Here is a 72,089-nt window from a genome sequence, read left to right on the forward strand (position 1 = left end):
CCTCATAGGTGCGTGATAGTGAACTGGGGAAAATAAAAACGGGCCAGGACCCAGAGGCGTGGAGGGGAGGGAGTCCCCTCTGCGGAGAGCCGTGGAGAGACAAGGGGAAGAGAAAGAGGCTAAAACCACTCATAGAGCTGTCTCTGGAGAAGAGAAAAACCTCGGCCCGGGATGGAGAGGGATCCTATCATCCCATTGGTAACCGCATTCAAGGAGGGATCCTTTCTCTAGCTGTGGCGCTTTCTTTGGGCTAGGCGCCCCGATGCCAGGCAGCACCAGGAGAAACTACTCCCCTACTCTCCCTCCTCCATCCCCGGCTAGGAAGCTGCTCCGCCTGCGGGAGTACATTTTGAGCAGTATCGTTAAAGTATGTGGACTAAGATCTGGAAAATAAGGCGGGGCGTGGGAAATACAATTCAGTCCACCTTGGCTACACTCGAGGCACAGGGAGATCGTACCCAAAAAAATCCGACAAGGGACTGGGGCGCCGCCATTTTTCTCCCCACAACCACCAAGGCGGGGCCTTAGAGAGTGGTCTGCAGAACCAGCAGTGGAGGCAAGACCCACCTACACCAAACCATGCCCATCCACACTGGGTAGCTGACTTTTTTTTTCTGGAGCCCAAGGCAAGACCAACTTTGATGCACTGCTGTGATTAACTCTAGATCAATTCTTGCAATTCTTATCTCATTCTTATCTCCCCTCCATGGGACTGGGTATTCTGGTTACTGGTTTGCTTAATCAGTCACATTTAATCCATTCTCTTGATGCATATTCTACACCTCTGTCGCTACCTTCCTTTCTCTCACTCTTGAATAATGACTATATAGTTTCTTTGGGTAACATTTTCTTCATTTTTTTCTCCTCACCTCCTACCATATTCTCCTCTTTCTCTTTCTGAATTAAGCCTTTTAGTCTCTCTGCCTGGTCAATGTTCAATTTCGCTTCCTCCCAACCCCTGTCACTTCTCTCTTTGTATATGCTCTTCCATCAGCACTGCCTCCAACCTGCTGTTTATTTGTAGCTTGGATTTCTGGTTTTATGCTTTTAGAGTGCCCTTTGTCTTTTGCTATTTTTGTCCCCCCACACTTTTTTCTTCCTTTTTGGTTTGCTTGTTTGATTGATTTGTCTGTGCGTTTGTGTGCTTGTATTCCCTGTGTGTTTGTCTGTCTGTTTTCCATTTCAGGGCTACCGCAAGAAAAAAACCAAAGTACATATGGTGGAGCATCCCAAATATCAATATGAGTAGGGAAATAAAATAACCAAAGGCACAACAAAAGAAACCAAAGGACACCATTAAAAGAACACCTCTTGAACGGATAGGCCCTAGACAGTCAATGAGCCTCCTTTAATATAGCAATACTCATAGTGCAGAGTGCATAAAAGGCTTTTAAAATTGACAAGAGACAGAAAGCTAGCCAAAATGATGAAACCAAAGAACTTCCCTCTAAAGAAATTCCAGGAAGAATTCATAGCTACAGAATTGCTTAAAACAGATATAAGCAACATATCTGAGCAAAAATTTAGAACAATTGTCATAAAACTAATTGCTGGGCTTGAAAAAGGCATGGAAGACATCAGAGAAACTATTGCTACAAAGACTATGGACCTAAAATATAGTTGTGATGAATTTTGAAAAATGCTATAAATGAAGTGCATAATAAAATGGAGGTGGCCACCTCACAGATTGAAGAGGCAAAGAGGAGAATAGGTGAATTTGAAGACACAATTATAGAAAACTAGGAAGCTGAGAAAAAGAAAGATAAATTGATCCAGGAGCACAAAAGGAGAGTGTGAGAACTGAGTGATACAATCAAACGGAACAATATTCGTATCCTAGGAATTCCTAAGAAGACGAAAGAGAGAGAAAGGTGTTGACGGGGTAATTGAACAAATTATAGCTGAGAACTTCCCCAATCTGGGGAAGGAAACAGACATTGAAGTCCAAGAGGCACAGAGAACTCCCCTCAGACATAACTTGAATTGACCTTCTGCACGACATGTCATAGTGAAACTGGCAAAATATAAAGATAAAGAGAGAATTCTGAAAGCAGCTAGGGAGAAAAGGGCCCTAACATACAAAGGAAAACCTATCAGAATAGTTGGCAGACCTATCTACTAAAACTTGGCAGACCAGAAAGGAATGGCAGGAAGGCTTCAGTGTGATGAACAGAAAAAATATGCAGCCAAGAACCCTTTATCCAGCAAGTCTGTCATTCAGAATAGAAGGTTTCCCCAAATAAACAATCCTGGAAAGAATTCATCACCACTAAATCAGCTCTACAAGAAATCCTAAGGGGGACTCTATGAGGGAAATGTTGCAAGGAACACAAAGTACCAGAGACACCACTACAAGCATGAACCGTACAGAGAACAAAATGACACTAACCCATATTTTTCAGTAATAACACTGAATGTAAATGTACTAAATGCTCCAATGAAAAGACATAGGGTAGCAGAATGGATAAAAAACCAAAATCCATCTATTTGCTGTCTACAAGAGACTCATTTTAGAGATGAAGACAACTTCAGATTGAAAGTAAGGGGATGAAGAAATATCTATCATGTGACTGGAAGTCAAAAGGAAGCTGGAGTAGCCATACTAATAGCAGACAAACTGGACTTTAAAGTAAAAGCAGTAACAAGAGATGAAGAAGAGCATTATATAATAATCACAGGGTGTCTCCATCAGGAAGAGCTAACAATTATCAACATCTAAGCACTGAATTCAGGAGCACCCAAATACCTAAAACAGCTAATCACAAACAGAAACAATGTCACTGATAAGAATGTGCTAATTTCAGGGGATTTTAATACTCCACTTACAGCAATGGATAGATCAACTAGACAGAAAATCACTAAGGAAACAATGGACCTGAACGACACATTGGAGCAGATGGATTTGACAGATATATTTAGAAGTCTACATTCTGAGGCTATGGAATTGACTTTATTCTCAAGTGCACATGGTACATTCTCCAAGATAGACCACATACTGAGCCATAGGGCAGCCCTCAATAAATATGAAAGAATTGAGATCATACCATGCACCCTTTCAGATCACAATGCTAAGAAACTTGAAATCAATTACAGGAAAAAGTCTGGAAAACCTCCAAAAACATGGAGGTTAAAGACCACCTCTCTAAAGAATGAATGGGCCAATCAGGCAATTAGAGAAGAAATTTAAAAATATATGGAAACAAATGAAAATGAAAATACAACAACCCAAAGTCTTTGGGATGCAGCAAAGGCAGTCTTAAGGGGAAAGTACATTGCACTCCAGGCCTATTTCAACAAACTAGAAAAAGCCCAAATACAGAATCTAACAGCGCACCTAAATGAACTAGAAGCAGAGCAGCAAGAGCACCCCAAACCCAGCCGAAGAAGAGAAATAATAAAGATCAGGGAAGAAATAAACAATATAAAATCAAAAAAAAAATTGAACAGATCAATGAAACCAAGAGTTGGTTTTTTGAAACAATGAACAAAATCAATAAACCTCTAGCCAGGCTTCTCAAAAAGAAAAGAGAGGGCACCCAAATAGACAAAATCATGAATGAAAATGGATCTATTATAACCAATCCCTCAGAAATACAAGCAGCCATCAGGGAATACCATGATAAATTATATGCCAACAAACTGGACAACCTAGAAGAAATGGACAAATTCCTAAACACACATATACTACCAAAATTCAAACAGGAAGAGATAGAAAATCTGAACAGACCCATAACCAGAGAAGAAATGGAATCAGTTATCAAAAATCTCCCAACAAATAAGAGTCCTGAGCCAGATGGCTTCCCTGGGTAATTCTACTAGACATTTAATGCAGAATTAGTACCCATTCTTCTCAAACTATTCCAAAAAACAGAAATAGAGGGAAAATTCCAGACTCATTCTATGAAGCCAGCATTACTTTGATTCCCTAACCGAGCAAAAAAAGGTAACTACAGGCCAATATCCTTGATGAATAGAGATGCAAAAATACTCAACAAGATACTAGCAAATCGAATTCAACAGCATATAAAAAGAATTATCCATTATGAACAAGTGGGATTTATTCCTGGGTTACAGGACTGGTTCAATATTCACAAATCCATCAGTGGGATATATCACATTAACAAAAGAAAAGATAAAAACCATATGATCCTGTTGGTAGATGTAGAAAAAGCATTTGACAAAATACAGCATCCTTTCTTAATAAAAAGCCTCGAGAAAGTCAGATAGAAGGAATTTACTTAAACATCATAGAACTCATTTATGAAAAGCCCACAACCAATATCATCCTCAATGGGGAAAAATTGAGAGCTTTCCCCCTGAGATCAGGAACACCGCAGGGATGTGCGCTCTCACCACTGTTGTTTAACATAGTGCTGGAAGTCCTAGCATCAGCAATCAGACAACAAAAGGAAATAAAAGGCATCAGAATTGGCAAAGAGGAAGTCAAACTTTCACTTTTTGCAGATGACATGATACTGTACATGGAAAACCTGACAGACTCCACCAGAAGCCTTCTAGAACCAATCCATGAATTCAGCAAAGTCGCAGGGTACACAATCAATGTACAGAAATCGGTTGCATTTATATATAAATCAAAACACCCAAATATATAAGTCAATTAACAAGAAACATAAGAAAACTCATTGATAATAATGTAATAATAGTAGAGGACCTTAACACCCCACTAACAGCAACTGACAGATCATCTAAGCAGAAAGTCAACAAGGAAACAATGGCTTTGAATGACACACCGGACTGGATGGACTTAACAGATACATTAAGAACATTTCATCCTAAAGCAACACAGTACACATTCTTCTGGACTACACATGGAACATTTTCCAGAACAGATCACACACTGGGTCACAAATCAGCCCTCCATAGGTAGGAAAAGGTTACGAATATACCATGCATATTTGCAAATCACAACAGTATGAAACTTGAAGTCACCACACAAAAAAATTTGGAAAGCCTACAAATACATGGAGGTTAAAAAACATCCTAGTAAAGAATGAATGACTCAATGAGGAAATTAGGGAAGAAGTAAAAAATACATGGAAGCTGATGAAAATGAAAACATGACAGTCCAAGCTCTTTGGGATGCAGGAAAGACAATCCTAAGATGAAAGTATATTACGATTCAGGCCTATCTCAAGAAGCAAGAAAAGTCCCAAATACACAATATAACTTTACACCTAAAGGATCTAGAAAAGGAACAGCAAATAAAGCATAAATCCAGCAGAAGAAAAGATACATTAAAACAGATCAACAAAACCAAGAGCTGGTTCATTGAAAGAATATACAAAATTGAAAATACCCTAACTAGACTTATCAAAAAGAAAAGACAAAGGACTCAAATAGATAAAATCACAAATAAAAGAGGAGAGATCATAACCAACAGCACAGAAGTACAATGATTGTAAGAGAACACCATGAAAAATTACATGCCAACATAACAGGCAATCTGAAAGAAATGTACAAATTCCTAGACACTCACAACCAACCAAAACTGGAATAAGAAGAAACTGAAAATTTGAACAGACCTATAAATAAATTGAATCACCACACAAAAATCTCCCAATAAACAAAAGCCCTGGTCCAGATCGCGTCCCAGGTCACTTGTACCAGACATTTAAGGAAGAGTTAATACCTATTCTCAAACTGTTGCAAAAGATCGAAATGGAAATAAAACTTCCAAGCTCATTCTACGGGGCCAGAATTACCTTGATTCCAAACCAAACAAAGACCCCACTAAAAAACAATTAAAAGCCAATTCCTTGATGACCCTGGATGCAAAAATTCCCAAAAGATACTAGCAATAGAATCCAACAGTACATTGAAAGAATTATTCGCCATAATCAAATGGAACTTATTCCTGTAGGGATGGCTCAATATTCACAAATCAATCAACATGATAGACCACATCAATAAAGGAAAGGATAAAAACCATATGACTCTCTCAATAGATGCAAAAAATGCATTTAACAAAACACAGCATCCATTCTTGATTTTTAAATAACCCTCAACAAAGTAGGGATAAATGGAACACACTTTAACTGTTGGGGCCCCTCCAGCCAAAAAGCCTGCAGAGATGATTCCACTGTGACGGCAAAGCCTCCGGGGGGAGTGTATGTAATCGAAAAGTCCCTAGCCTTGTCTAGGAAGGCGCTACCCTGGAAAACGGTTGGCCCTCCCCCCATTTGAGGATCAGGACAAAAGAACAAAGGTCCTGAGAGAGTGGGGTGCAGTGCTGTGTGGCCTTTGGGACCCTGCTTCCCCTGCTTGAAAATGTGTGCGCTTGACTTCTTGACCTAAATGGATCAGAGACTGGAGTTAGTTCTCCTATTATTCATGCCACTTGGTATTTGTGGTTTCAGTAAATGGGCAGATTTTCTGATTGAAACTTCTCCCCTAGTTAGAGGCACCTTACTCACAGACCATTGTTTGAACCTTTAAAGAAAAATAGCCTTGTCATAAGCTTCAGTTAATATTACACTATATATGCAAAATAAGACTCCCGCTGATGTATTTTTAGTGATAAATTATGTTTTTTGATTTTCTGTATTGTACTTCATTTCTGTCTTTAACTTTCTGTTCTCTCTTCCATGAAAACAATGATCTATTCTGAAACGTGTGATTCCTAAGAAGTTACAAACAATGTAATCATTAAAAGAAAGATGTAATCACCTATGGTATATAAGACACCAAGTTTCACAGTAAAGTGTGGTCTCTTCCACTATTCATGTTGTCTGTGTTCTTTCTTGTAGATATTTCGCCGACACCAACCCCCTACTCAGGGACCCTTAGACTCTGGTGCGTGGGCTGGTCCCCCGAATTTAACATCACAAAAGCCATATACAAAAGACCCCCAGCTAATACCATCTTCAACTGGGGAGAAAAACTAAGAGCCTTTCCCCTACAGTCAGGAGTAAGGCAAGGATGTAAACTTTCACCATTACTATTTAACATGGTACTGGAAGTCTTGGCCTCAGCATTCAGACAACAAAAAGAAATAAAAGGCATCCAAACTGGAAAGGAAGAAGCGAAACTTCCACTATTTGCAGAGGACAGGACACTCTATGTGAAAAACCTGAAAGTCTCCCCTGCAAAATTACATGAACTAATACATGAATTCAGCAAAGTCGCAGTGTATAAAATCCACATGCAGAAATCTGTTGCGTTTCTATACACAAATAATAAAGCAACAGAAAAAGAAATCAAGAATCAATCATATACAATTGTACCATGAATAAGATACCTAGGAATAAACCTAACTAAAGAGGTAAAAGATCTGTAATGATAACTATAGAAGAATTATGAAAGAAACACACACACACACACACACACACACACACACACACACACACACAAAGAAACGGAAAAACATTCCATGCTCATGGATTGGACGAACAAACATTGTTAAAATGTCTATATCACCAAAAGTAATCTACACGTTTAATGCAATTCCTTTCAAAATACCACCAGCATTCTTTGCAGAGCTAGAACAAACAATTCCAAAATTTGTATGGAAGCACAAAAGACCCCAAATAGTCAAAGCAATTCTGCAAAAGTGAAACAGAACTGGAGGCATCATGATTCCTGATATCAAGCTATGCTACAAAGCTATAGTCAAGATAGTATGATTTTGGTATAAAAGCAGACACAGAGATCTATGGAACAGAATAGAAAACCCAGAGATGGACCCACAACTAAATGCTCAACTCACCTTTGACAAAGCAAAAATATATATATATAATGAAAAAAAATCTCTTCAACAAATGCTATTGGGAAAACTGACAGTTACATGCATAAGAATGAAACTGAACCACTTTCTTACATCATCACACAAAAAATATTCAAAACTCTATGAAATACCTAATGTGAGATAGGAAGCCATCAAACTCCTAGAGCAGAAAACAGGCAGTAACCTCTTTCACTGTGGCCAGAACAACTTCTTACTAGGCACGTGGCTGAAGACAAGGGAAACAAAAGCAAACATGAACAACTGGGACCTCATCAAGATAAAATCTTCTGCACAGTGAAGGAAACAATCAATAAAACTAAAAGGCAGCCAACGGAATGGGAGACGATATTTGCAAACGACATATCTGATAAAGGGTTAGTATCCAAATCCATAAAGAACTTATCAAATTTAACACCCAAAAACCTAACAACTCAGTTAAAACATGAGTTGAAGACATGAATAGACACTTTTCCAAAGAAAACATCCAGATGACTAATAGACATATGAAAAGATGCTCATCATCATTCATCATCAGGGAAATACAAATCAAAATCATAATGAGATTCCAACCTCACACTTGTCAGAATGGCTGACATTAACAACACAAGAAACAACAGTTGTTGGTAAGGATGCAGAGAAAAAGGAACCCTCTTGCACTGTTGGTGGGAATGCAAACTGGTGCAGCCACTCTGGAGAACAGTATAGAGGTTCCTCAAAAAACTTAAAATAGAATTACCCTATGATCCAGAAATTGCACTATTTGGCATTTACCCAAAGCATACAAAAATACAAATCCTAGGGGTGCCTGGGTGGCTCTCAGCTAAGCATCCAACTTCAGCTCAGGTCATGATCTCATAGTTCATGAGTTTGAGCCCCCTTAGGGCTCTGTGCTGACAGCTTGGAGCCTGGAGCCTGTTTCAGATTCTGTGTCTCCTTCTCTCTCTGCCCCTCCTGTGCTTGTGCGCTCTCTCGTGCTCTCTCTCTCTCTTTCTCCCTCTTTCTCTTTCTCTTTCTAAATAAACATTAAAAAATTAAAAGTACAGATTCTATGGGGGTGCATACACCCCAATGTTTATAGTGGCATTATCAATAATAGCCAAACTAGGGAGAGAGGCCAAATGTCCATCTACTGATGAATGGATTAAGAAGATATGGCATATATCAACACTGGAATACTAATCAGCCATCAAAAAGAATGAAATCTTGCCCTTTGCAACAACATGGATGGAGCTAGAATGTGCAATACTAAGCTCAATAAGTCAATCAGAGAAACAAATGCCATATGATTTCACTCGTGTGTGGAATTTAAGAAACAAAACATGAACCTATGGGAAGTGGGAGGATGGGAAGAAGAGAGAGGAAAACAAACCACAAGAGAAGGAAACAAGTCATTCTATTTCTTAATGATAGAAAACAAACTGAGGGTTGATGGAGGGAGGTGGATGAAGATGGGCTAGAGGGGATTGCATGTAAGTGATGAATCCCTCATTCTACTCCTGAAACCAATATGATACTGTATATTTACTAACTAAAATCTCAATTACAAAATAAATATATGAACAACAATAAAAGAGAGAAGCCTGATTCAAAAATAAGTAAAAATAATAACACTTAAAGTAAAAAATAAAAATAAAATAAAAGTTTAAAATGAAAAATTGCTTTCTCTGGACACCCCTCCCCCAAGAAAATCCCCAAAGGAAGCTAGATTCTGTTTCTTCTATAACTAAAGCTTTGCAGCACTCTATAATCAGTAGAGTTGGTGCATAGGAGGGATTTGCCCTAGTCCTCTGGGGAAGGGGCCTGCTGCTCTGATTCTCAGGTGGACTTGCCCTAGAGGACATGCACTTGCAGGGAGCAGCCAGTGGTGTTTGGTGTCCACAGCTCTGGCTTCCACTTGGTGGAACTGTTTTGCTCACTGAACTGGGTCAGTGCAGTGGGGGTGGGGGTGAGAAGTGGCTTAGCCTAGCTCTCTTGTCTCTGGACCAGGGAACTCTTACAGATGAGCAATCATCTTTCCTGTGTCCCCAGCTTCCATCAGATTCCCCACCCTCACCCTGTGTCTGAGCTGTCTGCCTGCCAGGTGGCACAGCACTCCCGTATTTTATCTCAGGCGTGGCTGTGATTCTGAACTCCAAACTTCAGAGACACCTGTGGTAAGGACTCGTGCTGAGGGAGGAGGTGGGGGGGGGTGTCTTGCTATGCTGTGGCCAGTACAGTCTTGTCAAAAAATATAGTCACACAACCACGCTCCAGTTTGGAGTTTATGGTACCTAACAGCACAAGGCTGACACCAAGGTTTGCTGTCTTCAGCCAGCATCTTGGTACTTATATTGTCGAACTGGGCAGCTCAATGGCACCCACAGGGTCTTTTGTGCACAGAAAGGCCAAATCACCTCTAGCAAATGGACTCCAAGCAAGGGAACTTTTCCTCCCCCTCAGCCCTCCTCCCACTGGTGTGACCACCAGGTGTAACCCTCCTCGGAAACTTCAGACTCTGCACTCTACTGTTTATTAAAAAAATTTGTGTATGGTATTTAAACCCTCTCCTTTTCCCAGTCAGTGGTTTCGGGGAAGTTTTCTTGTGCGATCCTCTGCGTTTGTTTTCACTTTTTTTCCCCCACTCTTTCTCTCTTGCTCCGTGTCTTCCATGATGACAGGACGTTTCTTAGCTAATGCTATGTTAGTAATTATTTTGCAATATATAAATAAATCAAATCAGCACATCGTACACCTTAAATTTATACAATGTTCTCTATCAACGATGTCTCATTAAAGATGGAAAAATGATAGACTTTAGTGTCTATTTCCTAATATTAATGAGGTCATGATGCTACCTCAACGTTTTTACTCAACATTGTACTAAAAGTCCTAGTCAATTCAGTAAGGCAAGGAAATAAAATAGAAGCAAACTGTTTTGAATCAGAGATTATATGGTCACATACCTAGGAAATCCAAATAAATCTACAAAAAAATCTACTTCAATTTATTAGTAAATTTAACAAGTTTTATAAAAGTAACAAAATACAGAATCATTGTATAAAAATGATTGCACTATGTATTACTAGTAATCATCAAATGGTAATTGAAATTTTTTAAAATGCAATTTACATTAATGTCAAATGAAGAATGTAACAAATAAGAAAAACAAGAAAAACCAAAGTATACTTATAAGTCTTTTGTAACTCCGACTTATGAAAACTGATCTACATAAATCTGGAATGTCTGTTTTACATAAAAATGGACCTGAAAGAGAAAAGTAATTTTATTCATATGATTAAAGGATATATGTGAAACACACTATTTTATAAAACTTTTATATGAAGTGCAAATGTATGCCTTATATTACTAAGTTATAAATTGTTCTATGCCTTTAGAAAAGAAAGTTTAAATACACAGTTTATTTAAGGTAAACCTTTATAATCTCTAAAAAGAACCTATGGACTGTCACATTATTACCAGAAAATCCATTCTCATATGCAATAGAATGATAAATTTTACAAAGTTAATGTTATTTTTTTATACATGTTACAACTTTGCTGACACCAATTTTAGTAACATTAGGTTGCGTTGAAAGAATAAAAAGATGAAAGCCCCTTAGCAGTATAATCCAACATTTGAAAAGCACTAATAAGTTACATTGTTTGTTTTCTGAAGATTAAGAATCTAAATTAAACTATCCATACCTATAATACAGCTATTGTACTATTATTGTGTTCATTTGTTAAATAAACAGGTGACACTGTGTGGTCAGGCACATTTCTAGAGCTAGGAATGAATGCATAAGAGAACAACAAAAAAAGATCCTAGTCCTAATAGAGTTTCCATTAAAAGTTCATATAGAAGATTTCTTTCCTCCCCCAAATTATAAAATCTGTATGATGATTTAGTGTGATATTTAAAAACCCTATGGATGTGGGATGCCTGGATGGCTCAGTTGTTTGAGCATCCAACTCTTGATTTTGGCTCAGGGTTGTGGGATCAAGCTCTGCATCTGGCTCAGCGTTTAATGTGGAGCTTGCTTAAGATTTTCTCTTTCCCTCTTTCCCTTTCCCCACTCGTGCTCTCTCTCTCTCTCTCTCTCTCTCTCTGTTTCTAAGAAAAAATAATAAAATAAAAATCCGATGGATGTACCTCCCTTTCCCCATATTTTTAAATAAACTTTTTCAATAAGTAAATATATAATAAGAGATAATATTTTCACAAATATTCTGAAGCTAAATTATGATATCCTGATATCCTTTTAAAAAGAAAAAGTCCTGCCTTTGAAAATAATGCAATAATAAAATTACAACAGAAAAAATATTTTTGGGGGAACAGGAGAAAAATACCATGCATTATGCCAGATGTTGTTGAAATAAACATATAAATGGCCTCAAAGGAAGCATTTTTATTTTTGAGAAAGAGAGAGAGAGCATGTGAGTAGGGGAGGGGCAAAGGAAGTAAAAGAATCTTAAGCAGCCCAAGGGGCTCAACTTCATGACCATGAGAACGTGACCTGAGCCAAAATCAAGAGCCAGACAATTAACCAACAGAGCAACCCCTCAAAGGTAGCATTTTAACAGAATAAGTCATGGTGAAGGCTAGTGACACATATATCAGAATATAGTCAGAAAGAAATTTTCAAGTTAGCAAAAAAAATCCAACTTATTTTCTAAAAGATTGCTAACTTTAGTTTTAATATATATGTAAAATCTATAAATCATCATCCAAATGTTACTTATGGTGTTCCATTGTTCTTTGGTCTACCCAACTTCTAAAACTTTTATTCTAATAGTTTTACAAGGTCTGACTTCAAAGCATAAATGTTCTAACAAAACTCAGTCTTTTATTATTAAAAAAAACTATCAAGAAATTATTATCAGTAGAATTTGGTAAGGAAAGTGAGTATAAGATTAGCTTTTTATACCTATGGCTCATGAACAAAATCTCTTCCTCTATAATTACACTTGTGCACTGGAGCCACAGCCAGAGCTACAGTATTAAGAATGAACAAACAAGCAAAACAAAACAAACAAAGAAAAACAGCTAATCAACCCTACTTACACTATGCCATATATTTCTTTATTTTTTTTCATTTTAGTAAATATTTACTGAGTGGAAGCTCTGTGCTAGTCTTTGTTATAAACACTGAAGATACAGGATCTAATATGATGGTCAGGTTACCTGCTCTTGGGGAGTTCACATTCTAATTCGGGAACATATACAATAAGAAAACCTATTTTAAAAATTAGTAGAGTTACGTGCTATAAAGATAATCTCACAGGAAGATAGAATTGAGAGTGGTAGGGCTCTACAATACACAGAATGGTAAGGGAGGGCTATTTCTTACGATCTTTCTCCTTCTTTATATTGATGCACACCGGAGTCTGTAATGTTTCAGAAACAGTCTTCATTTTATAAAAATCTATTATTTCTTCTTCCAATTGTCTTCTCTTCTCCTCAAGTTTCATTATCTCCTCTTGCTGGACACGTTTAAGATGCTCAAACTTTTCCTGCAGCTGTGAAACAAATGTGCAGCAGTGACTCAAAGCACACTGTGGTGGCACGTTCCTAGGGACATACTTGTCTTCTCTACTGGTTATCAAACATAACCAGATTATCAGAGCAGAGCATGATCTTAGTAATAGTCTCTAAATTTCATGCTTAAAACAGAAAATCAGATATGGAATTTCTTAACTTTAATTTTAAACGCCTCCCATTGAACCAAATGTAATACAAAGCAAAATTATGAAAAACACTTAATTTTAGAAATTTTTCCTAATGAGGTATAAATTTTTTACTCTACACCTTCCCACAAATCTCTCTGAGTAAAACTGGATAGATCCATGTCCCCTAAAAATAGATACGTTAAAATATGACATGGATTATAAAATATTTGTTGATACTTTAATTGATAAAGGCATTTCAAGAGGAAGTCTGATAATTTCCTTGTTAAGTAAGATTAGTACAATTATAGGAAGAAACAAAAACCTCATTCAGTTACTTTTTATTTACTTCTGAGATCTTATTTAATCTGTTGGACCTAAAATAAGCGAAATTAACCATAAGAAAGAGATAATATCACCTTCGTTTCCATTAGAGACAGGCCGGGGTCTTTAGTAAGACTTTATTCAACATAAGAATTGGTTGTATGCATCAGAGAAGGTATGATTTTTGTGAATTTTTGCTAACTAAAAAAGTATAAGGGACCAACTAATTTTCAGTTTAACTTTTTGAAAAATAAATGGGCTAGGGGCTTAAATTGCCACAGTATTAGTTAGGTGGCTTAGATGGCTGTGAAGAACACAAGCATGGTGTAAATACTAGTGATTCTAACCCTAGATGCCCATTAGAATCATTCAGTAAGTTTGTAAACCTTCCAGTGCACAGGCTACCCACAGACTAATTGCATCACACTATTTGGAAATGGAAACAAAACCTGAGCATCAGTCCTGTTAGAAAATCCCCAGGTGATTTTAGTGTGCAGCAAAGTTTGAGATACATGGCTTTATTTATTTATTTATTTATTTATTTATTTATTTATTTAGAGAGACAGATAGAGAGAGCGTTGGGGAGGGGCAGAGAGAAAGGGAGAAAGAGAATCTCAAGCAAGCTCCATGCTGACAGCATGTGGAGCTTGGTCTCATGAACCATGAGATCATGACCTGAGCCAAAATCAAGAGTCTGGTACTTAACCAACTGAGCCACCCAGGTACCCTGAGATCCACGGTTTTAAGCAAAGATTACATTCCCTCTGCTGAAGTCAGATATCTCCTAGAATTATATATTCATGCATGAGAAGAAAATGAATATTGACACAGCTGAAAAGACTGGGGATGCGAGTGTGTGGTATCTATAAATGATGGCACCAGTGAGAAAAACTCACTTAAAGATGGGAAGGTAAGGCTTGGAAGGAAAACGGCAGTGGAGCAGGAGGAACTGAGGCTCATCTCCTCCCACAAACACAACCAATTAACTATCCAATCATCCTAAATATGCCAGAAATCAACCTGAAGACTGACAGAACAAATTCCACAATTAAAGGAAGAGAAGAGGCCACATCAAAGAAGATAGTAAGTGTGGAGATGTGATTTAGAGAAATAGATATCAGGTGCTGTGAGGGGTGGTAGCTGTTGGTCATGGAGAAGGGAAAAAAAGAGAGGGAGGGAGGGGGGAGAGAGAGAGAGAGAAAGAAAGAGAGAGAGAGAGAAGGAGAGAGAGAGAGAGAGGCACACACACAGGGGAATGTAGAAGAATGTTTTCTCAAAGCCATTGGCTTGGAAAATAAAAGGGGTTGAACTATAATGAGTTCTTACAACCTGTGAGACTTAAAGCCTGGAGTTTTAAGGGTCAATAGGTTTGGCTCACTTAGAGCCCTGAGGGCACTGCTCCTGGAGACAAGACAGGCAAAAAATCCCAGGGACAAATGGCATGGAAACAGTGCTCTGAAGAATGCCTGGAGCACATAATGGAAAGACTATTTGTTCTTCTCAGAGCATCTCTGAGAGACAGCATTCACTGAGACATCTCTCCTGGAGCAAGGAGGCTAACTGGCACCATTTCCCTCCCCCATCCATCAGCAAGAACATAGAGGCACCTGCTGGAAGCAGTGCAGCGCTGACCCTGGCTGCCTGACTTCCATATACCAAGCCCCACTCCCTTGGATTCTGGCAGGAATGCTCTGCCTCTGTCCCAGTGTGGCAGGCCCCTCTCTCAGAATGCAAGCACAAACCCCCACTCAGACCACACCTCCTGACCAAGGAGTACTGCAGGGCCTCAGTTCTAGTGGAACCAGTGTCAGGTCTCATTTCACAAGCAGACCAGAGCACATTTAGTTAAAACTCACCACATTCAGCCCTGAGACTAAACACTACCCACTCCAGGCAAAGAGAACCTCTGCAGATGAGTAACCTGAAGGATAGAGCAGCCAAAACACAACAGCAGAGTGCACACAGTATACACTGTAGATACCTCAGGAAGTACCAAGCCTGGCTACTACCTGACCTCTTCCTTATTAGGCCATTACTTTCAGGAGCAAGAGACATAACTGGCTTTTCTAACACAGAGAAGAAGCCAGAGACTTAGACAAAATGCCCAAACAGAGTAATTTATCCCAAATGAAAGGAGAAGATAAAGCCAAATCAGAGAGCTAAGCAAAATAGATATAGGTACATGCCTGATGGAAACTTTAAAGGAACAATCATAATATATTCTATTCAGAAAAGAATAGAAAACATCAATGAGACCCTTACCACAGAGATAAAAGAGTTAAAAAAGAGTCAATCAGAGATGAAGATTGAAATAAACAAGATGGGAAACAAGCTTGATGCAATGAAGAGCAGATTGAAAGAAGCAGTGAAACAATATAGTGCCCTAGAAGAAAAAATAATGGAAAATAAAGAAGCTGAAAAAAGAGAATTACGCAACACAAGAATACAATCAGGGAATTCAATAAACACATCAAATGCAATAACATTCATATTATGAAAGAATATTAATTTCTCTCATCAGCATTGTATAGTAGAGAAACAATGGGGGTGTTAGAAAATTTTTGTGAGGAAATAATTACTGAAAACTTCCCTAATCTGGGGAAGGAAACAAACATCTAGATCCAAGAGGCACTCAGAACTCCTGTCAAAATCAACAAAAGCAGCTCAACACCAAGATATATTGTAATTAAATTTACAAAATATAGAGATAGAGAAAACATCTTAAAAGCAGCAGGACAGAAACTTAAAATTACAAGAGAAGACCCATAAGGCTAGCTAGATATTTCTCAGTAGAAACTTGGCAAGCCAGAAGGGAGTGGAATGATATATTCAAAGTGCTGAATGGGAAAAATCTGTAGCCAAGAGTACTACATTTAGAATCAAGGCTATCATTTAGAATCAAGAAGGAGATAAGGAGTTTCCCAGCAAGCAAAACTGAAAGAGTTCATGACCACTAAACTAGCCCTACAATAAATATTAAATGGGACTCTCTAATGGAAAGGAGGGACCAAAGTGACAAAGAAAGGATCAGAAAAATTTTTCAGAAACAATGACAAAACAAGTAATGAAATGACACTGACTACATATCTATCAATAACTACTTTGTTTTTTTTTTATCAATAACTACTTTGAATGTAAATGGACTAAGCACTCCAATCAAAAGACACAGGGTGACAGATGGGAAATAAAAAACCCAAGACTCATCTATGTGCTGCCTTCAAAAGACCCATTTTCAACTTAAAGACACATGCAGACTGAAAGCAAGGAGGAAGGAGAAACATTTATCATGCAAATGGATGTCGAAGAAAGCCAGAGTAGCAATACTTATATCAGACAAAATAGCCTTAAAACAAAGACTTAAAACAAGAGATGAAAGAAGCCACAATATCAAAATAAAGAGAACATTCCAAAGAGAATACCTAACAATTGTAAATATTTATACACCCAACATGATAGCACCCAAATATATAAAACAATTAAAACAAACATAAAGGTACTCATTGATAATAATACAATAATATTAGTGGACTTTAACATCCCACTTTATACCATTCACCTATTAAAAGACATCTTAGTTGTTACAAGTTTTGGCAATAATGAATACATCTCTTTTAAACATTTATGTATAGGTTTTTGTGTGGGCATAAGTTTCAGTTCCTCTAGGTAAATATCAAGGAGCACAATTGTTGAATTGTATGGTAAGGTCATCACTAGTTTTGTAAGAAAACACTAAACTCTTTCAAAGTACATGGAAACATATGAAAAAACAAGAGTCTAAAACATCTGGAATGCAGCAAAAGCAGTTCCACAGGGATATTTATAGCAATATAGGTCTACCTCAAGAGTAAAAAAAAAACTAAATAAACAATGTAAGCTTACACTAAAGAAACTAGAAAAACAACAGCAAACATAACCCCAAACCAGAAGAAGGAAGGAAATAATCAAGATTAGAACAAAAATAAATGATATAGAAGCAACAACAACAAAAGATCACATGAATGAAACCACGAAGTGGTTCTTTGAAAAAAATAATAAAATTGGTAGTCAGAATTATCAAAAGGAAAAGAGAAAATAAAGGACTCATATAAATAAAATCACAAATGAGACAGGAGAAATAACAACCAATACCACAGAAACACAATTATTAAAAAAATTACAAAAAATTATATGCCAACAAATAGGATAATTTGGAAGATATGGATAAATTGCTAGAAACATTAACTACCAAACTGAAACAGTAAGCAATAGGAAAACTGAACACACCATAACCAGCAAAGAAATTGTATCAGTAATCAGAAAACTCTCAGAAAACAAAAGTCCAGGGCCAAATGACTTCACAAGGGAATTCTAGTAAACATTTTAAAAAGAGTTAATACCTAATCTTCTCAAACTAGTCCAAAGCAATAGAAATGGAAAGAAAACTTCCAAACGCATTCTATGATGCCAGTATTACCCTGATTCCAAAACCAGGCAAAGACTCCATTAAAAAAGAGACCTACAGGTCAATATCTCTGGTGGTTGCAACATTTCTCAAAAAAATATTGGTAAATCCAATCCAGTAATACATTAAAGAATCATTCACCACGATCACATGGGATTTTACCTGGAGTAAGGGTGGTTCAATATTTGCAACTCAATCCATGTGACACATCACATTAATAAAAGAAAAGGGAAGAACCATATGATCCTCCCAATAGATACAGAAAATAAATTTGACAAAGCACACATTCGTTCCTGATGAAAACCCTCAACAAAGTAAGGATAGAGGGAATATACCTCAACATAATAATGGCCATATAACAAAAATGCACAGCTAACATTATCCTTAAAGAAAAACAGAGAGCTTTTCCCTAAGATCAGGAAGAAGATAAGGATGTACACTCTCACCACTTGTATTCAACATAGTACTGGAAGTCCTAGCTACAGCAATCAGACAACAAAAAGAAATAAAAAGCATTCCAGTGTCACTCATCATCAGGGAAGTACAAATCAAAACCACACTGAGATACCACCTCATGCCGGTTAGAGTGGCTAAAATGAACAAATCAGGAGACTAGATGCTGGCGAGGATGTGGAGAAACAGGCACCCTCCTACACTGTTGGTGGGAATGTAAACTGGTGCAGCTGCTCTGGAAAGCAGTGTGGAAGTTCCTTAAAAAAATTAACAATAGAACTCCCCTATGACCCACCAATAGCACTGCTAGGGATTTATCCAAGGGATACAGGAGTGTTGATGCATAGGGACACATGTACCCCAATGTTCATAGCAGCACTTTCAACAATAGCCAAATCATGGAAAGAGCCTAAATGCCCATTGATGGATGAATGGATCAGGAAGATGTGGTATGTATACACAATGGAGTATTACATGGCAATGAGAAATAATGAAATCTGGCCATTCGTAGCAATGTGGATGGAACTCGAGGGTGCTATGCTAAGCAAAATAAGTCAGGTAGAAAAGGACAGATACCATATGTTTTCACTTATAAGTGGAACAGGAGAAACTTAACAGAGGACCATGGGGAAGGGGAAAGAGAAATATAGTTGGGAAGAGGGAGGGAAGCAAACCATGAGAGACCCTTGAATACTGAGAACAAACTGAGGGCTGATCAGGGTGGGGGAGAGGGGAAGGGGGGTGATGGGCATGGAGGAGGGCACTTGTTGGGATAAGCACTGGGTGTTATATTGAAACCAACTTGACAATAAAGAAAAAAAGTTCTCCATATGTTCTAAAAAAATAAAATCGTTGACTATAATTTTTAAAGGTTGTATTCAAAACCTATATTGTAAATAGCTACTTCAAAAATAGAAAGTATCTTCCAAAGTCATCAAACAACTTTTGACATTAAAACTCCAAATTCATAATACACATTAAAATGAACACAAATTAGATTAGATCAGCATACTTGCCTCTTTTTCAGATTCTTTAAATGCTGTTTCTTTATCCTTTACTCGCTGCATAAACTTTTGTTTCAATTCTTCTTCTTCCCTCTGACGTTGATCACAGAACTTTTGTCTTTTATCTTCATAGATCTCTTGAAAACTATAAAATTATTTTATTACTCTCATATTAAAATGGTAATATAAATAAACCTATACAAATATACTGTATAGTATACCTATTATATACTGTATACTGTAAATATATATACTGAAAAAATGTTTATATCATGAGATGCAAAAAAGTGGAGTGCAATATTGAAGAATACATGGACAGTATACCCAAAGAGTACTAGAATTTTGCAACTCTTATATCAGTGATTTATCACCAACACTTTTGATTATATCACACCTCTTCATATCTAATTTGAGGAGATCTCTACCTTATAAAATTCTTACTTAAAATAAAGGCAGGTATCATCATCATCATAGCTATAATAATCAAAACAGCATTGTACTGACACAAAAATTGACACATAGGTAAATGGAACATAGTTAAGATCCCAAAAACAAACCCAAGTTCATATTTTCAATTAATCTCTGACAAAGGAAGCAAGAATATACAAGGGGAAAAAGTCTCTTCAATAACTGGTACTAGAAAACTGAACAGCTACATGCAAAAGAATGAAAATGGACCACTTTCTTATACACAAAAGAAACTCAAAATTAACTTATATACAAAACTTATATACAAAAAGAAACTCAAAATTAACTTATATACAAAACTTATATACAAAAAGAAACTCAAAATTAACTAAATACCTAAGTGTGAAACCTGAAGCCATAAAACTCCTAGAAGAAAACATAGCAATAATCTCTTGGACATGGGCCAACATTTTTCTACCAACATCTTTCTAGTTATGTCTCCTCAGGGAAAGGGAACAAAGGCAAATATAAACTATTGTGACTACATCAAAATAAAAGTCTTTTGTACAGTGGAGGAAACCATTAACAAAATTAAAAGGCAACCTACTGAATGGGATAAAACATTTGCAAATATTATATCTGATATGAGGTTAGTAACAAAAATACATTAAAAAGTCCACAACTCAACACTAAAAGAAAATAATAAACTGATTTAAAAAATGGTCAGAGGACATCAATAGACATTTTTCTAATGAAAATATACAGATGGCCAACAGACACATTAAAAAAATGTTCAACATTACTACCATCAAGGAAATGCAAATCAAAGCACAATGAGGTATCATCTCACACCTGTCAGATGTTGGTAAAGATGTGACAAAAAGGGAACCCTTACACACTGTTGACTGGAATGTAAACTGGTACAACCATTGTGGAAAAAATATAAAGGTTCTTTAAAAAATTAAAAACAGAAATACCATAGGTTCCAGTTTCCACTACTGGTTATTTACCCCCCAAAATGGAAACATTAATTCAAAATATATGTTTATTTCAGAATTATTTACCATAACCAAGATATGGAGGCAACCTAAGTTTCCATCAGGAGATGAATGGATAAATAAGATGTGTGTGTGTGTGTGTGTGTGTGTGTGTGTGTGTGTGTGTGTGTGTGAGAGAGAGAGAGAGAGAGAGAGAGAGAGAGAGAGAGAGAGAGAGAAGAATATTACTCAGCCTTAAAAAAGAATACGATCTTGCTATTTGTGACAACACAGATGGACCTAGAGTGTACTAAGCTAAGTGAAATGTCAGACATAGAAAGAAAAATATCATATGATTTCACTTATATGTGGAATTTAAAAACCAGAGCAAACGAACAAACAAATAAGCAAACAAGAAAAGGAGAAACAGAAGAATAAGTATAGAGAATAAACTGGTGCTTGCTAAAGGCTAGGGGAATGGGAGATGAGAAAAATGAGTGAAAGAGAGTGGGAGGTACAGGCTTCTGCTTATGAAATAAATAAGTCAGATGGATGAAAAACACAGCATAGGAAATATATAAATAGTATTACAACAGTGTTGCATGGTGACAGATGGTAACTACACATGTAGTGAGTGTAGCATAATATAAAAGTTGTCAAGTCATTATATGTACACCTGAAGCTAATATAACATTGTGTATCAACTATACATAATTTTTAAAAATTATTTTAAGAGTGGAAAAAATCTGGTTTTCACAACATCATTCTTAAAAAGCCTATTTCTTCTCCCAAAATAAAAATTAAAAATTAAGTCAGGCATTCTTTCAAAATTTAATTCAGTTAAGATAGCTAGTTCAATTTTGGTTGTCTTCAAAGTACCTGAAAAAATCAATATAACTGGATCATATCACACTGTCATCATTTGCAACACAAGTCCTATTCCATTTAAATATCACTAAATACACTTACTCTCAAACTATTTTCACTTGAATTCTACAACATTACACTGTTGCTTTTCCTCTTTCCTTCATCCAACATTCAATGTCATCCTTCTCAATATCCTTTGCCAACCTTTATCAATAAAGACTTTGCCAATATTTGAAAATCTCCTTCATGAATATCTATTTCATATAAAATACAAAAAATAAAAACAATAGTGTTTTTCTTTTGGATACACATTTCAGCATATATACATATTGGATACTCATATTTGAGCATATAAATGAGTCCTTAAATTATGTTGCTCCTAATAATTCTCTCCAAGTCTGAAGATGACTAAAAAACATAAAATTCATTTGGATACAACATGGTGAAGTAGGGGTATCCAAAGTTCCCTCATCTCTCAAATACCACAGTGTTGAGGCCATAGAACTTTGAACTCCAAGAATTCACTTTGGGCATCAAAGTGACAGAGATGCCTCCAGGGACCCACCGGGACAATCTGGCAGGCTACAGGTGTGAGACTGCAAACTTGGAGAGATAAAACAGGCAGCAGAGGAATGGAGGGGAGGTATCCCCTTCTGCTGAGACACAAAAAGAAGAGAAAAGAGAGGCTGGGGAAGCATAGGACTGTATCTGGACAATAAAACAAAAACAACAACAAAAACAAAACAAAAAAACCCACCACAGACCAAGATGGAGAAAAATCCAATCTCTAATTGTGGGGCTTTTTCTGGACTTGGGTGGGCTGCCCTGTTCCTTCAGCTGGGGAGGAGGGGAGCCAGTCCGGGCTCAGTAACTAGTTCAGAGGCAGAATCCACAGGGAGAGAAAGCAATCCCCTTCCTGGAGTGCTGTGGGGAGAAGGTATATAATGATTCAAAGGAAAATGACCGCCGGCACCCGCCAGCCAGAGGCCATATATTCGGTGGTGTGGAGCAGCACATCCTCACTGTGTCGTGGGCATGAACGAAGTGGTTTGTCCCACTCCACCAACTTCTATGCCTCAGTGGTGCTCAGCTGAGCTTGAAAAAAACATAGACCAGCAGAGAATCTATTGCTGCAGAGATCAAGGAACTAAAAAATAGTCATCATGAATTTAAAAAATGCTTGAAACGAGGTACAAAATAAACTAGATGTGGTGACAGCAAGGATTGAAACGGCAGAAGGGAGAATAAATGTAATAGAAGATAAAATTATGAAAAACTATGAAGCTGAGAAAAAGAGAGATAAAAAAATTATGGACCATAAGGGGAGAATTAGAGAACTAACTGATTCAATGAAATGAAATAATATCCATATTATAGGAGTTCTAGAAGAACAAGAGAGAGAGAAAGGGGCTGAAGGAGTACATAAACAAATCATAGCTGAGAACTTCCCCAATCTGGGGAAGGAAAACACACATTGAAATCCAAGAGGCACAGAGAACTCCCTTCAGAAATACCTTGAATCAATCTTCTGCACAACATATCATAGTGAAACTGGCAAAATACAAAGACAAAGAGAGAATTTAGAAAGCAGCTAGGGACAAATGGACTTTAACCTACAAGGGTGGACACATTAGGGTAGTAGCAGACCTATCTACTGAAACTTGGCAGGCCAGAGAGTAATGGCAGGAAATTTTCAATATGCTGAATAGGAAAAGTATGCACCCAAGAATCCTTTATCCAGAAAGGCTGTCATTCAGAGCAGAAGGGGAGATAAAGGTTTTAATAGACAAATAAAAACAGAAGGAATTCATCACCACTAAACCAGCCCTACAAGAGATCTGAAGCAGAACTTTGTGAGTGAAATGTTGCAAAGACTACAAAGGATCAGAGACATCACTACAAGTGTGAAACCTAAAGATAACACAATGACTCTAAATCCATATCTTCCAATAACACTGAATGTAAATGGAGTAAATGCTGCAATCAAAAGACATAGAGTATCAGAGTGGATTAAAGAAAAAAGATCCAACCACTTGCTGTCTACAAGAGACCCATTTTAGACCTGAGGACATGTTCAGATTGAAAGTGAGGGGATGAAGAACCATCTATCATGCTACCCGAAGTCAAAAGAAAGCTAGAGTAGCCATAATTATATCAGACAAACTAGATTTTAAACTTAAGGCTGTAACAAGGGATGAAAAAGGATATTATAACTATAGAGTTTATCCATCAAGAAGAATGAACAATTATAATGTTTATGCTCTGAATTTGTAAATATCCAAATATACAAAACAATTAATCAAAAACATAAGCAATCTTACTGGTAAGAATGTGGTAATTGCAGGGGACTCTAATACCCCACTTATAGAAATGAACAAGTCATCTAGACAAAAATCAATAAAGAAACAATAGCCCTGAATGATACATTGGACCAGGTGTACTTGACATATATATTCAGAACTTTTCATCCTAAAGCAGCAGAATACACATTCTTCTCAAATGCACATGAAACTTTCTCCAAGATAGATCACATATTGGATCATGAAACAGCTTTCAATAAACATAAAAGAATCGAGATCATATCATGCACACTTTCAGATCACAGTGCTATGAAACTTGAAAACAACCACAGGAAAAATTTGGAAAACCTCCAAATGCATGGAGGTAAAAGAATATCCCACTAAAGAATGAATGAGTCAACAGGCAAAAAAAAAAAAAAAAAAGATATTAAATATAAATGGAAACAAATTAAAATGAAAAAATGAACACACAACAGTCCAAACCCTTTGGGATGCAGCAAAGGCAGTCCTAAGAGGAAAATACATTGTAATATTGTAATTCAGGTCCCTCTCAAGAAACAAAAAAAAATCCCAAATACAAAATCTAACAGTACACCTAAAGGAACTAGAAGCAGAACAATAAAGAAACCCCAAGGCCAGCAGAAGAAGAGAAATGATAAAAATCAGATCAGAAGTAAACAATATAGAGTCCAACAAAACCCCAACAGTAGAACAGATCAATGAAAGCAACATTTTGTTTTTTAAAACAATAAACAACATTGATACACCCCTAGTTAGACTTCTTAAAGAAAAAACAGAACCTAAGTAGATAAAATCATGAATGTAAGTGGATTTATCATAACCAATCCATCAGAAATACAAATAATTATCAGGGAATACTATGAAATATTATATGTCAACAAACTGGACAACCTGGAAGAAATGGACAAATTCCTAGACACACACACACTATCAAAACTCAAACGGGAAGAAATAGAAAATTTGAACAGATTCATAACTAGTAAAGAAATTGAATCAGTTATCAAAAATCCCCAACAGATAAGAGTCCTGGACCAGATGGATTCCCTGGGGAATTCTACCAGACATTTAAAACAGAGTTAATACCTATCCTTCTCAAGTGGTTCCAAAAAATGGAAGGAAAAGTTCCAGACTCATTCTATGAAGCCAGTATCACTTTGATTCCCAAACCAGACAGAGACTTAGAAAAGAAAAGAAAAGAAAAAAAAAAAACTACAGGCTAATATCCCTGGTGAATATGGATGTAAAAACCTAAACAAGATACTAGCAAATCGAATTTAACAGCATATAAAAAGAATTATTCATTGTGATCAAGTGGGATTCATTCCTGGACTACTGGACTGGTTCAATATTCACCAATCACTCAATGTTATACGTTACATTAATAAAAGAAAGGATGAGAACCTTATGATCTTTATGATCCTGTCAATAGATGCAGAAAAAGCATTTGACAAAATACAATATCCTTTCTTTTTTTTTAATTTTTTTAATGTTTTATTTATTTTTGATACAGAGAGAGACAGAGCATGAGAGGGGGAGGGGCAGAGAGAGAAGGAGACACAGAACCGGAAGCAGGCTCCAGGCTCTGAGCTAGCTGTCAGCACAGAGCCTGAGGCGAGGCTCAAACCCACGAACATGAGATCTGACCTGAGCCGAAGCCAGAGGCTTAACCTGAGCCACCCAGGCACCCCTACAATATCCTTTCTTAATGAAATCCCTCAAGAAAGTCAGGATGGAAAGAACATGCTTAAACATCATAAAAGCCATATATGAAAAGGCAACAGTTAATATCACCCTCAGTGGAGAAAAACTGAGACCCCTCCCCCTAAGATCAGGAAAATGGCAGGGATGTCCACTCTTACCACTGTTGTTTAACATAGGGTTGGAAGTCCTAGAATCAGCAATCAGACAACAAAATGAAATAAAAGGCATCAAAATTGGCAAAGAAGAGGTCAATCATTCACTTTTTGCAAACAGCATGATACTTTACATGGAAAACCCAAAATACTCCACCAAAAGGCTGCTAGACCTGATAAATGAATTCAAAGATGTGGGGTACAAAATCAATGTACAGAAATCAGTGAATTTCTATAATCAATAATAAGGCAACAGAAAGAGAAATAAAGAAACTGATCCCATTTACAATTGCACCAAGAACCATAAAATACCTAGGAATAAACCTAACCAAAGATGTAAAAGATATGTAGGCTGAAAACTAAAGAAAGTTTATGAAAGAAATTGAAGAAGACACAAAGAAATGGAAAAACACTCCATGCTCATGCACTGGAAGGATAAATATTGTTAAAATGTCAAATATACCCAAAACAATCTATGTGTTCAAAGCAATCCCAATCAAAATTGCACTAGCATTCTTTCCAAAGCTAGAACAAACAATCCTAAAATTTGTATGGAACCACATAAGACCCCAAATAGCCAAAGTAATATTGAAGAAGAATCCCAGACTTTAGCTTCTACTACAAAGATGTAATCATCAAAACAGTATGGTATTATCACAAAAACAGACACATAGACAAATAGAATAGAGAACCCAGAATTGGACCAAAAATATATGGCCAACTGATCTTTAACAAAACAAGAAAGTGTATCCAATGGAAAAAGGACAGTCTCTTTAGCAAATGGTGCCTGGAGAACTGGACAGCAACATGCAGAAGAATGAAACTCAACAACTTTTGTACACCATACACAAAAATATACTCAAAATGGTTGAAAGACGTAAATGTGAGACAGGAAACCATCAACACCTTAGAGGAGAAAGCAGGCAACAATCTCTTTGACCTCAGCCACAGCAATTTCTTGCTCAACACATCTCCAAAGGCAAGGGAATTAAAAGCAAAAATGAACTATTGGGACCTCACCAAGATAAAAGGCTTCTGCACTGCAAAGGAAACAATCAACAAAACTAAAAGCAACCGATGGAATGGGAAGAGATGTTTGTAAATGACATATCAGATAAAGGGCTAGTATCCAAAATCTATAAAGAACCTCCCAAACTCAACATCCAAAAACCAAATAATCCAGTGAATAAATGAGCAGAAGACATGAATAGACAGTTTTCCAAAAAAGGCATCCAGATGGCTGACACACACATGAAAAGATGCTTAACGTCACTCATCATCAGGGAAATAAAACTCAAAATTACATTGAAATACCATCTCACACCAGCCAAAGTCGCTAAAATGAACAACTCAGGAAACTACAGATGCTGGAGAGGATGTGGAGAAATGGGCACCCTCTTGCACTGTTGGTGGGAATGCAAACTGGTGCAGCTGTTCTGAAAAACAGTGTGGGGGGTCCTCAAAAATTTTAAAATAGAACTACCCTATGATGCAGCATAGCACTACTAGGAATTTATCCAAAGGACATAGGAGTGCTGATTCATAGGGGCACATGTACCTCAATGTTTATAGCAGCGCTTCAACAATAGCAAAATTATGATAAGAGCCTAAATTTCCATCAACTGATGAATGGATAAGGAAGATGTGTTTTATATATATAATGTAATACTACTTGGCAATGAGAAAGAATGAAATCTATCCATTTTCTGCAATGTGGACAAACTGGAAATTATTATGCTGAGTGAAATAAGTCAGTCAGAGAAAGACATATCATATGTTTTCACTCATATGTTGATCATGAGAAACTTAATAGAAGATTATGGGGGAAGAGAAGAGGAGAAATATTTATAAACATAGATGGAGGGATGCAAACCATAAGAGACTCTTAAATACAGAGAACAAACCGAGAGTGGATGGAGGGGTGGGGGAGAGGGGGAAATGGGTGATGGGCATTGAGGAGGGCACTTGTCGGGATGAGCAGTGGGTGTTGGATATAAGCGATGAGCCATGGGAATCTACCCCAAAAACCAAGAGCACACTTTACACACTGTATGTTAGCCAATTTGACAATAAATTATATTTTAAAAAAACAAAAAATAAGACTTTAAAAAATTCAGTATGACCCAGAATGTGAAAAGTAGTTATTCTCATTCCCCAATTATTGCATTTCATGGTTGTAAGGGATTTCGGAATCACCCATTAGCTTCTTCTCACACGATCTTCTCCACTCACCTAAGCAGCTTATTGTCTGGGCCCACATCAGTAAAGCCCATTTTCTCCAGTTTGCAGCACCTATAATGTTCATAGTGCTGAATGTGAGTTTGTTCTTTCAAGTCTTCCATATTTATACAAAAAAGCATATCCCGGAGCTTGACAAAGTCACAATGATTTTCATTTTCCACTAGGTAGAAAAATAAGATAGTAACAACACTTATTATCAATCCTTGGCACCCAATAATTATTCTTGAGTAGATATGTGCTTGAAAAACATTTAAAATAACAGCTAAGAGATTGTTCTATTAAATAGCTATAATTATTTGTAACTATGATTATATGGTACATATCTATTATAGGCAGAGTTTATTTTGGGGCCAGGAAAGTTGCTTTAAGTTTATTAGCCAAAGAATAAATAAGAAACAGCTAAATAATATGTTATATTAATGTATGGCACCACAGTTTGTCATTAATAATTGTTAATATTTTACAAACTGCCCCGCAAGGTATTTCACTGAATACTAAAAAACAAAATGTAATATTTCACGAAAGTAAATAATTTTATTAATTCAAATCCTGCTGATATGAAGGCATTAAAAGTTATGCATGTTTTAGTTCTCTAATTCTATTTATACCCCATGTTTATGAGACCAAATTAGTCAATATTCAAAATCAATCAATAAGTTTACATGCCTTATTCCTGTGCTTATCATATCCAGACTACTGAGCACTATATATATTTTATTGTGCATGATATTGTAACAAAATTTAATATCCATTAAAATATATTGTTCTTAAGTATGTTTCATAAGTTTAATTTTTAATATATCAATTAATAAAACAGCATTTTTGAAACTGGTACAAGTGGAGATAATCCAATCTCCAACATCTGTAAAACAACCATATAAACCAGAGAATAAATGACTGCCTATTATAATATTTCAACTCATCATGATGTTAGATGACTAATATAAGTATCTAGGAATAAATTTTCCAAAGGTAAATTACATTTCTTTATTTTAAAAATAGCTTACCATTGCTTTTTTTCTGGTGGCCACTTACAAATGCTTTACAAATTATGTAGTCGGTAACTCATGTAACAGGTTTTAAACACTGGTATTTATGCTTCAGTGTTTTTCAAAGTTCTTTTGTTCAAAGCACTGTCCAACAGTCTGGATGTAATAGTTTATGCAGAGAGAGATACCATGCATATGTCAGTTTGGGGTAAACGAGGCGGTTCTACCAAACCTCTGTGGATTTTTGTCTAAAGAACCACCTGGTAAACTCCTGTGAGAATGAATTATAGTCAAAGTGACATTTCGCTTAAATGAGAAAGAATCTGTGCCCCTAATCAGTAACTCTCAATGTACTGGTTAGCAACAATTACCACTAATGACTGAAGTTAAAATATATTAGGACTATGAGGACACACATACACACATGCACACACAGTCTTTCCAGAGCGAGCTCGCTCACTCCTAGCACATTTACCTTGTAAAACTCCCCAAGGGTACTGACGGCCTCTGACCGTTCTTTTTCCAACTTTCACTTCATCCCTACTCCCTACTACAGCAAAAGGTAATTGTCCCTAGAAAGTAAGAACAACTTTGGTTATATTCCCTTACACCAATAAGGCCTACTCTGTTACGTTTCTGTTATGGAAATCAAGAGAGAATAATATTATTATAAGTTTATTTGAACAAGTTTATCACACCTGCCTCAGATTTTATGACTTGGCAGTAAAGATGTGCAATTTATACACCATATTTATAAGAGATCATGCATTGTCAGGTCGTGCACACAATTGAACACTGTCTACTGAGTAGAGCCCAAAGCAACGGATTCTGCTGTGGGGCATACAAATAAAAAATATTTTTACTAGACGCAATTTTTTTCACATTATCGTTACCCCAAAACACAAAAATATTGAGGAAATAATATGTAAACCACTTTTTAAATGTTTATTCATTTTTAAGAGAGAGAGAGAACAGGGGAGGGGCAGAGAGACAGAGGATCTGAAGTCGACTCCTTACTGACAGCAGAAAGCCTGAGGTGGGGATCCAACTCATGAACTGCAAGATCAGGACCTGAGCCTACGCTGGACACTTAACCAGCTGAGCCACCTACACGCCCTATGTGTAAACCAGTTTTAATTCCAATATACAAGTTAAATGGAAAAGTATTAAGAAAAAAACCTATAATAATTAGTTAATAAATATACAATTAGAGTATGTTAATAAATAGTACTATGCATGTCTCAATGAATTCTAAACATAATTAAAAGGTCTTTCTGGGAGGTGAGAACCAGAGGGATTCTGAAAATTAGTAGCAACCAAAGGGAGATTTGGAAAGATAATAAGCAAATTAGGAAGAATAATCACAGGTAAAAATAAGGTTTTGAACAAGATATAAAGACAGCATAAATATTCAAGATAAATTCATGATCTGTCAGAAGTTACATAGATTGTTTGGGTAGAAAGAATTGTCTAAGATAAAAATTATTAAGCATCATGTTAAATACTTAATAGTTAAACAGTATTTAATTTATTAATTGATTTTAATAAAAAATTATTCCCTATGAATTCCTAGAGGTAAAATTAGAAAAGGCCAAAGTCTTTAAGACAAAATCTGAAGAAAATTTAACACAGAAGAATAAATATAAATTTTACAGTACTCAGCTTTTCAATTCAGAAGTCTGTTTAGTTTCTGAAATCTTAAAATAAATGGTGTATGAAAAATAACAAAATAGAAATGGAAGATGATGGGCATTTAGGGTCTTTCCATGATTTGGGGAGGGGAAAGGGGAAAGAGAGTTGGGGAGAGAGAGGGATGCAAAACCTGAGAGACTATTGAATATGGAAAACTAACTGACGGTTGAAGGGGGAGGGGAAAAGGGAAGGGAGGTGGTGGTAATGGAGGAGGGCACTTGTAGGGAAGAGCACTGGGTGTTATATGGAAACCAATTTGACAATAAACTATTAATAAAAAAAGAGAAATAGAAGAAGCATAATTAGTATTTATTAATTATTTGTTATATATAGACCCTGTGTATCAGGCACTTCACAAAGATTACGGCATTTATACCTCCAAGAAACCTCTAAAGTCTTATCAGTGATCCCATAGTATAGATACATTAAAAACCTCAGAGAAGATAGGTATTGTACAAGATCGTATGGAGTTTTTAAATAGTTTTACTCTTTAAAAATTTTTTAATTTAAATCCCGTTAGTTAACATACAGTGTAATATTAGTTTCAGGTGTACAATATAATGACTCAACACTTCATACAGCACTCAGTGATCATCACAAGTGCACTTCTTAATCCACATCAAACATTTTACCTTTCCCCCCATCCATTCCACTCTGGTAACCATCAGTTTGTTATCAATAGTTAAGAGTCTGTTTCTTGGCTCCTTTCTCTTTCTCTTTTCCTTTGCTCATTTGTCTTGTTTCTTAAATTCTGCATATGAGTGAAATTTTATGGCGTTTGTCTTTCTCTTACTTATTTCCCTTAGCATTATACTCTCTAGTTTCATCCATATCATTACAAATAGCAACACTTCATTCTTTTTATGGCTAAATAATATTTTGTTTTATATATGTACCACATCTTCTTTATCCATTCCCCTATTGATGGATACCTGGGCTGCTTCCATAATTTGGCCATTGTAAATAATGCTGCAATAAACATAGAGATGTTTGTATCCCTTTAAATTAGTGTTTCTGCATTTTGGGGGCACAAACCTAGTATTGTGATTGCTGGATCTTAGGGTAGTTCTATTTTTAACTTTCTGAGGAAACTCCATACTGTTTCCTCATTTTGTTTCTTAAATTCCAGTTTTCTTTTTGCTTCCATTTACATGGTAAATGTTTTTACATGCCTCCACTCTTTTTTTTTTTATGTTTTTAATTTATTTTTGAGAGACAGAAAGAGACAGCATGAGCAGAGGAGGGTCAGAGAGAGAGGGAGATACAGAACCCGAAACAGCCTCCAGGCTCTGAGCTAGCTGTCAGCACAGAGCCCGACGCGGGGCTCAAACCCACAAACTGTGAAATCATGACCTGAGCCGAAGCCAGACGCTCAACCGACTGAGCCACCCAGGTGCCCCTATACCTCCACTCTTAATCTGTGTGTGGCTTTAGGTCTGCAGTGAGTCTTTTGTAATCAATATATAGAGGAGTCCTGCTTTTTTATCCATTCAGTCACCCTATGTCTTTGAATGTTTAATCCATTTACCATTAAAGTGATTATTAATAAATAGATGTTTAATAAATAGTTGTTACTTGTTTTACCATTGTTTTATGGCTATTCTTTGTTCCTTCCCTCTTCTCTTGCTTTCTTCCTTTTTGGTTTGATGGTTTCCTTTAGTATTATTCTTGGATATTTTTTTTGTCTCTAATATAGTTTGTGATTTTTGTTTAGCATTAGGTTTATATATATAACATCTAAGTATATAGTAGTTTATTTATTTAATACAATATTTTTCACTTTATTATTATTTATTATTAATAGTTTATTACCAAGTTGGTTTCCGCATAACATCCAGTGCTCTTCCCCACAAGTGCCCCTCTCCATGACAATCACCAAAACAAATGAGCAAAGAGAGAAGGGGGGGGCAGGAAGAAACCAAGAAACAGACTCTTAATTATAGAGAACACACTGATGGTTACCAGAGGAGAGTTGAGTAGGGCATGGGTTTAATAGATGATGAGGATGAAGGAGTACACTTGTCCTGATGAGTCCTGGGTGATGTATGAAAGTGTTGAATCACTATATTGTACACTTGAAGCTAATATAGCACTGTATGTTAAATATACTGAAATTAAAATAAAAACTTAATTTAAAAATAATTAAAAAATAAAATAATTCGTGTGATGTAGCCAAAGCAATGGCTAGGTGGAAATTTATAGCCATAAATGCCTTGAAAGAAAGAAAATAGATTTCAGATCTACAAACTAACCACTCATCTTAAGACACTTAAAAAAGAAGAAAGAGCTAAACCTAAAGCAGGCAGAAGGAAGGAAATAATACTAATTAAAATGGGAATTAATGACAAAGGAACAGTAAAATATAGAAAAATCAAAGAAATTTAAGGTAGGTTCTTTGAAAAAAAAAAAGTTGACCAAACTTTAACTACATCAACAAAGATTAAAAAGGAGAATCAAATTATTAGAAACAGAAATGAAAGAGACACATTACTAACAACGTTGCAGAAATAAAAATAATTAAAAGTGAATATTATGAACAACTGAACACCAACAAATTAGACAACTAAATAGAATGGACACATTTCTCCACTGAAGGTATACAAATACCAAAAACACAAGAAAAGATGCTTACCATAAGAATTCATTAGGAAAATTCAAATAAAAACTACAATAAGATGCTACTTCATATCCATTAAGATTAGCTATTTATAAAAATAGAAAATAATAAGTATTGGTTAGGATGTAGAGAAACTGGAATCCTTGAACACTGTAGTTAACAATGAAAAATAGTGCAGACACTTTGGAAAGAACAGGACAGTTAAAAAAAATCAAACATACAATTACCATAAAAATCTAACAATTCCACTTCTTGGAATATATTTAAAGTAATTCAAAGAGATATTTGTACATCCATTAAAGGACAAATATTGTATTTGTTTTCAAAAAGTACTTTACATAGTCAAATTTATAGACTGGGGCTGAAGGGAAGGGTAATGTGGAGTTACTGTTTCTTAGATATAGAGTTTCAGTTTTGCAAGAAGAAAAGGGTTCTGTAAGTACATAGTTGTGAAGGGAGCACAAAAATGTGAATGTACAATGCCACTCCACTGTACACTATAGAATATGTAAGATGGTAAATTTCATGTTATGTGTATTTTACCATAATTTTTAAACTTTTAGAAGAAAACATAAATATTTATTACCTTGGATTTGGCAAAATATTCTTAGATATGACACCAAAAATATAAGTAACAAGGACAAAAATAGATAAATTAGTCTTCATCAAAATTAAACCTCTCGTGTTTCAAAAGATAGCAAAAAGAAAGTGAGGAAATGACCAGCAACAGCTTGGAAGAAAATACTTGCAAGCCATATTTCTCAGAAGGAACTTGTATCCAGAATATATAAAAAACTTACAACTCAATGATAAAAAGACAAAACCTCAATTAAAAAATGGATTTTTTTTCCATTTTCCAGACCCTTAACAAAAGGAGGTAAGCAAACATTTCTCTTGGGAAGATATACTAATAGCCAATAAGTACATGAAGAGGCCAAATATTATTAATTTTCTTCATATGCTAATTCCAGAACAGAGAAATCTACATAGAGAGCAGTTTATTAGTGGTTGCTTGGCATTGGTGGAGAGGAAGTCTGACAGGTAGGAGAAGAGAAGAAGGGAAGAGAAGGGAAAAGAAAGGAAAGGTTTCTCACAATAGATTTTGGGGGAGAATACCTTATTTAAAGTCTCATTGTCAGATACTAGTGACAATTTATTACTAATATTGTTATTTATAAACTGTATTTTTATTCCCAAACAAAATAGAATTGACATTCAATAGTTAAAAGCTTACATTCATTGAGGCATTCACCTGAGCAGTAGTTTCATCATCTGTTGGAAACTGATATATCTGGATGCCATTACTAACCAATTCACTCATTATTTTACACTTGAATTTCTGTAAGTCATTTTTAGAAATTGCATCTGCTTTGGCAATCAATGGTATAATGTTCACCTGTAAATAAAGAAGCAAACAAAATCTTGCCATTAAGGATTTGTTGTTAGTCCTGGAATTTTTATAGTCAAAACCTCACTCTGACAATAAACTTTTACAACTAGATTTAAAAAAAAACTACCATACCTTCCTCACAAAATTGCTTTTCAAAATCATCAGTACTTATAAAGATTAACTTTTTTTCTCAGAATTCAGGTTTAGAAGTTTCAAATTTCTTTTCTCAAACTTTCTTACACTTTCAACACATTTGGAGTTAGTAAAATGTTAAGTAGTAAAACAAAATAGTCCATTTAACTTGTAATCAACTTGATTGCTTATTAAATTAAGTGCTAAAAGATAGAAGAGACCTTGCATCAAAACTATATGTGAGATTTATTTTGTTCTTCTACATGTCATTCATTTGCATTAGCTTCTTCATAAATTCATCTTAATCAGTATCCCATTTTCACGGACCCTTGATCTACCTACATGTCTTTACAGATACATATTGCTTGTGTTTTCCAAAGACCACCTACAAATGATCGACCTTTTTTTGTTACCATACTCTAAAGGCTGAATGTATATATGTATATGGATACATATATGTAATGTGTATAACATCTTGCTCACAGAACTCTTCATTCATAATTTGTAAAAAAAAAAAAAAGCATTATTTTCATATTGTAGATTTGAGGTTGAAATTTTATTCATAAACTTTTCTTTGTAGTTCTACAGTATGATCCCTCTGTCTCCATGCATTTACATCCTAATAATTAAACTTTGTAGAAAGTAAAAATATGCAAAATTCTAAAATATGTTTTACTACTATTAAAATATGATATTTTATGAAATCATAACTACATAATGTCAAGGTTTGTGATATAGCAAAATGCATAGAAGTCAGTTCTAGGTATATTGCTTTTGTTTTAGATTCCTCAAAGTACATTTTTAAAAATCCTTGTACAAATCTAGGGCTTCAATGTAACACTGATGTTCAAATTTTTATCTGAGCATCTTAAATAATAGTTTCCACAGTAAAAAGCGGACAATTACTAAGATAGATTTAAGTCTAACATAAATATCTTGGATTCTATTGCTGAGAAAGCTGTCCTCTAATGATAGTAAATCCTTAACACATAACACATGGAAATTTTCCATGTTAATTCATTAGGTGTTCAGATTTGAGGAATGAAAGTACTTATTGCAGGAGGGAACCGAGCAACTAGAAGAGAAGACAACAGACACATAGGCACAGTTACCCATCTCTTTATGTAATGTTCTTGCAGGAAAAAATAGCAATTTTCTATATCTGGAAATTCCTTGATGGTAACAGCTACCCATAGGTTAAAAAATAAAACTTTGTGTCCCAGGCTATTGAATATACTAATAATAAAGAAATTGAGGCAATTCTTGATTTTAAACAAAAATCTAATTCTTTCAACAACTTGGTGACATATATGATTAGGTACAAAATTTCTTTCCAGTTTGAACAATATATAGCAAAAGTCAGGCCTTCTTTGATAAAAAAAGAAATGAAATTTTAGAGGTTCTTCTCTCTTCAACTTCATAAAGTATAGAAAAGTATCTCGTGAAATAAAAGTTTCTTTCATATGTGTATTTACACTCTCTTGGAAAAAATACACATGTACATATTGCATTCTGAATCCTCTCTGATAGGATCACTAGCCAGGATCATGAAAACTTCATGTTTCACACAATCAATGGTATCAGGTAAACGTTAATTGGATTGTTTTATAGTAATAAAGAATAAATTCAATTTAAAAAATATAGGCAAATTACCACAATCTGTGTTATCTTTAATGACAAAAAAACCTATAAATTTTTATTTTAATATTTTTAACCTGTATCTTATTTTTCTAATATGTACCTAATTAAATTTATCTGGAAAGCAAACTAAGGTTGATATTAATCAAATGCTATTATGGGCTGAATGTATCATCCCTCCTTCAATGCATAGGTTGAGGTCCTAACACCCAATATCTCAGAACAAGACTATATTTGGAGAATCTTTAAAGAGGTGATTAAGTTAAAATAAAGCCATTAAAATAGGCCCTAATCCAAAGTAACTGGTATCCTTAAGAGAAGAGGAAACATAGACATACAACAAAAAGACATCAGATATGTGCACAGAGGAAAGATCTTGTGAGGATACAGTGGGAAGGTGGCCATTTATCACTAAATAAAAAAGGTTTCAGAAGAAAAAATGTTGGCAGCATCTTCATCATGGACTTCTACTTTCCATTACTGTGAGAAAATTAATTTCTGTTGTTTAAACTACTATGTCTGTAGTATGTTGCAATGCTATCCCTTTTAACATATTAACCATATTGGAAATCTATTAAACACATTAAAAAAGAATAAGTTCTTGTATGCAAATACCTTCAAATTATATATTATCACAAAATAATAATAAAATCCTGACAGATTGATGGATTTACTGGACCCACCTTATTGTCAATGTTCTTCATAGTTAATAGATCAAGGGACTTCAAAGAATGTCCTGTAGGGGAAATGAAGTAAAGGCACACATGTATACGGGAATCATGGTAGTCAATGAAGGAACGTTTAATTTTCAATTCTTCTTGAAGATAGGCCTCAAATTGAGCATCTACATATTCAACTATAGGTTGGTAACTGAAAAAAAAAAAGGTTATTTCAACAGATTAGTATAAAAGATTAAGAACATCTATAGTCTGTCTTTTCACCATTTAATAAATAGCTAATACGGGGGAGCTTGGGAAGATGACAGAGGAGGGGGACCCTGAGCTCACTGCATCCCATGTTTGCAAATAGATATCATCTACATCCCAGTCAATAAACCAGCCCCCAACATAAACACAGGGCCATCTGCAGGAAGCCAAGCTGCCCAGGCACTAGCTAACTAACTTGCTAGCAATGTGCCATGCCTGCAAGTTCTCCTGAAGACACCCACACTCCAAGCCTGCTAGCCTCAGCCCCAGGCCCAGGGAAAATTTTGTCAAGCAGCATATGAGCCCTGCCCAGCTACTGGGTGCACAGCCACCACTACATACCCGACCAACCCATGTCACCACATGCTGTGCCCAGCCTCACACACCTTCCCACCCTAAACCCCAGCCCCCAGATGCCCCAGCACTTTGAGGGATCCAGCAGTGGACGAGTGGCACAGGGCAAACTGCTGAAACTGTTGCTCCACCCCCAAGTTTCCCAGAGGGCACAATCCCTAAGCGCTGCCTTGTCTGGGTCTCACTAATGCCACAGAGAATAAACACAGTCCACAACAGGCAGAGAGTCAGTGCAGATGACTGAACTAAAAGGAAGAGTGGTTCAGACATAAAAGCAGGATGTAAGCAACACACAAAGGATATTCTCCTGAAGTACCAGGATCTGGTGCATAGGAGACCTGCACAACAAGCCACTCCAGGATCCCTTCTTCATAAAGGCACTACTTTCAAGAGCAAAAGACATAGCTGACATGAAAATTTCCCCAATCTGGGGAAAGAGAAAGACATTGAAATTCAAGGGGCATACAGAACTCCCCTAAGATGTAATGTGAACCAACCTTCAGCACGACATATCATAGTGAAACTGGCAAAATATTAAGATAAAGAGAGAATTCTGAAAGCAACTAGGGATAAAAGGGCCCTAACATACAAAGGGAAACCGATCAGAGAGGTTACAGACCTCTCTACTGAAACTTGGCAGGCCAGAAAGGAATGGCAGGAAATCTTCAATGTGATGAACAAGAAGAATATGCAACCAAGAATTCTTTATCCAGCGAGCCTGATATTCAAAATAGAAGGAGAGATAAAGGGTTTCCCAAATAAACAAAAGTTGAGAGAATTCATCACCACCAAACCAGCCCTACAAGAAATCCTGAGGGTCTCTATGAGAAAAGGTAGCAAGAAATATAAGACACCAGAGATAGCAATATAAACATGAACTCTAGAGAGAACATAATGAACCTAAACCCACATTTTTCAATAATAACACTGAATGTAAATGGACTTAATGCTCCAAATGACACAGGGTAGCAGAATGGATCAAAAACCAAAATCCATCTATTTGCTGTCTACAAGAGACACACCTTAGACCTGAAGACACCTTCAGATTGAAAGTAAGGGGATGAAGAAATATCTACCATGCGACTGGACGCCAAAAGAAAGCTGGAGTAGCCATACTTATATCAGACAAACTAGACTGTAAAGTAAAGGCAGTAACAAAAGATGAAGAAGGACATTATACAATAATTACAGGGTCTCTCCATCAGGAAGAGCTAACAATTATAAACATCTATGTGCCGAATTCAGGGGCACCCAAGTATATAAAACAACTAATCATAAACAGAAGCAATCTTATTGATAAGAATGTGCTAATTGCAGGGGACTTTAATACTCTACTTACAGTAATGGATAGATCAACCAGACAGAAAGTCACTAAAGAAACAATGGACCTGAATGACAAATTGGAACAGATGGAATTAATAGATATATTTAGAACTCTGCATCCTGAAGCTAGGGAATTCACTTTCTTCTCGAGTGCACATGGCACATTCTCCAAGATTGATCACATACTGGGTCATAAAGCAGCCCTCCATAAATACAAAAGAATTGAGATCATACCATGGACACTTTCAGATCACAATGCTAAACTTGAAATCAGCCACAGGAAGAAGTCTGGAAAACCTCCAAAAATGTGGAGGGCAAATCAGGCAATTAGAGAGGAAATTTAAAAATATGTGGAAACAAATGAAAATGAGAATACAACAATCTAAACTCCCTGGGATGCAGCAAAGGCAGTCCTAAGAGGAAAGTTCATTGCAATCCAGGCCTATTTCAACAAACTAGAAAAAGCACAAACTAAAAACCCAACAGAGCACCTAAGGAAACTAGAAAGGGGGCAGCAAGAGCACCCCAAACCCAGCAAAAAAAGAGAAATAATCAAGATCAGGGCCGAATTAAACAAGATAGAATCCACAAAAACAATTGAACAGATCAATGAAACCAAGAGTTAGTTTTTTGAAAAAATAAACAAAATTGATAAACCTCTAGCTAGGCTCCTCAGAAAGAAAAGAGAGAACACCCAAATAGACAAAATCATGAAGGAAAATGCATCTATTACAACAGATCCCTCAGAAATACAAGCAATCATCAGAGATTACTATAAAAATTATATGCCAACAAACTGGACAATCTAGAAGAAAAAGACAAATTTCCATGGACAAATGGAAGAGATAGAAAATCTGAAAAGACCCATAACCAGTGAGGAAATCCAATCAGTTATCAAAAATCTCCCAAAGAATAAAATCCCAGGGCCAGATGGATTCCCAGAGGAATTCTACCAGACATTTAAAGCAGAGTTACCACCAATCCTTCTCAAGTTATTCCAAAAAATAGAAATGGAAGGAAGACTTCTGGACTCATTCTATGAAGCCCATATCACTTTGATTCCTAAGCCAGACAGAGACCCAACAACAACAACAAAAAAGAACTACAGGCCAATATCCCTAATGAATACAGATGCAAAAATACTCAACAAGATACTAGCAAATCGAATTCAACAGCATATACAAAGAATTATCCATTATGATCAAGTGGGATTCATTCCTGGGTTACAGGGCTGGTTCAATACTCACAAATCCATCAATGTGACACATCACATTAACAAAGAAAAGAAAAAATCCATATGATCCTCTCGATAGATGCAGAAAAAACACTTGACAAAATACAACATCCCTTCTTAATAAAAACCCTCGAGAAAGTCGGGATAGAAGGAACTTACTTAAACACCGTAAAAGTCATTTATGAAAAGCCCACAGCTAATGTTATCTTCAATGGGGGAAAACTGAGAGCCTTCCCTCTGACATCAGAGACATGACAGGGGTGTCCACTCTCACCACTGTTGTTTAACATAGTGCTGGAAGTCCTAGCATCAGCAATCAGACAACAAAAGGAAATAAAGGGCATCAGAATCGGCAAAGAGGAAGTCAAACTTTCACTTTTCACAGATGACATGATACTCTCCATGGAAAACCTGATCAACTCCACCAGAAGCCTTCTAGAACTGATCCATGAATTCAGTAAAGTTGCAGGGTACAAAATCAATGTACAGGAATCAGTTATATTCTTCTACACCAAAAATGAAGGAAAAGAAAGAGAAATCAAGAAACGGATCCCATTCACAATTGCACGAAAAATCATTAAAATACCTAGGAATAAACCTAACCAAAGATGTAAAAGACCTGTATGCTGAAAACTATAGAAGACTTATGAAGGAAACTGAATAAGACACAAAGAAATGGAAAAACATTCCGTGCTCATGGATCAGAAGAATAAACATTGTTAAAATGTCATTATTACCCAAAGCAATTTATACATTCAATGCAATCCCCCATCAAAGTTGCACCAGCATTCTTCTCAAAGCTAGAACAAACTATCTTAAAATTCATATAGAATCACAAAAAAACCCAAATAGCCAAAGTAATATTGAAGAAGAAAACCAAACAGGAGGCTTCACCATTCCAGACTTTAGCCTCTACTACAAAGCTGTTGTCATCAAAACAGTATGGCATTGGCACAAAAACAGACACATTGGCCAATGGAATAGAATAGAGAACCCAGAAATGGACCCACAAGTGTATGGCCAATTAATCTTTGACAAAACAGGAAAGAGTATCCAATGGAAAAAAGATAGCCTCTTCAACAGGTGGTGTTGGGAGAGCCGGACAGCAACATGTAGAAGAATGAAATTAGACCACTTTCTTAAATCATTCACAAAAGTAAACTCAAAATGGATAAAGGATCTGAATGTGAGACAGGAAACCATAAAGACACTAGAGGAGAAAGCAGGAAATAGCCTCCTCGACCTCAATCTCAGCAATGTCCTCCTCGACACATCCCCAAAAGTCAAGGGAATTGAGAACAAAAATGAACTATTGGGACCTCACCAAGATAAAAACTTCTGCAATGCACAGGAAACAATCAAAAACACTAATAGGCAACCGACAGAATGGGAAAAGATAGTGGCAAGTGGTATACCAGATGAAGGCCTGGTATCCAAAATCTACAAGGAACTCACTAAACTCCATACCCCCCCAAAAATGAATAATCCAGTGAAGAAATGGGCAGAAGACCTGAATAGACACTTCTCCAAAGAGGACATCCAGATGGCCAACAGGCACATGAAACGATGCTCAGCGTCACTCATCATCAGGGAAATACAAATCAAAACCACACTGAGATATCACCTTTAGTCAGAGTGGCTAAAATGAACAAATCAAGAGACTATAGATGCTGGCGAGGATGTGGAGAAACGGGCACCCTCCTACCCTCTTGGTGGGAATGCAAACTGGTGCAGCCACTCTGGAAAACAGTACGGAGGTTCCTCAAAATACTATCAGTAGAACTTCCCTACGACCCAGCAATAGCACTGCTAGGAATTTACCCAAAGGATACAGAAGTGCTAATGCATAGGAACACATGTACCCCAATGTTCATAGCGACACTTTTTACAACAGCCAAATCATGGAAAGAGCCTAAATGGCCATCACCTGATGAGTGGATCAAGAAGATGTGGTATATATATACAATGGAGTACTACATGGCAATGAGAAAGAATGAAATATGGCCATTTGTAGCAAAGTGGATGGACCTCGAGGGTGTAATGCTAAGCGAAATAAGTCAGGCAGAGAAGGGCAGATACCATATGTTTGCACTCATAGGTCTAACAGGAGAAACCTAACAGAGGACCATAGGGAGGGGAAGGGGAAGAGAGAGTTGGGGAGAGAGAGGGACACAAATCATGAGAGACTACTGAATACTGAAAATGAACTGAGCACTGAAGGAGGAGGTGGGGGGAAGGGAGTGATGGTCATGGAGGAGGGCACTTGTGGGGAGAAGCACTGGGTGTTACATGGAAACCAATTTGTCAATAAACTATTATAAAAAAAACTACAATGAGATATCACCTCACATCTGTCAGAATGGCTAAAATTAACAACATAAGAAACAATAGGTGTTGGCAAGGATGTAGAGCAAAAGAACACTTATGCACTCACTGTTGGTGCAAATGTAAACTGAGGCAGCCAGTCTAGACAACAATACGAAGTTTTGTTTGTCAAAATGTTAAAAATAGAACTACCCTAAGATCCCACATTTGCCCTATTTAAGCAAAGAATACAAAAACACTAATTCAAGGAGCTAAATGTACCCCTATATTTATAGCAGTGTTGTTTACAATAGCCAAGATATGGAAGCAGTCCAGTGTCCATGGACAGTTGGATGGGAAAAGAAGTGGCACATAGATATAGATATAGATAAATATATAGAATAAAAATATATGGAAGTCCACATATATGGAATATATGATATGTTTATTATATATTATATATGGGATATTACATATCATATATATGGAATATTATTCAGCATAAAAATAATGAAATCCTGCCATTTGTGATAAGATAGAGGGAACTAGGGAGTATAATGCTAAGTGAAATACGTCAGAGAAAGACAAATGCCATATGATTTTACTCATGTGGAATTTAAGAGACAAAACAAATAAACAAAGGGAAAAAAGAGAAAGACACACAAACTAAGAAACAGTCTCTTAACTACAGAGAACAAACTGATGGTTACCAGAGGGGAGTGGTGTAAGTGATCAGGATTTTAAGGAGTGCATTTGTGATGAGCACAGGGTGCTATTTAGAAGTGTGGAATCGTTATATTCTACACCTCAAACTAATATAACACTGTATATTGACTAACTAGAAATAAAATAAAACCTTAAAAATACAACACATTTATAAATTAAATTCCCCGTCTTTTGTGGGCACAGCTCATAGTGCCCCAAAACAACTGCAATAGTAACATCAGAGATCCCTGATTGTAAATCACCTTAACAAATATAATAATGCAAAAGTTTGAAATATTGCAAAAATTACCAAATGTTACACAGAGACACAAAGTCATCAAATGCTCTAGGAAAAACCAGGCTGATAGACGTGCTTCACACAGAATTGCAATAAACTTCCAATTTGGAAAAAAAATACATTAAAAAACCGTACAATAAACATGCACAATAAAGTGAAGTCTAATAAAATGAGGTATTCTTGTACAAAGAAAGGGTTTAAATAAATAATAAAAAAATTTACCAACACAGAAAACTCAGGCTTCAGTTTTGAATTCTAATAAACATTTAAAGAAGAATTAACACCAATACTTTAAAATTTCCAAAAGAATTAAAGAAAAGGAAAAATTTTCAAACTCCTTTGAAGGTCAAAATTATCCTGATATAAAAAAAAAAATTACATGTCAATATCCCTAATGAACACAGATGCAAAATCTTCAACAAAATACTTAGCAAAGTGAATTCTCAGCAAATTAAAAGGATCATACACAATGACCAGGTGGGATTTATCCTCAGAATGCAAGGATTATGCAACATAAATAAGTTGATTTATAAACACCACATTGATTGAAAAGCAAAAATCATATGATTATTTCAACAGTTGCAGAAAAGGTATTTGACAAAATTCAACACCCTTTCATGATTTAAAAAACAAAAACAAAACTCTTGAAACTAGGTATAAAAGGAATTTATGTCAACACAATAAAGCTATATCTGAAAAACCCATGGCTAACCTCTAAATTGTTGACTTTATGGGCATTGAATTGTTTGTTGTATCCATATCTTTTTAATATTTGTGAAATCAGTAATAATGTCTCCTTTTTATTCCTGATGTTGGTGATATTTGACTTCTCCTTTATTTTGCTTGCTCAGTCTAGTCAAAGGTTTTTAATTTGTTGACCTTTATAAATAACCAGCAAAAATAAGTTGCTGGTTTTATTGATATTCTATTGATATTTATTGATATTCTATTGATTTTTTTTTTCTGTTTTCATCAATTTTTGCTGTGCTATAATTTTTCCCTTTTTTCCCCTGCTTTAGGGTAAATTTGTTCTTATTTGTCTAATTTCTTAACATGGAAATTTATAATACTTGGGATTGTCCTTTTTTAACATAATTATCTTATGCTATTAATTTCCCTCTAAGTAATACTTTTGCAGCATCCTATAGTTTTTTAAACTGCAGTAAGATCACTTAATGGATATCTACTCTCATAACAAGTTTTTGAATGTAATATAAAGTACTGTTACATATATGGTTAAGTCTTCCGTTCTATGGCAGATCTCAAGAACTTGTTCATCTTGCATAATTAAAACTTTGTATCCATTGATCAAGAACTCTTAATTCCTCCTTCTTCCCAGACACTGGCAAACATTTTGCACTCTTCTTCTGTGAGTTTAATGAGGAGTTGTGATCAAGAATGCCTGAGGCCCATGGGAATCAGATTATAATTTGAATAGGAAGATGATTACAAAGGATGCTTGTTTCAGAATTATCTATTAACCTGCTCATAGATGTTTTATACATTTTTATATTATACATATATAGTTTAAGGAAACTTATTCTGTATTATTTCAAACGTATTTTAATTATTACAAAAATTCAGTGTTGTATGATAACATAAGATCTGAGAGTACACTTACTAAACTTACACTAGTGGCTATTTTTGGAAAAAGAAAAGGCTCTAAGTACTTACATTTGGCTAAGTGGATTTTAATTTCATTTGGATCATTTAAATTTTTACAGATGAAATTTACGTATAACTTGGGTAAGTGATTTTAAAAAATGAGAATATCCAACAAGTGAATAAATGGGAAAAATCTATTTTAAAAATTTATAGGAATCGACCTTATATAAATGATTCTCTGGAATGTCCATCACCTGATGAATGGATCAAGAAGATGTGGTGTATATATACACAGTGGAGTGCTATATGGCAATGAGGAACAATGGTGAGAATCAAATGGCTATACCTGCATTCCAATCTATAAAACCAGTATATTTAATCTTATTGGTAAAAAAAATAAAGAGTGTTTGTATAAATAAGATCATCCTGGATTTTCTGGGTACATCTTAGTTCCAACAACAAATGTATTTAAAAGAGACATAAGGACAGTAGAGAGGCCATACAAGGGTGGAGGCAGATGGGAGTAATATGGCCAGAGGAAGGTCAATAAAGAAGGTAAATTCCTTGAAATAATAAAATCTTTTGTAATTAAAATAAGAAAACACTAACCTGGCTTCTTTGTTTATTTGATCACCATATCCCACTGTTTTCACAACAGTTAATTTCAATTGAACATTACTTTCCTGAAGTTCATATGTCTGAATTTTAAGTCCAACATTTGAGTAAAAATGTGAGGATTTTTTATCTTTCAAAGTAGTATTGAATAATGTGTCAATGAGTGTTGATTTTCCAATTCCAGTTTCCCCTGTAATAAACATAGATACATTATCTAGGGGCATAAGATGGCTAAGAAGAAGTAACACTCTTAACCCAAATACCTCAATGACTATAATGTCCTTTAAAGTATGCATGTTTAGTGACTCCTGGATGGCTCATTGGTTGAGTGTCTGACTTCAGCACAGGTCACGATCTCACGGTTCATGGGTTCAGACCCTGCATCAGGATCTAAGCTGACAACTTGGAGCCTGGAGCTGCTTCGAATTCTGTGTCTCCCTCTCTCTCTGCCACTTCCCCGCCCCCCCCCTCAAAAGTGAATAAATGTAAAAAAAAAAAAAGTAAAACTTTTTTTTGTAAATAAAAATAAAGTATACATGTTTCTCTTGACTCTCTCAGTCATTAATACAATATAGAAAAAATACACACAAAGATATATCAGATTTTGGAGAGTACTGAAACATCCAAAGAATAAAGGTCTAGTGGCCCCTGGTGGCTCAGTCAATTAAGTGTCTGACTTTTGGTTTCAGCTCAGGTCATGATCTCACGATTCGTGGGTTCATGCCGCACACTGGGCTCTGTACTGACAGCTCTCCATCTCTCTCTGCCCCCCACGCTGACTCACTCTGTCTCTCTCTCTCAAAAATAAATTTTAAAAAATATTGTTAAGTTTAAATAATATGGCTAACATGATGGGAACAAATACAGATAGAAAGACATGGTCTTTAATTAACAGCACCAGTGTTACATTACTTTACATAAGTTGAAGTAGGCATTTGAGAAAATTAAGTACTAATTCAAATGAGGAATCAGGCACTTACCCACACAGAGAATATTAAAAGAGAATCCTTGTTGAATAGATCGGTTTACCAACTGATGCGGCAAACATTCAAAACCAAAATGACCAAGCATTGTTAAGCAACGGACACTATCTCCTCTTTGCTTAAAAAAAAAACAAAAATAAAAAAATTAATTAGAATTAGTAACATCATTTGAAATATTATTTTAAGAATATGTTAAAGAAATGAGAATTATCATTTGATTATCATAACTCAGCTAAGATTCAAATTAAGTAAATTTGTGAGCAAGTAAGTCTTGTCCAGACACATAAGTTTTGCTTTCAATGTTAAAAAGAGTAAGTCTGAGGAGGGAAAGGAAGATGGCAGCAGAGTAAGAGGACCCTAGCCTCATCCTGTCTCTTGAACACAAAGAGGTAACTAAAACCATCCTAAATACCCCAGAAATCAATCTGAAGACCAACAGAACAGACTCCGCAACAAAGGGAGAGAAGAGGCCACATCAAGAAGGTATGAAGTGCAGAGAAGTGGTATGGGGAGAAAAAGATCATGGGTGGTGCAGAAAGGGGGGAGCCAGCACCACAGAGAAGGGTGAGAGAGAGAGAAGCACCCGGGGAACACCCAAGGTGAATGTTTTACAAAAGTCGTTGGTTTGGAAAGCTAGAGGGGCTGAATTTCATGAGTTCCTGCAACCAGTGATGCGTAAAGGCTGGAGTTTTAAAGGGTTTCTGGCTTGTCTGGGAGAGAGCCTCAGGGCATTTTTCTGCTCCTGGAGATCAGGCAGGCAAACAACCCAGAGAAAGACCTCATGGGAACAGCACTCCAAAGAATGCCTGGGCACATAGTGGGGAGATTATTTGCTCTTCTCTGAGCACATACCAAAAAAGCATCATTCATAGATGCCTCTGTGGGAACAAAAGAGCTGCCAGGCACCATTTCCCTCCCCTGCTCCTCAGCATAAACATAGAGCCACCAGCGGGAAGCAGTGCAGCGCCCACCCTGGCTGTCTAACTTGCTGGCACAAAGCCCCACCCCCTGCACTCTGAAGGCACTGCCCTTCTCATTCAAGCTTGCCTCAAGCACAATGGGTGGGCTCCTCCCCTAGAAGACAAGCACAAACCCCTGTCCACATCATGTCTCCTGACCAAAGAATTTTATGGGCACTTAGTTCTGGAGGAAGCAGTATCAGGTCTCATTGCACAAGCCGACCAGAGCATACCTAATTAAAACTCACAACGTTTAGGCCAGGGACCAAACACTGCCCAGAGTAGGCGAGGAGAACCTCTGAAGATGACTGAACCTAAAGGACAGAGTAGCCAAAACACAACAGCGGAGTGCGCGCAGCACACACCCAGATACTTGCTGAAATGACAGGCTGGGGACGTTACATGACCTCTTCTTCATAAGGCTATTATTTTCAGAATGAGAGGCATAGCTGGCTTTTCTAACACAGAGAAGGCAGAGACATAGGCAAAATGCAAAGATGGAGGGATGTATCACAAACGAAAGAACAAGATAAGGCCATGGCCAGTGAAACAGATATTAGTAACATGTCTAATAGAGAATTTAAAGCAACCAATATAAGCATACTAACAGGGCTGGAAAAAAGAGGTCCTTCCTAGTTAAAACTCCACATTCTGGCCGGGGACCCAACATTGCCCACTGCAGGCAAGGAAAGTTTCCGCAGACCCCCGGTATGAAGAATAGAGCAAAGAGCAGTGTGTGCGCCACACACCAGAGACACTTCCTTACGTGACAGCCCCTAGACATTAGATGACCTCCTCTTCATCAGCCATTATTCTAGGAAGCAGGAATCATACAGGCTTCTAACACAGAGAAGAAGGTAGAGGCTTAGAAAAAATGTCAAGACAGAGAAATTCATCTCAAATGAAACAACAAGATAAAGGTTGCAACCAGAGATCTAAGAAAGGCAAATATAAGTAACATGTCTGATGGGGAATTTAAAATAAAGATCATAAGTATATTCTTTGGGCTTAAGAAAAGAATAGAAGAAGAGCACCTGGTGGCTCAATCAATTAATTGTCTGACTCTTGATTTTGATCTCATGGTTCATGAGTTCAAGCCCTGCATCAGGCCCTGTGCTGACAGCATGAAGCCTGCTTGGGATTCTCTCTCTCTCTCACCCTCTCGCTCTCTCTCTCTGCCTCTCTCTATATATATTTTAAAAACTCAAAAAAATAAAAATAAAATAAACTTTTAAAAGGAAAAAAATAGATCAGTGACAGATACAAAAGAATTTAAAAAGAATCAGTCAGAGAGTAATAGTGCTATAAATGAGATTGGAAACAGGCTTGAAGCAATGAACAGCAGGGTGGAAGAATCAGAGGAATGAATTATAGAAGACAAAGTAAGAGAAATGAAAGAAGGTAAACAAAATAAAGAAAGAATTATGCAACATAAGACAGAGTTAGGGAACTCAGTGATTGCATCAAATGTAATAACATTTGCGTTATAGGAGTCCCACAAGAAGAGAGAGAGAAGGGGGGCAGAACATTTATTTGAAGAAATAGTAGCTGAAAACTTCCCTAATCTGAGGAAGGAAACAGATATCCAGATCCATGAGGCATAGAGAACTGCCATCAAAATCTACAAAAGCAAGCCAACAGCAAGCTATATTGTAATTAAATTTGCAAACTAGAATGATAAAGAAAACATCTTAAAAGCAGCAAGACTAAAGAAGTCCTTCACTTACAAGGGAAATCCATAAATCTAGCTGGAGATTTCTCAATAGAAACTTGACAAACCAAATGGGAGTGGCATGGTATATACAAAGTGCTAAATGGGAAAAAAACTGCAGTCAAAAATTTTCTCCAGCATGGCTATCATTCAGAATAGAAGGAGAAATAAAGAGTTTCCCAGATACAAAGACTAAAGGAATTGTTGACCGCTAAACAGCCCTGGAAGAAATATTAAAGGGGACTCTTTGAGTGGAAAGGAAGACCAAAAGTGGCAAAGAAAGAAGAGACCAAAGGTGGAAAAGACAAGAAAAGATCAGAAAAAAATCTCCAAAAACAATGACAAAACAAGTAAAGATGTGGCACTGAATGTATCTATCAATAATTACTTTGGGTATGAATGTACTTAACACTCCAATTGAAAGACATAGGGTGTCAGAATGGATTTAAAAAGTAAGACCCACCTATATGCTACCTACAAGAGACTCATTTTAGACCTGAAGACATGTGCAGATTGAATGTGAGCGTTTTGAGAAATATTGATCATGCAATGGAAATGAAAAGAAAGGTGGAGTTGCCATACTAATATGGGAAAACTGGACATCAAAAAAAAAGTCAGTAGCAAGAGACCAAGAAGGGCACTGTACCGTAATAAGTGGGACAATCCAAAAAGATCTAACAATCATGAATATTTATACGCCCCACCATGAGCACCAAAATATAGTTTAAAAGTTAACAACAAATATAAAATAACTCACTGATAATAATACCATAATACTAGGGGACTTGACCACCTCATTTACATCGAGGGAGAGAACATCTAAACGGAAAATCAGCAAGGAAACAATGGCCATGAGTGACACACTGGACCAGATGGACTTCACAGGTATATTCAGAACAAAGCTAATCTAAAACAGCAGAATACACATTCTTTTTAGTGCATACGGGAGATTCTTCAGAATAAATCACATACTAGGTTAAAACTCAGGCCTCAAGAAGGACAAAAAGGTTAAGATCATACCATGCATATTTTCTGACCACAATACTATGAAACTTGAAGTAAATCATGAAAAAAAAGTCTGGAAAGAGCAAGAACACATGGAGTTTAAACAACATGCCACTAAACAATGAACGGGTCACACAGGAAATGAAAGAAGAAATAAAGAAATACATGAAAACAAATGAAAATGAAAACAGAATGGTCTAAAACCTTTGGGATGCAGCAAAGTGATCCTAATAGAGAAGTAGATAGTAATACAGGCCTTCCTAAACAAGCCAAAAAAAACTCAAATAAACAACCTAATATTACACCTAATGGAGCTCAACAAAGAAAACAGATGACGCCTGCAGCCAGCAGAAGAATGGAAATAATAAAGATTAGAGAAGAAATAAATGATATAGAAACTAAAAAACAGAATTAGGAAAAAACAATAGAACAGATCAATGAAACCAGGAGCTGGTTCCTTGAAAAAATTTATAATTTATTTGATAACCTCCCTGCCAGACTTACAAAAAGAAAAAAGACCCAGATAAATAAAATCACAAATGAAAGAGGAGAAATAACAACCAACACCACAGAAATACAATTATCAGACAATATCATGAAAAACTATATGCCAACAAATTGGACAAACTGGAAGAAATGGATAAATTCCTAGAAGCACATAAACTACCAAAAGTGAAACAGGACAAAGGAAAACTTTGCCAGACCAATAACCATAAGAGAAATTATATCAGTAATAAAAGATTTCCCAACAAACAAAAGTTAAGGGCCAGATGACTTTACAGGTGAATTCTACCAAACAATAAGAGAAGAGTTAATACCTATTCTTCTCAAACTATTCCAAAAAAATAGAAGTGGTAGGAAAACTCCAAACTCATTCTCTGAGGCCAGTATTAGCCTGGTACCAAAACCAGATAAAGACTCCACTAAAAAGAGAACTACAGGCCAATATAACTGACGAATATGGATGCAAAAATTCTCAGTAAAATACTAGCAAATTGAATCCAACAGTACATTAAAAGAATCATTCAGCATGATCAAGTGGGATTTATTCCTGGCTATGAGCATGGTTCAATATTCACAAATCAATCAACCGTATATATCACATTAAGAAAAGAAAGGGTAACAACCATATAATCTTCTTAACAGATGTAGGAAAAGCATTTGACAAAATACAGCTTCCATTCTTGATAAAAGCCCTCAACAAAGTAAGGATAGATGGAACATACCTCATCATCCTAGAGGCCATATACAAAAGACTCACAGCTAATATTATCCTCTATGAGGAAAAACAGAGTTTTTCCTCTGTGGTCAGGAACAAGACAGGGATGTTCACTCTCACTATTACTATTTAACGTAGTACTGGAAATCCGAGCCTCAGCAATCAGGCCACAAAAAGAAATAAAACACATCCAAATTAGCAAGGAAGAAAGCAAACTTTCACTAAATGCAGATGACATAATACTCGATATAGAAAACCCAAAAGATTTGACCAGAAACATCTAGAATACATGAATTCAGTAAAGTCTCAGAACCTAAATCAACATGCAGAAATCTGTTTTTCTACACACCAATAATGAAGCAGCAGAAAGAGAAATTAAGGAATCAATCCCATTTACAATTGTACTTAAAATAATAAGATATATAGAAATAAACCTAACCCAAGAGGTGAAAGACCTGTACCCTGAAAGTTATAAAACACTGACGAAGGAAATTGAAGAAAAATGCCACAAAGAAATAGGAAGACATTCCATGACCATGAATCAAAAGAACAAATATTGTTAAAATGTCCATACTACCAAAAGCTATCTACATGTTTATTGCAATCCCTATCAAAATAACAACAGCATTTTTTCCATAGAACTAGAACACCCAATCCTAAAATCTATATGGAATGAACAAGAACTCAAAATAACCAAAGTAACCTTAAAACAGAAAACCAAAGCTGGAGCCATCACAATTCTGGACTTCAAGTTACATTACAAAGTTGTAGCCACCAAAATAATATGGTATTGGCACAAAAATAGACACATAGATAAATGGAACAGAATAAAAAACCCAGAAACAAACCCACAACTATATGGTGAATTAATATTCGACAAAGCAGGAAAGACTATCCAACGGAAAAAAGACAGTCTCTTCAACAAATGGTGTTAGGAAAACTGTTCAGCAACATGTAGAAGAAAGGAAGTGGACCACTTGCTTAATCCATATACAAAAATAAATTCAAAATGGATTAAAGACCTAAATGTGAGGCAGGAAACCATTAAAATCCTAGAGGGGAACATAGGCAATAATCTCTTTGACATTGGCTATAGCAACTTCTTTCTAGATATGTCTCCTGAGGCAAGGGAAACAAAATCAGGAATGAACTATTGGGGCTCAACGCCCAGAAAACAAATAATCCAGTTAAGAAATGGGTAGAAGACATGAATAGACATTTTTTCTCAAGAAGCCATCCAGATGGCTGACAGACACATGAAAAGATGCTCAACATTGTTCAACATCAGGGAAATAAAAATCAAAACCACAGTGAGATCCCACCTCACACCAGTCAGAATGGCTAAAATGAACAACTCAGGAAACAACAGATGTTGGTGAGGATGTGGAGAAAGAGCAACCGTCTTACACTCTTGGTGGAAATGCCAACTTGTGAAGCCACTCTGGAGAAAAGGATGGAGGTTCGTCAAAAATTTTTAAACAGAACTAATCAGTGATCCAGGAATTACACTACGGGGCCTTTCCCTAAAGGATAAAAAATACTAGTTCAGGGGCACCTGGGTGGCTCGGTCGGTTAAGCCTCCGACTTCGGCTCAGGTCAGATCTCACTTTTGTGGGTTCGAGCCCCACGTCGGGCTCTGTGCTGACAGCTAGCTCAGAGCCTGGAGCCTGCTTCCGGTTCTGTGTCTCCCTCTCTCTCTGCCCCTCCCCCTCTCATGCTCTGTCTCTCTCTGTATCAAAAATAAATAAAACATTAAAAAAATTTTTAAATAAAAAAAATACTAGTTCAAAGGGATGCATGCACCTTGATGTTTACAGCAACATTATCAACAATCACCAAATTATGGAAAGAGCCTAAATGCCCACTGACTGATGAATGTATACAGAAGAATTGGCCATATTATATATATATATATAATGGAATATTATTCCACCATGGCAAAGAATGAAATCTTTCCATTTGCAATAACATGGGTGGTGCTAGAAAGTACTGTGCTAGGTGAAATAAGTCAGAGAAAGACAAACACCATATGATTTCACCCATATATGGAATTTAAAAAACAAAACAAATGAACATGGGTGGGGGGAAAGAGAAGCAAATAAAAAACAGACTCTTAACTATAGAGAACAAATTGATGGTCACCAGAGGGGAGGTGGGCAGGGGGAGGTGGTAAATAAGTGACGGGGATTAAGGAAAGTACTTATTGTGATGAGTACCAAGTGTCGTATGTAAGGATTGAATCACTAAATTCTACACCTGAAACTGGTATTACACTGTATGTCAACTAACAGGAATTTGAATAAAAACTTGATGTAAAAAAAGATGTGGCATATGTTTACAATAGAATACTAATTGGCCATAAAAAAGAATGAGAACCTGCCATTTGCAACAACATGGACAGACCTGGGGTGTATAATGCTAACTGAAATGAGTCACTTAGAGAAATACATATATCATATGATTTCACTTATATTTGGAATTTAACAAACAAAACACATAAATAAAAAATACAAACAAACGAAAACAGACTCCTAAACACAAAAAAGATGGGGCGCCTGGGTGGGTCAGTCGGTTAAGTGTCTGGCTTCAGCTCAGGTCATGATCTCACTGTTCTGTGGGTTTGAGCCCCGCATCAGGCTCTGTGCTGACAGCTAGCTCAGAGCCTGGAGCCTGCTTCAGATTCTGTATCTCCCTCTCTCTCTGACCCTACCCCTCATCGCGCTGTGTCTCTCTGTCTCTCAAAAATAAATAAAAAACATTAAAAAAAATTTTTTAAAAAGAAGACACTATGGTTATCAGAAAACTGGAAGGTGGGAGAATGGGTGAAATAGATAAAAGGGACTAAAAGTTCATTTATTATTATGAGCACTGAGCAATGTATTGCATTGTTTATTCATATTGCACACTTGAAACAATGTTAATTACACTTCAATAAAAACAATTAAATGAGTCTACTTAAGCCTTGAATTCCAATACAGGAGAGAGATTTAAAAAAACAAGATTGACATCCTCACATATTGATGGTTGTAATATAAATTGGCATAATATCTGTATAGAGTGATTGGTGATTACTATCTAATCTTAAATTGTATTATTTCTGATCCAATAATTCCATTTCTAACAAAATACATGAAACATATACATGAAAAAATATGGAGGATATTCAATGCAGCATTATATAGAATTGTGAAGAAGAAAAAGAAGAAGAAAAAACAAGGAGAAGGAAAAAGAAGAAAGAGAAACAGGGGAAAAAAACCCCAGAAGTTACCTTATCACTACCTAGAGGGGCTGGTCATTGAAGAAAAGCACATTTATAACAGCAAAAGTACAGAGCTATTAAAAAGAATAAGGTTGATCGGTGTGCTGATATGAAAACTTGCCCAAAGATTAGTCACTGCTGGTGAAAGACTAGGTTAAGAGGAGTGTTTTCTCTTTCCTATTGTTTGAGCATAGTTTCAATATTTAAATGGAGGAACAAACTAAGTTGGCAGTTGTAAAATGGTTTTTTAAAAGTTGGAAGGTTACTTGATAAAGGGTGTGTAGTGAGCACTTCTACCTCAGATTAAAGTGTGACTCATTGACCTTTAGGATCCTAATCCTAAAATGTTATTATTTTAATATCATGTAAACAAAGGAGTGTTCACCATGATTTAATGCAAAAGAGGGGCCAAAGATAATATGGAATGGACATAAGTCAGTGATTTAGTTTCTAAGACATTACTTTGACATTAGTTTAAAAAGGAGTGAAGATGAAAGTGTGATCAAGTGTGATTTTAAACATGTGACTGATAGAAAAATAAAGATTGAATAAGCCATTCACTCTAGAGGAGTAACAGTGAGAAGAAGGAAAAGAGAAAAAAATATTTGGATATAGAAAAATCTGCATGTTTGGAGGAAGAGAAAATACCAAGAAGAGAGTCATTAGTTATTAAGACATAAATGAACACTAACATAGATCAATATTCACATATATATTTGACATTCTATTCAAAAAGAATTCTAAAACTCAGTTTTCACCCATTCAGGCATACTGTTCTCTATTTTAGGGTAAATTGGTATGTGAATTATTATACATTGTCCCTAGTACAGAGACTCATTTTAAAGTGGAACTTGCTTCAATCTCCCATTGAACAAAGAAATAAAAACCATCCAACCATTTCCTAAAATAACTTCATTTAAAAGTTATTTACTATCAGCACATAAATTTCCACAAACACATACATTAAAATAGTGCTATTTCTCCCACATAATGGGAGGTTCTGGAGTTTTAATCTGTTACTCTTTGGTGTTAAACAGGAATACTACCAAAAGGGTCTGCAAACTCAAGAAACAGGGAACAGTTATTGAAACCATTATTGGGATTTAACTTCAATAAAGGTAAAGGTTAATTCATGTGCAAACATAACAAACACGAACGTTTATGACCTATGTCTATATCATTTTACTGAAGCAGTAATTGGAAATTACTCAATCTTGTTTAAGAATAAAATTGAAACTTCTATTTGAAAGATATACTCAACTATATCTTCATCATGGGGTCTTTGCGTGGGCAGACACATTGGTTTTTCTGCCATGCCAGGCTGATAGACCTGAAAATGAAGAAATAAAAATCTTTTAAAAAGTACTTTATAAGACTATATTCCTACAATATAATGTAGATCAAAAGGGTGTCTAATAGAGACATTACCCCAGGTTTTGGCTTTGAGTCCACACTACTGACCTGTTTTAAATTGTAGCTCTTTTGCTAGACAGCCTCCTAAATAACATGAAATATTCAACTTATAATGTACAGCGATACATTTAACCATAAACATGGTAAAATCATCTAAAGAAAGGTAAACAAACTCTTTTTAAATCAAGAGGACAGAGAGCATTCTTCTTCTTTAAAGTACTGAGTGTGACATAGGTAATTTTGCTTTAAAAAGTGTTTAAAAGAACCAGAAAAGCCGTAATTACTTAGCTTTGTAGAGTAGCTTACCAGGGGAGGCTGGGGTGATACAGTGTACTTATTCAAGGAGAGTTGGAAAAGAAGAGCTTATAAAATCTATAAAAGTCCCTTAGACATTTACTAAATTAATAAAAACTGTCATTTATAAAGCACTTATTATGCACCTAGCATTGTGCTGAGTGCATATGTGCTTTAGCTCTTTTACTCCTCACAGTAGATAGATACAGACATATTTTTGTTGCCATATGCCAGGTGGGAAAATTCAGATTCAGAAAAATTAAGTAACTTACTTGCCCAAGATTTCCGCAATGCAGCAGACACAGGTCTGAACTGACTCCAAAGCGAGTGTTCTTCCTACTGTCCCCAATTATGGATCAAATATTCACTGTGCTTGCAACACTGTGGGACAAGGGAGGAGAGGTACAAAAGAGCATGTTGTACTGATTTCTAAGCAGAACTGTCTGGGAAGGACATGCTATCCTACTTTCGAATAGAGCACAAAGATATGAGAATATGGGGCATGATTTAAAAGGAAATATTATATACATGTGTAGCAAAAAGAAAAGCAAACAGTATCAAATAATGCCTCTGTACTGTGATTTCTTCATTTGATACATCCTGAGAATTATTCCACTTTCATATGTATGTCGATTTCATTTTTTTTCTTAATAGTCCATAGTGTCCTCTAAAACAGATAGTGTTCTGTGTTATGGTGTTGTGTAGTCTATATATGATGGTTGTATGCTATTTAGCAGAACTTTAATGTTGGGTATTGCAGTGATTTCCAGCCTTTAACTGCAATCAACAATAAACATCTAAACCACTAAAAAAGGGTTGTTTCTTCACTTCCTCAGACTATTCCGTCTCAGAATTTGAAGTAAGTTACTATAAATTCAAGTCAAGAGTCTTAAATTGTAATTATGCAGATGAAAAAGTTCTGGAGATCTACTGTATAGCATGGTGATTATGGCAAATAATACTGTATTGTGTACTTGAAATTTGCTAAAAGAGTAGATCTTAATTGCTCTTATCTCTCCTGTCCCCCCACACACAATGATATCTATGATAACTAGCTTTATTGGGATAATCATTTCACAATGTCTATGTATCTCAAAACATCACATTGTACCCTTTAAATATTTACAACTTTTTTCAGTTACATCTTCAATTAAAAAAAAAAGCTGTAAAAAAAGAGAAGAATGTTTTCAGAAAAGGAGTATCTCTAATTGCTGACTTTTTGGCAAGCTTGCACAAGATGGTTTGAAAACTAGAGATACAGTTATCTTGTATTTTAAACCAAACTGGGGAGCCTGGGTGGCTCAGTCGGTTGAGCGTCTCACTTTGGCTCAGGTCATAATCTTATGGTTCGTGGGTTCGAGTCCCACGTTTGGCTCTGTGCTGACAGATAACTCAGAGCCCGGAGCCTGTCTTTGGATTCTGTGCCTCCCTCTCTCTCCGACCCTCCCCTGCTCACGCTGTTTCTCTCTCTCTCAAAAATAAATAAAACATTAAAAAATGTTAAAAAAAAAAAAAAGCCAAACTAACTGTGCCTTAAATAGGGGTTTACTTATGTCAAACAAATCTAGAGGAGATATTCTGAAAGCATGTTCCCTGGGACTCTGGAGATCACAGATACTCTTTCAGGGAACCCATAATATGAATATGAATATGAATAATATGAAGGTGATTTGCTTTTTCCAATGTGTTGACATTTGCAAAGCAATGGTGGATAAAACTGCTGCTACTTTAATCAAGGCAGTGTCACCGAATAGTCACGAGTGTTTTGTCTCTTCACACATTCACACAAAAAGAAAAAGAAGGCAAGTACCCATAAACATTTATACTATATGCAAATATGATGGATATCTTAAAGGAAAATGAGTTATGTGATTATGAGATATAATAACTCCTTTTGTCAAGGAGTATCAGGTTCAACTGGAAAGCCAACTAACATCACTAGTTTTTCAGGCTTTGATATTTCTAGGACAGTTTTTTAAATTTAACCAATATTTATATTTTTTAATTTTTAAAAAATTTTAATTGAGGTACAATTGATATATATTATATTAGTTTCAGGTGTACACCATACTGATTCAATATTTGCACATATTGTGAAATAACCATAGATAAATCTAGTTAACATCAGTCACCCCATATAGTTACAGAATTTTTTTTTCTTATGCTGAGAACTTTTTGTTTTTATTCAAGTTAGTTAACATACAGTGTGGTATTGGTTTCAGGAGTAGAGCCCAATGATTCATCACTTACATATAACGCCCAGTGCTCATCCCAACAAGTGTCTTTCTTAATGCCCATCACCAATTTAACCCCCTCCACACCCACCACCCCTCTAGCAACCCCAGGTCCTCCTATTTAAGAGTCTCTTAGGGTTTGCCTTCCTCTCTGATTTTATCTTATTTTTCCTTCCCTTCCTCTATGTTCATCTGATGTGTTTCTTAAATTCCACATATGAGTGAAATCATATGATATTTGTCTTTTTCTGTCTGACTTATTTCACTTACCATAGCACACTTTAGTTCTATCCACATTGTTGCAAGTGGCAAGATTTCATTCTTTTTGATCACTGAGTAGTATTCCATTGTATATATACACCATATCTTCTTTATCCATTTATCAGTTGATGGACATTTGGGCTCTTTCCCTAATTTGGCTATTGTTGATAATGCTGCTATAAACATTAGGGTGCATATATTTTCATATACTTTGGGTAATTACCTCATAGTGCAATTGCTAAATCATAGGGTAATTCTATTTTTAACTTTCTGAGGAACCTCCATAATACTGTTTTCCAGAGTGACTACCCCAGTCTGCATTCCCACCAACAGTGTAAGATGGTTCCCCTTTCTGCGCATCCTCATCAATATCTGTTGTTTCCTGAGTTGTTAATTTTAGCCATTCTGACAGGTGTGAAATGGTATCTTATTGTGGTTTTGATTTGTATTTCCCTGGTGATGAGTGATGTTGAGCATCTTTTCATGTGTTTGTTAGCCATCTAGATATCTTCTTTGGAAGAGTGTCTATTCATATCTCTGCCCATTTCTTAATGAGTTGTTTGTTTTTTGGGTGTTGAGTTTCATAAGTTCTTTATAGATTTTAGATACTAACACTTTATCAGATACGTCACTGGCAAATATCTTCTCTCTTTCTGTAAGCTGCCTTTTAGTTTTGTTAATTGATTCCTTCAGTGTGCAGAAACTTTTTATCTTGATGAAGTCCCAAAGGTTTGTGGTGTTTTCTTTTTTTTATTTCCCTTGCTTTCAGCAAAGTGTGTAGTAAGGAATTGCTGTGGCACAGGTAAAAAGGTTGTTACCTGTGTTCTCCTCTAGGATTTTTATGGTTTCCTGTCTCACATTTAGGTCTTTCATGTATTTAAATTTATTTTTGTGTACGGTGTAAGTGGTCCGGTTTCATTCTTCTGCATGTCGACGTTCAGTTTTCCCAGTAGCGTTTGTTGAAGAGACTGTCTTTTTTCCATTGGATATTCTTTCCTGCTTTGTTGAAGATTAGTTGACCATATAGTGGGTCCATTTCTGGGTTTTCTATTCTGTTCCACTGATCTATGTGTCTGTTTTTGTGCAGTAGCATTTGGTCTTAATGACTAAAGCTGTGTAATACAGCTTGAAATCGTGAACCACGATGCCTCCAGTTTTGGTTTTCTTTTTCAGGATTGCTTTGGCTATCTGGTTCCATACAGAAGTTAAGATGGGTTAATCTGGCTCTGCAAAAAAATGCTGGGTGTGTTTTTATAGGGATTGCATTAAATGTATAGTTTGCTTTGGGTAGTATAGACATTTTACTTTTTTAATGTAAAACTTCTTCTTTCTCTTTCTAAAAGTTTAGTTGTCTTGAGAGAGAGAATGAGCAAAGTAGGGGCAGAGAGAGAAGGACAAGGATCTAAATCAGGGTCCAAGCTGATAGACAGTTGACAGCTTGATACAGGGCTTGAACTCAAGACCATGACCTGCACTGAAGTCAGATATTTAATGCACTGAGGAACCCAGGTGTCCCAATATAGACGTCTTAACAATGTTTGTTCCCCCAATCCATGAGCATTGAATGCTTTTCCATTTCCTTATGGCCTCTTAAACTTCTTTCATAAGTCTTCTATAGTATTTTAAAAGTTTTTTTTAGTTTATTTATTCATTTTGAGAGAAACAGAGAGTGCTAGAGGGAAAATCTCAAGCAGGCTCCATACCATCAGTGCAGAGCTGGATGCAGAGCTTGAACTCATGAACCATGAGATCATGACAAGAGCTGAAACCAAAAGTCGCTCAATCAACTGAGCCACCCAGGCACTCCAGTCTTATATAATTTTCAGAGTTCAGATCTTTTACATTTTTGGTTAGGTTTACTCCTGGGTATCTTATTGTTTTGGTGCAATTGTAAATAGGACTGATTCCTTCATTTCTTTTTCTGCTGCTTTATTATTTGTATATGGAAATGCAACAGATTTCTGCACATTATTTTATATCCTGCAACTTTGCTGAATTCGTGTTTCAGTTCTAGTAATTTTTTATGGAGTCTTCTGGGTTTTCTACATAGAGTCTCATGAAAGTTTGACTCCTTCCTTGCTGATTTGTATGCCCTTTATTTCTTTTTGTTGTCTGATTGCTGAGGCTAAGACTTCCAGTACTATGTTAAATAATTGTGGTGAGAGCAGGCCTCCTTGTCTTCTTCCTGATAATAGGGGAAAGGCGCTCAGTTTTTCCTCATTGACGGTATTAGCTGTGGGGCTTTCATATATGGACTTTATGATATTGAGGTATGTTCCATCTATCATGGATAGATATCCTCCTTATCCTTTTTTTTTTTTAATGTGGTGTATCACATTGATTGGTTTGCAAATATTGAACCAGTCCTGCAGCCCAGGAATAAATCCCACTTGATCATGGTGAATATATCTTTTAATGTACTGTTGAATTTGATTTACTGGTATCTTGTTGAGAATTTCTATGTACAGTTTCATCAGGGATATTTGCCTGTGATTCTTTTTAGTGGGGTCTTTGGCTGGTTTTAGGATTAAGGTAACACTGGCTTTGTAGAATGAGTGTGGAAGCTTTCCTTCCATTTCTATTTTTTGGAACAGTTGAGAAAAATAGGCATTACCTCTTCCTTAAATGTCTAGTAGAATTCCCCTGGGAAGCCATCTGGCAAAGACTCTAGTTTGTTGGGAAGCTTTTGATTACTGATTCAATTTCTTTGCCAGTTATGAGTTTTTGTTCAAATTTTCTATTCATGTTTGTTTTGCTACTTTATGAGTTTTTAGGAATTTGTCCATTTTCTCCAGATTGCTCAATTTGTTGGCATATATTTCATAGAATTCTCTTATAATTGTATTTCTGTGGTGTTTATTGTGATCTCTTCTCTTTCATTCCTAACTGTATCTATTTGGGTCTTTTTTCTTTTTGGTAAGTCTGGGTAGAGGTTTATCAATTTTGTTAATAATTTCAAGGAACCAGCTCTAAGATTTGTTGATCCATTCTACTGGGGTATTTTTGGTTTCTATATAATTTATATCTGCTTTAATCTTTATTATTTCCCTTCTGCTGGATTTATTTGCTGTTCCTTTTCTAGTCTCTTTAGGTGTAAAGTTAGGTTGTGTACTGGGGACCTTTCTTGTTTCATGAGATGGGTCTGAATTGCAATATACTTTCCTCCTAAGACTGTCTCTGCTGCCTCCCAAATGGTTTGTACTGTTGTGTTTCATTTTCATTTGCTTCTGTGTATTTTTTCATTTTTTAACATCCAGGTTAATCCATTCATTTTTAGTAGGTTGTTCTTTAACCTCCATGTATGTGATGGCTTTCCAAATGTGTTCCTATGGTTGATTTCAAGTTTTATGGTGGTCTGAAAATATGAATGGTATGGTCTCCTTCTTTTTGTATCTGATGAGGGCTGATTTATGACCCAGTATGTGATCTAGTCTGGAGAATGTTCCATGTGCACACAAGAAGAATGTGTATTCTGGTGCTTTAGGATGAAATGCTCTGAATATATATATATATATTCATATATATCTGTTAAGGACATCTGGTCCAGTGTGTCATTCAAAGCCATTGTTTCCTTGTTGATTTCTGCTTAGATGATCTGTCCATTGCTGTAAGTGGGATGTTAAAGTCCCCTACTGTTATTATCAATTCTTTTATTTATGTTTGTAATTAATTGATTTATATATCTTTCTACATTAGATTACCACTTCTTTCATTAACTCTTTTCTATAAAGTTTTGGTTCATTTTAAGGTTCAGTGAATGTTGCTTTATAAAATGAAACAATTTTTTAAGCATTTAAAAAATATTTAGTTTGAGAGAGAGAGAGAGAGAGAGAGCTAGTGCAAGTTTGAGAGCACATGAGTGGAGGAGGGGCAGAGAGAGGGAGAGAGAGAATCTCAAGCAGGTTCTGCACTGTCAGCCTAGAGCCTGACTCAGGATTCGATTTCACTAACCATGAGATCATGTCCTGAACTGAAATCATGAATCAGATGTTTAACCAACTGAGCCACCCAGACACCCCATCCCAATAATGGGTTTCTTAATTTAATGTTTTCATTCATTTTAAATAGAATATTCAATGAACTTCGTTCATTTTGAAATTCAAATTTTTCCAAAATTAGCCCGTGGGTGGCTTGTTAAGCTGATACCTGTGTCTTTCTGACTTGCCTTCATTAGTTTTTTGTGAATTTCCTTACTTTCTGGCACAAAAGTGTCATTTGGGCTTACCTGTACTTTCCCTGCCTAAGTTATTGAATTGACAAATTCTCCGAGAAGTTTCAGGGAGGAATGGTATTTAGAAACCAAGATCCAGGTGCTAGGTGAGCACCTTGCTACTGGAATTTTTTTTTTTTTTGCCTCTAGGATATTTCAGAGGATGTAGCTATCTATATATTCAAATACACATACACAAGCCCGTGTGCACACACACAGGCACACAACACAAACCTCTAAACACCAATGAGCTTCTTCTTCTCCTTCCCCTATTCCTTGTTTGTATCTCCTTTCTCCCCACAGTGAGAAGGACCCTGGGCAACTTCCTTGACTGACTTGCCAAATGCTACACTAACACTAGATACTTTTAGACTCCTAATAACAAACTTTCTAAGTATAGTTCCAGATTGCTTTCTGAATTTTTTTCATCCTTAATGGTACAATGAGAGCACTGTGTTAAACATTTATTGAGATGATTTTTGAGTAGTAATTATTTCTTAAACCTTCATGATCACATATAGTGCTCTCAAAAACATGTACTTTACATTTGTTACTTTATCAATACTGAGCTTTTTTCTTCAGCAAGCTGTATACTGCTATTGCACTCATCAACCCATTCTTTTCTCCAAAATCCACCCTTTACCTCAGCTCCCTGTAACAACTTTAACGTGTCTAAAATGTGGCTTTCCAAATACCCTTTCTACCCAAACTGGAGAGAACCTCTTTTAATTCCAATGGAGCTGCCACCACCCAAGACCTCAGAAACTCTGAAGTTGGAAAGGCAATCTTGGATATAAATGTAAATTCAGTACGAACATAGTCATTTATGTGGAAGTTATATGGAAACTAACCTCAAGGAGGCCATTAGAAGTTACGGAGCCCAGTTATTCTTGCAAAATATAGATAATGTTAGGAAATCAGAATTCTTGGAGGATTTTCACTTTTTGCTGAGCTACTGAAGGCACACTATGTATAGGTCTTTCCTATCCCCAAACACACAATACCATTCCCATTTGATACCTCTTACAAGTTAATACTATGAGTGTACAATTTTTAAAAGGGAGTTAGGAGGTTTCTTTCAAGTAAAAATGAGGGCCTTTCAAAGGCAGTCTGGAATCATTTTATTAAAGTTGTATCTTTTCATATACATGCTGCCAAAGCAAGAACTTAAGTTGTATCTTTTAAATTTTATTCGAGAGAGAAAGAGAATGCAAGTGGGGAGAGGGGCAGAGGGAGGAAAGGAGCGAATCTTAAGCTCAGTGACATGGGCTTGAGCCACCCAGGGGTGCCTACCCCTGGAATCAATTTTAGATAAAGGTATTTAAATGATTTTTGTGAATGGAGGTGAACATCCAGTGATTAAAGAAAACAGATCTTGTTGAAACCAATAGGGCACATCCATACACACTGAATTAGAAAAACCAGTGAGAAACCATGGCCTTGTCTTAAAAGACATCATCCAGCTTTTATTGCTAAGAGTGACCTGATAGGAGTAACTGTAGAAACAGTAGGACTTGTGCTCACTCTTAATGGTCATGTACATCTCCAGGGCCCAGATTTTGGCCTTTATTACCACTATGCACTAAAAGAAAAGAAACTAAAACTCTTTGGGCAGGAGGTGGGGGAATAAACTAATACCATTTCTTGGAGTAAGGAAAGAATTCAGGATGGACTTGGAACATCTTACTTCCAAAAATCCTTACTGTTATGGATAACAGATACTGTGCTAAGAGTTAAAGAAGATGGCTTAATAAAGCTTCCACTGGTCAAGGCCACAATTTGAACATTTAAAACAATGGCTAATTGGGATTGCAGGAGTATAGAAGAGTCTAAGTGTTCATAATGATACTCAAGAGCAAAGTTAATATAATCAAGTGTGTTAAAACACAATTTAAAAAATGAATGTGGTATGTATGATTCATTATTGACCTTAAAAAGTAATATAAATTTTTTCTTGCTAAGTATGTGCATATGTACAGATGTGTTTGTATATACACATTTGTGAGTATAATTTGTTCCTGTTTAATTGGTTAAGAACAAACAATATGGGTGGTGTGTTGAACCATTATCAAGGAAGAGGAACAACTTGATGGTCCAACCAAGTAGAAAGATGGCTCAGCAGTTTATCAACTCCAATGGTTACATACAGTAACCAAGTAGAAAGAGGATTCCACAATGTGTTGCAAAATTATGAAGTATTTAAATGGTCTATAGAGGAAAACAGATAGCAAAACTTGGATTCTTCAGGAAGGAGCTGGAGGGCCTTATTAACTATACTAATGAAGCCTAGAAAAGCTTTTTTTTTTTAATGCTTTTTATTTATTTTTGAGAGACAGAGAGAGACAGTGCGGACAGGGGAGGGTCAGAGAGAGAGGGAGATACAGAATCTGAAGCAGGCTCCAGGCTCTGAGCTGTCAGCACAGAGCCCAATGTAGGGTTCGAACCCACAAACCATGAGATCATGACCTGAGCCAAAGCCGGCCACTTAACCGACTGAGCCACCCAGCGCCCCTAGAAAAGCTTTAAATAATGCTAGTCAATAAGATTCCTATACCAACTAGACAGGACAATGGGCCAGATGGTTTTGGGAAAGTTCAAGTGTTCAAATTCTCCAATCTATACAAAAAGAAGTCTTAAAATGCCCCATAACATAAGAAGCAATGTTTTGATATAAAAGGGGAGCAAAGAAAAGTTATTTGGTTTGTGCAACTAGGTTTTATGGATGACCTGATTAAGGATCAGTCAGTTGCTAATCTGTAAATTACAACTTATTATCTGAGAAAGTATTATTCTTATTTTAGGTTAGATAAGATTACTAGAACCCAAGGAAAGTACACAAGTACCTGGTAGGACAACCTAAGCCTAGCAACAAATGGATATAAACTGGGGCCCCGAGAAAGTGTTCAAATAAAGGTATGAAAAAAAATTAAATCCATGCAGCTAACATTTTTATGGTTTTGGTATAATTAATATCCTGGGTATATCTTACCTGTTTCTTAAGTATTTAAAATATTTAATACAATCTGAAATTTTAGACTTGTGATTTAATGAAATGCTTCCATGTTTTTAAGCCTGAAACCCATGTTTAAAAGAGTGGCAATATCTAATTTTAGAAATTCTCACTTTTATTTATTAATTTCACATCTGTGAGTAATTAGGGGAATGTTGGATGCTTAAAGAATTTCAGTTTCTTAAACTAATAAATTAAACATGAATCAAAATACAAACAGTAATGAATATATCTCTCCAAGCCCACCAGGCTTTTGGACATAAGAGAATCTATCACATGACGATCTTTTTAAAAACATTCTGAAGTTCTGAGAAAGTCACACAGGTTTTAATGTTGAGCAGCAATCTTTCACTTTATTAATTTTAATATATTTAACAATTGTTTTCAAAGTATTACAAAACACTGTTCCAGGCACTGTTGGTATCCACGGAAACAGGAGTAGATGATCCATATTCTAGTGACATTTCTAGTGAGAAATCCTGAATAATAAATCATCTATTATTATGGGTAAGCTTAAATATCTCTTTTCATAAAAGAAAGGCATTAGCACCTGGTTAGACAGACCAAATGAACTAATATACATGAAAGCGTAATGTCTTGCCCTCCTCAACAGAAATAAGTCTAACAGGTTTTTAAATGAGTACTACACCACTGGCTTCCCTGTTCTAAGAACTAGTAATTGCGTGCAATCAACATATCTAGCATTTTGAGGAGAACAAAGGACATAAAAATCAACTCATCTCAAAATGACTAGTTTACTGTACAACTAAGGATAATCATTTATGACCCTAAAGAATATTTAATAAGCTTCTATTTTTATAACTCCTATCTATTATATCAGTCCAGACACCTCTTTTCTAGGATTATCCAAGTTCTACTGAATCTCTTCTGAAAATTCCATTGTTCTCAATCCACCTGTGTGGATATACTGCCTTATACTGGAGCCCTTAACACTCTTTGTGGATACAGCTTTTTGGTTTTTTTTTTCCTGACTGCAGAATTAAACTTTGATCAAAGCCTTTTACCAATTGTAATTAACCATTACCTCCTTTAATACCTACCTCTACTGTCTGAGATTTCACCTTGGCTCACTTTTTCTCTTCCTGAAATCTGAGTGTCTTCCTTACGACAAATGAATGTTTAATGTTGTTAATTTTGGAACTACCCTGAAAATGGATCGCTACTACACAGACATTTGAGCACAAAATATTATTAAAAATCCTCCTTGGCCACAGTAACTCAGGGTTTTCTTAACTACTGCACACTGCTGATGCATAGGACATAAATGTATTTTGAAAAGTTTAACTTCGGTGCTGAAATGAGTTCATTACTTTTAGTGTTTTAATTTTTAAATGTCTTTAAATCATTTCAGCTTTGATTCAAGAACTTTATCAAATCTAGTCCTTCAGAGGAAAAAAAGAGAAGTCTTGAGATGGGAGCTATGTTAGAAGAAAAACGGTGAGGAAGATAGGGGAAACACATTCCTACCTTAGCCTCGTGGCTTCTTCAAGCCATGCCTGAGGAGACAGAAAAACAGAAAACAAGAAACTGAAGCAGCCCCAAAGGTGTTATTTATTTGTGGCTTATGACAGTTTACATTAATAATGCTTTGTAACATCAGACTGTGATAATCTGATACACAGGACAGTATTCATAATAATAAATTTTAACTACTTTAAATTCTTTTTGGAAAAAGGTGTTACATAAATTCATATAAATAAAATGAATTATTAAGCCAATTATTACTACTTCCTTAGTTATTTCTGTAAGCCAGTAAGGCTCTTCCCTTGTTCTGAGCTTCATCTGGCACCACAGCTCCACATCTGGTACAGTCTTCTACTTCTTATCTTGTGCAGGGAAGCGTAGGGATCTTTAGGCCCTTGTCATTATATAAAAACAAAACAAAACAAAACAACAACAAAAAACTCTCTATTCAAACCCACAGAAATACCCAGTTTAGTGAAAAAAAAAGTCTATGGTTGCTAGAGGGAAATTTAAAACTAGAACAACAGGATAGAAAAGTAGACTTCTGCAAACCACTTTTCAAAGTTCATCACCAGGACCCTTAGTCTCCTCCAAGATGCTTCTTAAAGTGATCCTAGGAGTTGTTTGATGAAAACAAAATATTTGCTAAAATGAAAACAAACACTGCCATGTCCTGTCACATTGTTTTTCAAATAAAGGTACAGAAGTTTTAGGTGGTACATCAAACGGCCATTTTTAATTTCAAAGTTATGTATTTTGATAAATAAATGTTTATTTATTTTAGGGCAAATATAATGGGCATATAAAACTCATAGTTTCTGCAAATAATATTTTCTAGGACAATGTTAAAATTTTGAGTCCCTTTAAAGCAAAATATTAAATAAACACTGAATATGGTAAAAACTTATGTAAAGGAAACACACATGACTGAAGTTTGAGAAATACTGCTTTTATGTTTATTTCAAGTGTATATGACTGGTTACATTACATCATTGCTTGAATTAATGTTTACATACTTTAAAAACTTTATAACATAAAAATTACAGATGAATAATTACAGATTATCACCTACAAGATTTCTGGTCATTAAAAAAAGTTTTATATCAGATTTGGAACAAGACTCTTAATATAATCTTATTTATAAAATAAATTATTTCCACTATTTATAACCTCTCCTGGAGAATATGCTACTAATTTAAGATCTAAATTTATTTGGTTTCTATGCATTAAAAGTTTATTTATAAGCTTTCTCTTCTCTATGAATAATTTGATATTGAAAGGATCTGACCAATAGTTTTCCTACATTTATATATTCATATGATTTCCCCTCCCCCCATGAGTTATATGCTGGAAGGACTGGAACGTAAGGTTTTCTCACATTTATTATATTCACACAATTTCTCCCGAGTATGGATTTTCCTATGTTGATTAAGATGTGCACTCTGGCTGAAGGCTTTCTCACATTCATTACATTTATAGGGTTTCTCTCCTGTGTGAGTTCTCTCATGCTGATTAAGATGTGTCCTCTGGCTGAAGGCTTTCTCACAAAAACTACATTCATAAGGTTTCTCTCCGGTATGAAGTCTATGATGTTCAGTAAGGGAGGTGATTCGGCTAAAGGCTTTACCACATTGATTACATTTGTAGGGCTTCTCTCCAGTATGAATTCTCAGATGTTGAGTAAAGGATGAATGTTGACGGAAGGCTTTCCCACATTCATTGCATATAAAAGGTTTTTCTCCTGTGTGAATTCGCTGATGTTGAATAAGATGTATCCTCTGGCTGAATCTTTTCCCACATTCATCACACTTATAGGGCTTCTCTCCTGTAAGGACTATCTGAGGTTGAGTAAGAGATGAGTTGTGGCTGAAGGCGTTCCCACATTCACTGGGTTTCTCTTCAGTATGAATATGATTAGTAAGAAGAATATGTTGATTCAAGATTTTTCCACATTCATTATATTCATAAGGATGTTTTCTTACATAGTCTCCCTGATAGAAAATCAAGTCTGAATTATGTTTGATGCTATTTCCTTGTGTGTCAGAATTAAAGGGTATTTTAATTGAAGGAATTCTCTGATGCATAATAAGGTTTGAGTTCACATTACAGTTTTCTCCAAATCTATTACAGTCAAGGCTTCTCTCCTGTGTGATCTTTTTGTGGGCGAAAGATACTTGTGCTAAGTGTCTCTGCTGATTTTCTTGGTTAAACTCTAACTGGTAATCAAAATCCCAGAGTCCTCCTAAGATGGAGTACCAGAAACTGTCTCCTGTTAGTCTCTCTATTATCATGTCATGGTTTTGATTTTCATCAGAAATATTCTGGTTTGGAATTGATTTTTTGATGTCAGGTCTATTCTCCCCACCTAAAAGAAATTCAGAAGATACAAACACTTTGCCATCTTCTTTGTTTTGAAAAAGAAATTGTTGCACAATGAATTACCAAGTGAAACTTACAGCAATGTGGACAAGGCATATGTGGCATGTTATAAAATATGGCCGTGTAACAAGGGGGAAGATTATAAAAAGATGACAAAAAGCAGTGAGGAGGGGAAAATTTTTAAACATGTGTGGTAATCATAAGAAAAGATCATTCAGAGTATCCATGATTGAAAGGAAATGGAAAGGAGAATAAGAAATAGCAGAGAAAGGTCTGTGCTCAGAGATAGGAGGTATCAGAGGAAAGACTGTATTGGGAAAAGACAGACCCAGACCTTATAAATCTCATCTTTGGCTTATCCTATTGTAGTGCTAGCTACTTGTTTATTTAAAAAGTATGTATTTCTTCCTATTTTAGTTTCTTGTTTAAAATGATAAAACAAATACTTGCTTTTAGTAACATAGTCAAATAATGTAGAAATGCATAAAGTAAGAATTCCGCCCCCTAGAGGTAGCTATTGTTAATAGTTTGGAGCCTGTCTTGCCAGATTTTTTTTCCTATGTTCATACAAATATTTAAAATCATATTTTGAACAAGCATGAATTGTGATAAAAACAAAATTTCATTTCAGCCTCCTACCACTTCTTTGAACTTAATTTAGTGGAGGTATTCTTATTCGGCTTCCAGATGAAGATTCGGGCAGGTTCCCTGGCTTCTCCCCTAATGCCTAGGTAACAGATACTCCCACTGTTACATTGTTACAAACACAGTCTCTGTTCAATAATTAAAATTTTCAGTAATGTGTTTAATAATCACAACTCCAAAATCAATCCCTCTCCCTTCCCCTGGGCTGTTATAGAGTCATATTCTTCCTTTCCTCCCACTGCCTGCCTCTGCCCCCACCCTCCTTTCTTCCTACTAGTTTTCTCCCTGACCACTCTCTCGTTTCTTTCCCCACTTAACTATTTCCCTGGCCACTTCTTACATCACTTACTGTTGTTTAGTCTCCTTCTAACAAGAGTTGGAGGGTAGGAGCCATGTGGAGGGAGGGATTAAGAGAAAGGCCAATTTTTATATAATTGAGTGGCTTCACATTCTCCGCTTGACAGAAGGTTAAATAGGACCCGCTTTGGGAACTTTTATGATTCTTGGGAGGTTTTAGCTGGACCTCTCTCTCTCCTCTCATTTCCATGATCTAGACAGATAAAGCTCTAGTATGGATAGTCCCTTCAGACAAGCTTTACAGCATGAATCCTACTGGACAGGATCCATGATCATATTGGCTGACTCATAAACACTCACAACACCTTGTCCTAACAAACTTGGGTAGTACAGACAGATCCTAACTCAACGGTTTCTCCTGGCTCACCTACAAAAGCCATTTCATTTGGGGCACCTGGGTGGCTCAGTCGGTTAAGCATCAGGCTTCAGCTCGGGTCATGATCTCATGGTTCGTGGGTTCAAGCCCCGCATCAGGCTCTGTGCTGACAGCTCAGAGCCTGGAGCCTGTGTCTCCCTCTCTCTCTGACCCTCCCCTGCTCACGCTATCTCTCTCTGTCTCTCAAAA

General features: G+C 36.1%; 2 protein-coding genes across 2 annotated transcripts in view; both read right to left on the reverse strand.

Moving 5' to 3' along the window:
- Window positions 1–10,757: 10,757 nt before the first annotated feature.
- SEPTIN14 (septin 14) lies at window positions 10,758–47,198 on the reverse strand. Its single transcript, XM_029947999.1, has 9 exons — window positions 47,081–47,198; window positions 46,095–46,290; window positions 37,420–37,606; window positions 34,811–34,972; window positions 29,743–29,839; window positions 28,270–28,438; window positions 19,624–19,756; window positions 13,074–13,242; window positions 10,758–10,987 (listed from the first exon to the last, which is right to left on the reverse strand). Exons 1-9 carry the CDS (start codon window positions 47,169–47,171, stop codon window positions 10,860–10,862), a joined length of 1,332 nt encoding a protein of 443 aa, XP_029803859.1. The 5' UTR covers window positions 47,172–47,198; the 3' UTR covers window positions 10,758–10,859.
- A 21,250-nt stretch (window positions 47,199–68,448) lies between these two features.
- Window positions 68,449–72,089, reverse strand: part of ZNF713 (zinc finger protein 713) — a 43,154-nt gene continuing 39,513 nt past the window's right edge. The window contains exon 5 of the mRNA XM_029949100.1: window positions 68,449–70,508. Within this exon, the coding sequence (XP_029804960.1) occupies window positions 69,484–70,508 (1,025 nt within the window). The 3' untranslated portion in view covers window positions 68,449–69,483. The remainder of the gene's footprint in view (window positions 70,509–72,089) is intronic.

The sequence above is a fragment of the Suricata suricatta genome, chromosome 8 (genome assembly GCF_006229205.1).
Source record: "Suricata suricatta isolate VVHF042 chromosome 8, meerkat_22Aug2017_6uvM2_HiC, whole genome shotgun sequence".
Lineage (NCBI taxonomy): Eukaryota > Metazoa > Chordata > Mammalia > Carnivora > Herpestidae > Suricata > Suricata suricatta.

Coding starts and splice junctions, on each gene's coding strand:
- SEPTIN14 (XM_029947999.1), bottom strand. CDS start 47,171: ATGCTTGGTCATTTTGGTTTTGAATGTTTGCCGCATCAGTTGGTAAAC. Junction 34,973..37,419: donor TGAAGAACATTGACAATAAG/GTGGGTCCAGTA, acceptor CTTTATTTACAG/GTGAACATTATACCATTGAT. Junction 28,439..29,742: donor CCCTTGGGGAGTTTTACAAG/GTAAATGTGCTA, acceptor TTTTCTACCTAG/TGGAAAATGAAAATCATTGT.